Source organism: Helianthus annuus, chromosome 16, assembly GCF_002127325.2.
Source record: "Helianthus annuus cultivar XRQ/B chromosome 16, HanXRQr2.0-SUNRISE, whole genome shotgun sequence".
NCBI classification, from domain to species: Eukaryota; Viridiplantae; Streptophyta; class Magnoliopsida; order Asterales; family Asteraceae; genus Helianthus; species Helianthus annuus.
The window spans coordinates 73,175,785-73,247,873 of NC_035448.2; the positions used below are offsets into that span (position 1 = coordinate 73,175,785).

General features: G+C 38.9%; 3 protein-coding genes and 1 long non-coding RNA gene across 5 annotated transcripts; 2 read left to right on the plus strand and 2 right to left on the minus strand.

Moving 5' to 3' along the window:
- Positions 1-9,361: 9,361 nt before the first annotated feature.
- On the minus strand, positions 9,362-39,391 carry LOC118488374. The gene is made up of 3 exons (XR_004884428.1): positions 39,272-39,391; positions 24,790-24,794; positions 9,362-9,414 (listed from the first exon to the last, which is right to left on the minus strand). It is a non-coding gene; the product is annotated as an uncharacterized LOC118488374 (long non-coding RNA).
- Positions 39,392-51,152: 11,761 nt separating this feature from the next.
- Positions 51,153-52,925, plus strand: LOC110919343. Its single transcript, XM_022163614.1, has one exon. The coding sequence runs from the start codon at positions 51,153-51,155 to the stop codon at positions 52,923-52,925; it is 1,773 nt and encodes a 590-aa protein (XP_022019306.1).
- A 10,465-nt stretch (positions 52,926-63,390) lies between these two features.
- LOC110917743 (protein DETOXIFICATION 44, chloroplastic) lies at positions 63,391-68,482 on the plus strand. Of its 2 annotated transcripts, none has more exons than XM_022162199.2 (13): positions 63,391-63,731; positions 63,944-64,065; positions 64,192-64,350; positions 64,464-64,606; positions 64,702-64,837; positions 64,934-65,030; positions 65,118-65,218; positions 65,301-65,464; positions 65,590-65,661; positions 67,269-67,385; positions 67,486-67,581; positions 67,680-67,801; positions 68,043-68,482. In XM_022162199.2, exons 1-13 carry the CDS (start codon positions 63,442-63,444, stop codon positions 68,104-68,106), a joined length of 1,683 nt encoding a protein of 560 aa, XP_022017891.1. In that variant the 5' UTR covers positions 63,391-63,441; the 3' UTR covers positions 68,107-68,482. The 2 variants fall into 2 exon arrangements, with proteins under 2 accessions (XP_022017891.1, XP_022017892.1); XM_022162200.2 differs by having other exon boundaries at positions 63,451-63,731; positions 63,939-64,065.
- Positions 68,483-69,036: 554 nt separating this feature from the next.
- Positions 69,037-70,229, minus strand: LOC110917744. The gene is made up of 2 exons (XM_022162201.2): positions 69,362-70,229; positions 69,037-69,288 (listed from the first exon to the last, which is right to left on the minus strand). Exons 1-2 carry the CDS (start codon positions 70,166-70,168, stop codon positions 69,241-69,243), a joined length of 855 nt encoding a protein of 284 aa, XP_022017893.1. The 5' UTR covers positions 70,169-70,229; the 3' UTR covers positions 69,037-69,240.
- Between the last annotated feature and the right edge of the window lie 1,860 nt (positions 70,230-72,089).

Sequence of the window (72,089 nt, forward strand, 5' to 3'; positions counted from 1 at the left end):
AATCATTCACACAATCATCATACGTACCTAAGATTCCTCTCCAATTCTCTCTACAACCATTCTCTTCATCATTGGCACAAGTCTTCTGCATCAATCTTGATCTTTCAATCCATTTAGAATCAATCCAAGGTAATTGTTCAATGATTTCTTGTTGTTAAGCTTTGATTATATGATTCATGAAAAACCCTAGTTCTACATGTAATGTTTCTGTGTTTATGGATTCTGATTACTGAGAAATGAATATGATTGGTTATATGCTCGATAGATTGTTCATGTAATGACTGTTTGTTGTTAATCATCGATTGATAGATTATGGATTCTGCAAATGCATAGGAATGAATTAGGGTTTCATGATCGTGAAAACAAAAACGTAACTGTTACAATGAAAGTTGAATGCTCGCAAGATTTGATTGATGTTGGTCCGACCTTTGAATGTTATGCTTAAAGTCCGAACTTTTGAAGTGTTAATGAGATCCGACCTTTCAATACTTATCCGACCTTTTTCATGCTTAACATAGTCAGACTTTCATGTATGCTTAATGATGGTCCGACTTTTGCTAGTAGTAACATAGTCCGACTTTTGCAAAAGTATAAAGATCAGACTTTTATAGATATCGCAAAGTGTCCGAATTTCATAAGGCATAAAGCCTTGTCCGAGTTTTGTAAGGGGAGCCCCTGTCCGAGTTTTGTGGGGGTGCAAAGGTCCGAGTTTTAAGGATGGGGGTATGAATCCGAATTTGTAATGGTAAGTGGGATCCGACTTTTATAAAACCACAAGGGTCCGACTTTTTATAATGCTTCAAGGGGGAGTCCGACTTTTCTAATAAACAAGGGGTCCGACCTTTATAAGTTGTAAGGGGTCCGAGTTTTGGTTTAAGGGACTTAGTCCGAACTTTGTGATAATATGTGTGTTGTTCGACTTTCTTTGATGTGCTTTGTCTAAATGTGTTAACCTTGTTAGTATGTTAACCCTGTTGATGTGTTAACCCTGTTACGTGTGTTAACGCTACTGTGCATGCTAGTTCTGTTAATTCTGATTAACGTTGTAACACGGTTAAACTTACCAAGACTGTTGATGAGTAACTGAGTTAAAACAAACTGAGAAAGCCTTGAATGTAAAGCTTGAGTTGCATGAATGTGATTAGCTGCTTATGTGATACATGATGTTAACTGTCAAACGCTTTGTGACATAGATTACATGCGTATCATTACGAACATGAACTGATTTAATACACGTGCACACTATAGGACTTGACTGATTACTTGTGAGCGCATAACCTAGCATACCGAGCAAACCAAGGTAAGTTCACACAGCCAAGGCATGGGGTTCCCAGGGTGAGAATGGGTTTGGATTATTTACTTGTACTTACCTAGCTTATGGAACTTAGTTACATGGTGCTCGGGTGAGGAAGGGTTATTGATAAGATACGACTAGACTAGTGATACTAATAGAACTGATCTTCGCACACACGCCGGGGTTGGCTGCGATAATATGACTAATCTTCGCACACATGCCTAGGAAGGCCGCAAACTATACACTAAACTTCGCACACATGCCGGGTGGTCGCGATACAAATATACCTAGTCTAGAATACTTGGGAATTTTCCCTAATATTCGCATACATGCCTAGAGGGCCGCGATACGAACTAATACGACACATGACTTAATGAACGAACACAAGGCTTACTATACTATTACAATTACTGAACTATTAACTGTGAACTCGCTCAACTAGTTGTTGACTCTCTGCTGCATGCCTTGCAGGACCTTAGGTACTTATGGAGCTTGCACAGGGAGGAGCAGGTCGTTGTGGGACATGGATCGAGGATGCCATGTTAAACATTTAAACATTTGAACTTTTGATTTACTTTGGGTTTTCATACTTATGCTTCCGCTACTCAAATTATGTTTTATTGAACACCAGTTATATTGTGATGGGTTGTAATGAATACGCTTAATATTTAAATGCTATGTTCGATATGATTGGTGGCTTGATCCTGGTCATGTCACACCTCCAAGCGGTGGTACTCCGCGTGTGGATTTTGGGGGTGTGACATTGGACCCCCGCCATCCAATACCGGTGGGTATTGAAGGAGGTCCTACTAAATTTGACCCAGGTCCTTTGCAGGATCTATACACTGAACAATGGCAAGACTCTTACCAAACCATTCCCTTAACCCCCGACCAGGTAGCCAACATATCTCCATATAGAACGTGGAGATATGAATGGTGAAAATCTTTTATTTTATATAGACAGTAAAATAATGCCAAGACACCACGGACAAACGATAAGGAAGAATCACCTTCAACATAAGAAACTAGTTATTAAAGTCATTAATACATAACCAAATAAAAAGTCCGAAAAGATTAAAAACAAAAAGTATTACACTAAACACTTGTCTTCACCAAGTGATGTAAGAGACTTAGGAAAACATGGCCTTTGATTGTCAAGAACTCTTACGATCAATCTTGGATCCCGAGACGACTCACACACTCTATGATGGATGATGGTGGTGGATGATGGTGTTGTGAGGGTGGTGGTGGGTGGGTGAAGTGTGAAAGAGGTGGTGTGCCAAGGGATGGTTTGCAAATGAGCCAAGCACCCCTATTTATAGCCTGAACAGCAGCTCGGGCATGGCCCTGTGTCCATCCTTCTTCTCTTTCTTCATTAATTGCAGTTTGTCTGCATTAGTTGACCAGCCCCCGTGTCCGCTGGCACGACCCCGTGTGCAGAAGCGTATCTGTACTATCAAGATTTCCCTAGATTTTGCGAATCTTAGAGGTGACCACGGCCCCGTGTCCGCTGAGCACGACCCCGTGGTGGGTGATAGAAGCTTCTATAACTTTGTCTTTTCTGCTGACACTTGGGCATGCCCCCGTGCTCAGCGAGCACGGGGTGTGTTCAGTCTTCTGTTCTCTTGTTTTTGCTTGGGAAGATGCTGTCGGGGGGGTCGGGCATGCCAAGTTTGTCCCTTTTCTTGTATTTATGTTAGATTTAGCTGCCTTTTTGCTTCTTTTGTTCGTTTGAGCTCATTTAATCCTGAAAATACAAAAGGAAGACAAAAACACACTTTTTCCAACATTAGTACTAAAAAAGGGTTAGTTTTATGCCATAATTGATGTAATTTATATGTTGCATTTTGTGCACATCAAATACCCCCACACTTGAATCTTTGCATGTCCTCAAGCAAAACTCTTTATAATGTGGCTTTACACTCCCAAATGGAATAGGTAGAAGAGAAGGTTTTTGGGCCTGTTATAGAGTGTCGGGGTTTCCAAGATTCTTTATTAAGTTTTATTTTTATTTATTTACAATCCTATTTGTCATGATTTATTTAAAACATTACATAAGATAAATTACTTATTAGGGCATAACATGCCTTTTTAAAATTCTATTTATATACAAGTTCACATACCTCATGGGGGATCACTCAACACTCGGACGAAGATGTATTTTAGTGAATCACTCGAGAGCGGCATGGAACTTTCTCCTACCATAAGCTTGCCAAGCAATTAATCCTCCTCCTTTTTAACTATATACCTTTGTAAATATCAAAAGGACTTTTGGGGTGAAGGGTTAGGCTTGGGCTAAAGGTGGGTGGTTGGGTTAGTGGTTAGTAAAAGGGCGAAAGGCGTAAAAAGCGTCGGTTTTCGTAAGACTTTTTATTTTTCATAACTTTTTATTTTGATGAAGTATTTCTTTCAAACAAAGTTCTTTTTGATAAACTTGTTTGTTTATTTCTTTTGGCTTCATCATCATTTTTTTTATAAGCAAGTCATAAGAAAAACCGAGCCTTGTTACTAAAATAAAGGGTTTAAAATGAAAAAGGGTTTTGGTGGGTAAAAGGGTGTTTGTTTTGGGTTAAGAAATGAAAAGGTTTAGGCTCAAAGGGGTTAACTAAGGGGATTTTGGGTAGGTGGTAAAAAAAAGAAAAATAATGGTGTAGAAATAAAAAGGGTTAGTCCTAATGCCTCTATCATTTACTTACTCGGGTTTAAGTTGGTAAGGACTGGGAATGTATCGTCGTGGTAACTTCTAGAGTCGTAAGAACCAAACGGCTATTGACACAAGAAACGAAAAATGAGCATTTAGTTTAAAGATATGTATTTGTATGCTCAATAAAGGCTCAAAACTCACTTTTTGTGGGAATGGTTTTTATGTGATCAAGTATATATAATCAAATTTTAACTAAACTTTTCATGCCGTTTCATAATTTTCTTATGTTGGTTCTTTTTATCACGACGCTATCGGTTGTAAATTTGTAAAAATATAACCTTTTTTTAGAACTTGAAATTCCCAAATTAAACCTAGACAAGTAAAAAATGAAAATTTTTTGAAAAAAAATTGGGGTGATTAGCGGTTCCAATAGAGTTTTGTGTAAGACTTGTATTTAGGACTTGCAAGATTCAAGGTTTTAGCATCCCCCCACACTTAAATTACACATTGTCCTCAATGTGTCCCAAAAATAAGTTTTTAGGTTGATTGAATGTGTAAAAAGGTGTGAAAAAGCAAAATTTTATGTTACTGGGCGTCTGGACACGGCCCCGTGTTCAGATCGCCAGTAACAAAAATTGTTAAAAAGAAATAGAAGCCTGGGCACGGGGGCGTGTTCAGTGAGCACGCCCCCGTGTCCAGTTACCTGAACTGGGCATTTTCTGCAGATTATGCAGCACGGGGCCATGTTGGGCGGGCATGGCCCGTGCTGAACTTGCTGTAATGAAGAAAATTTTGTCAGATGGCTCTGTTTTTGTGCATGGGGTGCTGGTTCAAGTTTCCCTTGTTATCCTTCACCATCTTGAGTGTGTTTTACCCATTACAACATCATCCAAACACCAAATTAACTAAAACCATCATTCATTAAAACATAGAGAGAATTACATAATATTCCTAATAAGTTAAAATTCTAGATAAATAGGTCAAAAGAAGCACAAGAAGTTCAAACCAAGAATTTCTAGCCTAAAATTTATTCTATTAGCAAAATTTCCGAAAAGATAATTCTCTCGGTTGGATGCGGCTTGAAGAACTTCTTCCTCCGGGCATGGGTCCCTCACACGTCGGCGAGCCACTCCTCTATCTCCCTTGGGAGAAGAAAGGCGGGCTCATTGGCATCGGGTTGAGGGGGTGCAACCTCCACCGGGACTTCTTGTAGATCTTCAAGAGGAGGCTCTGCTGGAATGTCATCCCACCCGGTAGGATTGTTGATTCCAAGTGCTAGGTTCCAATCCTCTTGGGGGAGGATTGGTTCCATGGGAGGTGTTACAAGAATGTTTAACCTCTCGTGCAAGAGGTTAATTTCTTGAAAACTGTTTTCCAGCCCCACCGTAAGATAATTTATACGGTCTATAAGGACCTCCTCTACCGATGTCATCTCATCAAGCGCCTCACGTAATGTCATCACGTAACGTACGAGAGTTGCTTCAATTGAAGACCTTCTTTCCCTTCGACTGTTTCTGGAGTGCGCAGAAGAGGTTCCACTGTTTTGGCTTGACATTCTAGGATGGTATGTGAGAAGATCCTCGCAAATCTCTGTCCCTGGATGGTTTAAATGTGCAGGATTTTTGGCTGCATTTATAGAAAACGACAACACGCTGCACACGGCCCCGCGTCCACACGGCCCCGTGTCTGTTGGACGGGATTCTGGCACATTTTGTCCGTTTTCTGACAAAAAGTCAGAAAGGAATCTTTTGGTGGACACGGGGGCGTGTTTACCTGGGCACGGCCCCGTGTCGAGAGGCTGTTTATGAAGTTTGTCTATTTCTAAGGAACTTATCCGTATCGGGCGGTTCCTTACTGGATGGAACAACCTCAAAGTGCCTAAGATACCTTAATTGCTCTAGATTAAGACGAGAACGCAAGAGGTTGTCGGTGAGGGTGATTCATATGCTAAACGTAGGTGGACAAGTCCAACCCTTTCCCGGGCTCTCGTTAAAGAAGGTGTATGCCGAATCGCTCAGGTCTATCTATGTATGCACCGAATAAAGTCGATGGAGAGTCCTTCACGGCACAATCGGCACAGGGACGACTATCGCTCAAGTCTTCGCTAGAGTTAAAGGTGATATCGGGAACAACGAAGTTGTTTTTATTCGAATGTGATCCCAACAATTCTTCTTGGGTATCGTCTTGAGATGAATCAATGAAATCCATCTTAAGTTCTTTTAACCAATTAAGAATTAGATCTTCTAATTGAAATAGTTCATCAAGAAGCATTTCTCCTAGAAGGTCCGGTTGAGAGCATTCGAGGGAGAGATAGGGATTATTTTTACTTTCGCCCCTCTTAAGGCTACAGGAAAACAATGGGTCTATATAGTGGGGCTTATAATTTAGAAAATAACATTCTAATTCTTTATGAGAGCCACCACATATTTGACACCATGTACCGTAAGAGTGCCGAAAGTAAAAAATATCAGTATCACTCATGTTTTGTCAGAAATTACCAACCGTCGGGATCTTACGGTTCTGTTTTCAGTAACTAAAACTTGGGCACGGGGCGTGTTGAGTGGACACGCCCCCATGTTCAGCTTACTGTCTGACTTAAAACAGGATTGCCAGTTCCAAAGATTGGGCACGGGGCGTGTTCAGCGGGCACGGCCTATGCTGAGTTCTGCAGAAGCTGAAAAATTAAGAAAATCCTAAAAAACAGAAAAATAAAAAAAACGATTAGGCCGTTGATTCCTAACTTTCTTAAAATCCTTGTGTCCCCGGCAACAGCGCCAAAAACTTGATGTGTGTCGTGTGTTATAGGTTTTTATATATATTTTAAGCCCTTTTACACTTTTTAGCCAAGTTTTAAATTTATAAAACACAATATTTACTAACACTAAACACACATATGCGCAAATGCACCCATCATGGACGTAGTATAGTGTTGGTAAGATACCGAGGTCGTCCAAGGACACAAGAGCTTTTAGTACCGGTTTATCCTCAACGTCTGATCAAATCAAAATGTTAGAAAAAAGGTTTTAAATTAGAAAAATAAAACTAACCAAAATGCTGAAAAATAAAATAAAAGTAAAAACAGATAGACAAGATGAATCACTTGGATCCGACTCGTGTGTAGTGTTACCTTTGATTATTTCTGCACTTTTGCCCTTTTTAAGAGATTATCTTAGTTATCGTAGTAGGCCCCTCTTTTGAAGGTGACGTTACCCTCAACCCAGTAGTTTGAGTCAGCAAGGATACAATCCTAAAGGGTCGGATTATTGAAAGATAATTAATTAAGTTATTAATGCATAAGATGGTAGGCCCCTCTTTTGAAGGTGACGTTACCCTCGGCTAAGTAGTATGAGTCAGCAGGGATACAGTCCTAAATAGCCGGGTTAAAGTTTTAATAGTAGCTTACTTATGAGGGGATCAAAGAGTTTGGACCCCCGCCATCCAATACCGGTGGGTATTGAAGGAGGTCCTACTAAATTTGACCCAGGTCCTTTACAGGATCTATACACTGAACAATGGCAAGACTCTTTCCAAACCGTTCCCTTAACCCCCGACCAGGTAGCCAACATATCTCCATATAGACCGTGGAGATATGAATGGTGAAAATCTTTTATTTTATATAGACAGTAAAATAATGCCAAGACACCACGGACAAACGATAAGGAAGAATCACCTTCAACATAAGAAACTAGTTATTAAAGTCATTAATACATAACCAAATAAAAAGTGCGAAAAGATTAAAAATAAAAAGTATTACACTAAACACTTCTCTTCACCAAGTGATGTAAGAGACTTAGGCAAACATGGCCTTTGACTGTCAAGAACTCTTACGATCAATCTTGGATCTCGAGACGACTCACACACTCTATGATGGATGATGGATGATGGTGTTGTGAGGGTGGTGGTGGGTGGGTGAAGTGTGAGAGAAGTGGTGTGCCATGGGATGGTTTGCAAATGAGCCAAGCATCCCTATTTATAGCCTGAACAGCAACTCGGGCACGGCCCCGTGTCCATTGGGCATGGCCCCGTGTCCATTGGGCATGGCCCCGTGTCCATCCTTCTTCTCTTTCTTCATTAATTGCAGTTTGTCTACATTAGTTGACCACGCCCCCGTGTCCGCTGAGCACGACCCCATGTGCAAAAGCGTATCTGTACTATCAAGATTTCCCTAGATTCTGCGAATCTTAGAGTTGACCACAGCCCCGTGTCCGCTGAGCACGACCCCGTGGTGGGCGATAGAAGCTTCTACAACTTTGTCTTTTCTGCTGACACTTGGGCACGCCCCCGTGCTCAGTGAGCACGGGGCGTGTTCAGTCTTCTGTTCTCTTGTTTTTGCTTGGGAAGATGATGTCGGGGGGTCGGGCATGCCATGTTTGTCCCTTTTCTTGTATTTATGTTAGATTTATCTGCCTTTTTGCATCTTTTGTTCATTTGAGCTCATTTAATCCTGAAAATACAAAAGGAAGACAAAAACACTTTTTCCAACATTAGTACTAAAAAAGGGTTAGTTTTATGTCATAATTGATGTAATTTATATGTTGCATTTTGTGCACATCAATTACACCGAATGAAACAACATAATTGAAATACAAATACAAATAAGAGACAGAAAAAAAGTTAAATCAGATTACTAAAGAGACAGGAAGAGAAGACAATCACCGATTATGATATTCATACGATGTACTCTCATTCACACCTCTTTTATATATCATATATCTATATAACTATATAATACATCTCCTTAGGACTAAGATGTAATTTTACCCCCTAATTTTAAGACGTCATATGAAACGTCAGTGCATTTTTCGTGAGTTTCATCACAAGCTTCCAAATATGCCCCCTTCACCTAGGTTTCAATGATTTTTTACATTTCTTCCAAATATAACCCCCAAATCCATTACTTCTTTGCCCTCAGGAAACCTAGACGTCCCTCATAATCAATCGGAAGAGTGAATGTCAAGCACACAAAACGTCCAATTTCATTCAATCACGACTGAAGAGCCTGCATAACCCCCATTAAATCGTCCTCTCAAATCCCCCTTGCAGGTCCAAATCCCCCTTGCAGGTCCAGGTTTCCGCGGAAGTGACTACGCGCGGGTTCCCCACCTCACTAAGCCCCTTTATTGAAGTTAAAAAATTTCAAAGATCCCCATAAAAGAAAATCAACAATCCCTTCAAAGATCCCAATCAGATTATTGGTAAAGTTCCATTCTTTTTTAGTTTTTCAAGTTAAAAAACATATTTTAAGTGATGTTATGTGAATTATTTGTGTTAGATGTATGTTATTTGAGTAATTTTAGTGATTTTTTGCAAGTTCTTCATATTCTGGCATGCGGGTATGTCAAGATTTTCTTTCATCAGCGGTTATTGTGTCAAAGTTTGTAACTTTATCTAAATTTAGAATATTATTTGTTGAATTTCTTGAAGTTTATCATCAATTGGCATCTAGGTGTGTCAAGAATTTCTTGCATCAGTGGTTCTTGTATCAAATGTGACAACTCGAATTTCCAAGATTTCCTATTTCGCATTTATTGCACGTGCATTTATTGTTTAGTCGTTTATTTGCACAATTAGTTTGCTGTGAAACTGTAACGTTTTGGATACAATGAAGTGTATTGTGTGATTTTGCATGGTTATGTGTTAATTGTGAAAGACTTGTCAAATGCATAAACTTGGTGGTGAAACTGTGAAATTGTTTGAGATGGTGCACTATTGTAAAATATAATAATAAAGGGTGTAAAGAGTTATTAGTGAAATCTAAATCATACTTAACCCTAATCTCCTACCCTAATCATTCACTAATCATTCACAAAGAATCAAAACACGTACTTTCACCTCCTCTAATCCTCTCTACAACCATCTTCTCATCATTCTTGGTTTCATAAGTCTTTTGCATCAAGTTTGATCTTTCAATCCATTTAGAACCAATCAAGGTAATTGTTTAATCATTGTTGGTTGTTAGTTGTTGATTGATTGATGCATGTAAACCCTAATTCTTCACATACTAGTTCTGTAGTTATTGATTGAATCCTGATGATTGTGAAATGATACTGATTAGTTGTGTAATTGGTTGCTTGATATTAAGATATGTCTGTTATGATGAAAGTGTTTATTGTTGATTTGATTCTGCAGTATGAAAGCATGAATTAGGGTTTTGATCGCACGAATATAGAACGTAACTGTTCTATTCCTGTGAAATGATTTTTGGAAGTTAACGCATGATAAAAACTCTGAGTATGATGGATTTGGTCCGACCTTTAATAATGTAAAAGGTCCGAGTTTTAAAGGGACTTGAAGTCCGAATTTTATGATGATTGCAAGGGTCCGGGTTTTGGTACAAGCATCATGAAGTCCGAATATTATATGAGGATATGAGAGTCCGAGTTTTTCATACACATGGATCCGAATATTGTAATAAGTAAAAGTCTGAGTTTTATGTATATTGCAAGGAAGGTCCGAGCTTATGTAGTGGTCCGAGTTTTAGACAAAAGAAAGCCACTGTCCGAGTTTTATATGAGAGCTCAAGGATCCGAGTTTCTTATGTGTGGTGTGTCCGAGCTTTAGGCTTTAAAGCCTTGTCCGAATTTCAAAGGGCATGGCCCTTGTCCGAATTTTGTAAGGGAAAAGTCCCCTTGGTCCGAGTTTCAAGTTCCATATGTCCGACTTTTAAAACTTGGCTAGGGTCCGACTTTTGTAGTCCATATTGGTCCGACTTTTGTAATTTTATCTAAGGTCCGACTTTTAGCTCATGAATGAAGTCTGAGTTTCATGTTATGTGGTTTGGTTCAAGTTTTATATTACATGGATCAGAAGTTATAAGTGTTGTTATATATAGCCCGATTTTATAAAGATGATATTCATTGTCCGACTTTTTAAGGTTGATATGCATAGAGCCGCGTAACTTTGGTAGCTTATAACTCTGTTAATTGATAAACTATGTTAGATAGTAAATCCAGTTAAACATGTTAACTCTGTTATGACTGTAAAAATGTTATCTCAGTAGACATGTAACATTACTAGTGTGTGAATCCTCTTAAGTATGTTAATTTGGTGAAGTATGTTAACTGCATGTTCTTCCTATCAAACATGAATTGTATGAAGATGATTAACTGGTTGTAATGCCTGATGTTAACTGTTACACACACTATGTGACGAACTTTGCATGCGAAACCTTACAAACATGTACTGACTGTGAATACATGCATACTCTAGGCTTTGATTGATTCCTTGTGAGCACTTAACTTAGCATACCGAGCAAACCAAGGTGAGTTCACACAGCCAAGGCATGGGGTTCCCAGGGTGGGAATGGGATTTGATTATTTACTCGTACTTACCTGGATAATGGAAATTAGTGATATGATCCTCGGGTGAGGAAGGTTATTGATAAGATACTACTAGACTAGTGATACTAATAGAACTGATCTTCGCATACACGCCAGGGTTGGCTGCGATATTATGACTGATCTTCGCACACATGCCTAGGAAGGCTGCGAACTATACGCTAAACTTCGCACAGGTGTCGGGTGGCCGCGATACAAATATACCTAGTCTAGAATACTTGAGAACTTTCCCTAATCTTCGCATACATGCCTGAAGGGCCGCGATACAAACTATTACGATACATGACTTAATGAACGAATACAAGGCTTACTAAACTATTACAAATACCGAACTATAAACTGTGAACTCGCTCAACTAGTTGTTGATCCTCTGTTACATGCCTTGCAGGTCGTTAGATACATGGAGCTTGCACAGGGAGGAGCAGGTCGTTGTGGAGCATGGATCGTGGATGCCATGTTAAAACATTTAAACATTTGAACTTATGTTACACATTGGGTTTTCATACTTATGCTTCCGCTACACTTTGAAACTATAATTATGTTTTGAACACCTATCGTATTGAATGACTGGTTTACATTTATTTTACTTGTTAATTAATTACATGTTCAATATGATTGGTGGCTTGATCCTGGTCAGTCACGCTCCCAAGCGGTGATACTCCGCGGGTGGATTTTGGGGGTGTGACAATGCTACCTTGGTTTTAATATGGGAAAACGTTTTTATTAAAACCAGACTATAACCAGAACAATGCTCTCAACGATCCACAACGACGCTTCGCTCCACGTGCAAGATGTTGGACTCTGTGCCCAAGACACATATTAAATTGATGTGGCTAGTACGTTATGATCCAAGTCGAGTCATACCCAATAACAAGCTAGACAAACACTTATATTATTTATTTGTGATATGATCAAACAAATAAATATTAACACTTACAATATTTAGAAATTGGTTTTCTAAATAATTACACTTGAGAAACTAATAAATTATATGGATAATTTATTTTGAGAGAATATTTTATTTTGTTATTTAATGGGTTAAATAACATTATAAAAGATTACATAAAGTCTTGCAAACATATGGTGTATAATTTTATAAAAGTTATAAAATTAATCAAGACTTAAATTTATAAAAGAAAGATTTGAATTTTTTTTATAAAAATACAAGTGGGCCGCCCCCCCCCCCCCTCATGGGAATTCCCAAAAGATTTTTGCCCCAATAACATTTCATGCAAGATGTCATATTTAGATGGCTCTTGATTGGGTGAAAATTTGGTCCAATAAACATACATGCAATTGCATGGATTTTGATTGGGCATGTAGGGTGGCAATTTCTCTCACTTCCTTTAAATGTATTTTGTATGACAAAATGGACTAGAGAGAACTTGGAAGACTTGTGTTATTTTGCTCTCAAAATCGGCCATAGAAGGGTTCCAAGGAGCTCTTTCGGTTTCGTTTCAAGTGTTAAATCCTAGCTATTTCGTGGTGTTTTGTTGGAAGCTTGGGGTATACAAGCTTGAGGTCTTCTACTCTTGAAGACAACCATTCTTGAAGCATCATCCGTTTCATTCTCATTACTCCAAGAAGGTAGTTTTTCTAAACACCCTATGGTTATGTTTGATAGTATGCATCTTCATATATGGATCCGGGTTTTTGGGATTTTGCATATAAATGGTTTTATATCTTTTAAAAGTAACATGTTTTAAACATTATTTCCGCTGCGTTTTTATTTCATATGGATGAAATTGCTTTGATCAACATGTTAAAATCCCATCAATGGCATCTAGAGCCGCTTATGTGAGTGCATACTTCAATAGATTAAAAATTTCGGGTTTCGGGTTTGAATAAAACCCTATGGCCAAAAATTTTAACATGGTTAACCCTTTGTTTTTCAAGATTATTTTCTTACATGCATAAGAGAATCTTGAAAAATTTATTTCATATGGATGATTTGTTTGTTTGGACAAAACTTACCTTTTCGGTTTTTTGAACATAGCCGAAAATGTTTATAAAAGGGAACCATTTTTTTTATGCTTCTTGAAATTAATATATATATATATATATTTGGATATATATTTTGGTGCATATGACCTAGCCATGACCTTGTGTTGAATGATTGTGTTGTTATTTATTATTTCAATGGGTTGTAATAATTATTATTTTGTTCTTCCATTAGAAGATATGTAATTTATTTATTTTCATTTGGTATTTAAAATAAATAGATTAGGTGCATTTTATTTTACTAGAAAAATGTATTAGGATATATTTTGTAAAAGAAGATGCACACAAAAATGAGCTTTTGGTTTGGACCATAATATTCGGTCCAAAGAACTTCATCGTTCTCAACGGGATGCAAACCCGATAACCAAAACTCATTTTTGGAGTCCAAAGGAGTTTGGAGCTGAATATAAAAGACTTTTGGAAGCTCAAAGAAGGTGGAGAAATCACAACACAAGAAGGAGACTTGAAGCATTTGGATGCGGGATCAAGTGGGAGTTCAACGACACATTGCTTGTGTCATTTTTCACCCTTTAGGAAGGACCTTTTGGCACACTTGTTTCGGCTAACAAGTGTTGTCAAAATAGTTGGCTATGGTTATGCACCTATTGTTATGCTTGTGTGGTTGCTTATTTTGTTGTTTAGATGATATGTCGATATGCATGACTTAACAAACTAATAATCAACAACAAGCGTAAAATTGGTTCTTAACAAAATCATTAAAATGGTTAATAAAAGGTTTTATTAAAAATTAATGATTTTATAATAAAATGGGTTTTATTAAAAAGAACCTTGAAAATTAGTTTCACTAAAGTACCATTAATTTGAATGCATGCAAATGTATGGTACATAATATTTTCTAAACTAGAATTTTTGAAATATTGAAAACCCTTTTATAAAACAAGTCAAACACCATCCTTTTATACAACACTCGAAACACTTGGGAACTCTTATTGTGGGATAAAGGTCACCTAACCACATTTGAGGGAACTTGTATGTTCGAGGTGGGTTTACCATGTTTGTGGGATAAAGGTCACCTAACCACTTATGTGTATAAACTCACACGTGTGTGTAAGTTGGACGACTTGATTTGGAAACCATGAACTTAGGGTCACCAAAGCATGGGGAACAAAGGTGTTGATGGGATTAAACATGCCAACTAAACATAAAGATGTTTAACCGATCCCATATGGCTAGAAATTGCAAAGAGTTGCAATTGTCAAACGTTGACTACCTTGTTAATTTAAATAGAGGGATAAAGGTCACCTAACCAATATTTAAATGTAACGTTGGATTCTAGATTTTAATTATTAATTGTCTTTAAGACACAAAAGGGTATTAATGATTAAAATATAATAATATCGAAAATACTAAAATTGAACTTGTTAAATTTTGTAGATAGCCGCTAACAATGCAAACCCGATTACCCAAACCGTCCGAAACCTATCACTAAGAACCATCCTAGAAAAGGATCGTCTCAACCATAACAATTTCATGGATTGGTTTCGAAACTTGAGAATCGTTCTCAAGCAAGAGAAGATATCCTATGTGTTGGATGATCCTATTCCCGATGAACCTAACGTGGAAGATGTGGAAGCCTACAACGATTGGGTTAAGTATACCGAGGACTCCATGCAAGCCTCATGCCTCATGTTGGGAACTATGATTCCCGAAATTCAAAAGGATTTTGAACACCATGGGGCATACGACATGATTACCCAGTTAAAGGAAATGTTCCTACAACAAGCAAGGGTAGAACGCTTCGAAACTGTTCGGGCGCTTCATGCATGTCGAATGGAGGAAACCCAATCGGTATCATCTTATGTTCTCAAGATGAAAAGCCACATTGATCGCCTCGAACGGCTAAATTGTCCCGTCTCCAAAGAGTTGGCTACGGATTTGATCCTCAACTCTTTAACAAAGAAATTTGAGAGCTTTGTTATGAATTACAACATGAATGGATGGGACAAGAGCATTGGTGAGCTTCATGCAATGCTCAAAATGGCCGAAGCAGGAATGGGCAAAAAGGCTTTACCCGTCCTAGCGATCAATGAAGGAGGAAACAAGAAGAGGCCCCACCCCGACTCTAAAGCAACCTATGCTAAAAGAAAGGGGCACGTCAAGGGAAAGGGAAAAGGAAAAGCTAAAGCAGAACCAGCTAAACCAAAAGAGAAGAAGCAAAAGGTTGCTACGAATGACCCATGTTTTGAATGTGGTGAGATAGGACATTGGAAGAGAAATTGTCCGACCTATCTCAAAGAGTTGAAAAACAAGATGGATGCAGGGCAAACCTCAGGTACTATCTTTATGATACATGTTGAGCTTAATGTTATTTCTTCTAACACATGGGTACTAGATACCGGATGTGGAACTCATATTTGCAATTCGTTGCAGGGGTTCAAAAGAAATAAACATTACAAGAAAGGGGACGCTAGTCTCTTTATGGGCAACGGAGCAAAAGTTGAAGTCGAAGCTCAAGGAGACTACGTTTTAGAACTTCCAAGTGGTTTGGAAGTTATTTTGAAGAATGTTTTATATGCTCCTAGTTTGACTAGGAACATAATTTCTGTTTCCCTTTTGAGACAATGTGATTTTAAATTTGAATTTGTTAACCAAGACATTTATGTTTCTAGGAATGATGTGTTTTATTTTAAAGCTATGTCTTTAAATGGTATTTATGAATTAGATCATGATAACGCATCATACGATAGCTCAATGTACCAAGTAACCAACAAGAAACTCAAAATGGATTTGAATGATTCCTATCTTTGGCATTGTCGCCTTGGACATATAAGCAAGAATCGCATGCATACACTTCAGAAAAATGGTCTTTTAAATACAAATGAAGATAATTCATTTGATGTATGCGAATCTTGTTTACAAGGAAAAATGACCAAGACGCCCTTTAGTGGAACATTTGTAAGGGCTAAGGACTTATTAGGTATCATACATTCAGATGTATGTGGTCCTTTTAAGCCGATGACTAGGAATGGTGAAAGATACTTCATTACCTTTACCGACGACTATAGTCGTTATGGTTATGTGTATTTACTAAAACACAAGGATGAAGCATTTGAAATGTTCAAAGACTTCAAAAGTGAAGTAGAAAATCAACTCAAGAAAACAATCAAAGTCCTTCGCACCGATAGAGGAGGTGAATACCTTAGTGGTACTTTTCAAGATCATCTTAGGAGTTGTGGGATTATCTCACAACTTACTCCACCTGGAACACCACAACACAATGGTGTATCTGAAAGGAGAAATCGAACTCTATTAGATATGGTTCGATCTATGATGGCTAGAAGCACATTGCCTCTATCATTTTGGGGTTACGCTTTGCTCTCCGCAATCCGTATATTAAATATGGCCCCAACCAAGAAAGTGGAAAAGACACCTTTTGAAATATGGCACGGAAACCCTCCATCATTATCATTCTTAAGGGTTTGGGGTTGTGAAGCTTATGTTAAGCAATACACTCCAAATAAATTGGAAGTCCGATCTACTAAGTGTATCTTTGTAGGTTATCCTAAAGATGATATAGGATACTATTTCTACGACCCAACTGAGCAAAAGGTATTTGTTGCTCGAAAGGGTAAGTTCTTAGAAGCTAAGTTCCTTATGGAAGGAACCAGTGATAGAACAGTGGAACTTGAGGAGGATCAAGAACCACAAGACGATACATGTTTGGTTGATACTAGCACTCAACAAGAGGTTGTTGAAAACGATCAAGAGGTTGATCGAAATACACAAAATGTTCGCAGATCTGGTAGAATTAGCAATCCACCTGAAAGATATGATTTTTCATGGATGGATGCTACGTGGTAGATTCAGATGAACCAACCACATACCATGATGCAATGTCAAAATCCGATTGCGACAAATGGCTTGAAGCCATGAACATAGAGATGCAATCCATGTATGACAACCAAGTTTGGGAATTGGTTGTGCCACCACTTAACTCTAAAGTAGTTGGAAGTAAGTGGGTTTTCAAGAAGAAAACTGATATGCATGGTAACTTGGATACTTACAAAGCAAGACTTGTAGCAAAAGGTTTCACTCAAACTCAAGGGATTGATTATGATGAGACCTTCTCGCCTGTGGCGATGCTAAAGTCAATCAGGATATTATTTGCCATAGCCGCATATTATGACTATGAGATCTGGCAATTGGATGTCAAAACGGCATTTCTCAATGGATATCTTGATGAAGATGTCTATATGGTTCAGCCTGAAGGTTTTGTCGATCCAAAACATCCTGACAAAGTATGCAAGTTAAAGAAATCAATCTATGGATTGAAACAAGCATCTAGAAGTTGGAATCACCGTTTTGATGAAGAAATTAAGAATTTTGGATTCATCAAGAACGGCGATGAAGCTTGTGTGTATAAGAAGGCTAGTGGGAGCATCATCACTTTCTTAGTACTGTATGTCGATGACATTCTACTATTTGGGAATGACATTCCAACCATGGAAGGTGTAAAAGCTTGGCTTGGAAGTTGTTTTTCCATTAAGGATCTTGGTGAAGTAGCCTACATTCTGGGAATAAAGGTCTATAGGGATAGATCAAGGCGCTTGATAGGTTTAAACCAAAGTGCATACATTGACAAAGTCTTGAATAGGTTCCAAATGGAGAACTCTAAGAGAGGTTTTGTACCTATTCAAAAGGGGACAATTTTGAATACATCTCAATGTCCAAGCTCAAATGTAACACCTCGAAAAATTTCGTCCAATAATGTCTTGACACGTGTCATAAGGTTCCGTTATGTGAAAACATACTTTAGAGGGACTAAAAGTGACAAACAGTGAAAACTATGGAACGTAAGGGTCCAAAGTGTCAACAATGGATAAATAGGCTCTATGATAACCCCACATAATGTTTATAACCTTTAACGGATGGTTCATAGATCATACGACGCGGAAATTGCACAAAAGTGAAGTATTGTAAACTATAGGGGCCAAAAGTGTCAACATGTTGAATTTATACCTCTGAGTGAACTTTTGGCAGACCCGAAGCTTTGTATAGCTAAAATATACTCACTAGAATATGTGGTAAAAATTTCATGAAGTTTCGTCAACGTATGAGAAAGTTATGGCCAAAACCGTACTTAAGGGACTAAAAGCGTCAACGTCGAATTTCATGGCTTTTCGGTTGAGCGCAAAGTTATCCGAGGGCATTACCATGTTGGTAAAAGTCCTAAGGTTCTTAGAAACCAAGTTTGGGGGTTTACGGGGCGAGAAAAGTAGCCGAAACATCGCGTACAAGTTCAGGGGTCAAAGCTGTCAATATATGAAAGTTGTTGGCTGATCAGGAGGGTCAGGCGGCCCGCCTGGGAAAGCCCAAGCGGGCCGCGTGGGTTGCCCAGCGACAAAATTCGCAAAATGGATGGATTGAGTCCGAATTTGAGTTGTTTACAGCTCACTTGCACCTCCAAATGACCCAATAACATGCCTTGCATGGCTACTACTACAGTGACCTCGAATTTATGGCTTTAAATCAGATTTTGATCACATTTCTTGGACATTCTCAAAGTAAACAAGTGCTCTCAACATTCAAGAACTTCAAGGCAGCTTCCTGGAGACAATCTGAGCAACAAGGCCGACTCCTAGTGATTTTTAAACATCTATAGGACCTTTGTAAGCTTTCAATTCGTTCTATAATCCGTTTTTGCTTTGATTATTGCTAAAAGTCAAACTGGGTGTTCATAAGCTTTGACTTTCTGATTAAACAGATTTCTTTCAGTCATTTCTCGAATTGAAACTTGTTATAGATTGGTATTTATGTGGGAAACAAACCCTCTAAAGGGCACTATCTGAATCCCACTACATGCATGCTAAATGTCGAGTCAAACCTATTTCTAAAAAGTCAACAGAAGCGATTTTTGTGAAAAATAACATGAATAATGATATAGATGACATGCAATCTGATTGATCATCATAAATAACTTGTAATACATACAAGAATGTGTTTTAATCATCATCAACTCGACAATCTATAGTATAGCCACGAATCGGAACCGAAAGTCTTGTAAAACGATTATTTCGTAGACTATCGATTCGGATTCGTACATGCATGTTCGAGATCTGTATTGGAAAGTATTTTTGACTATTTTTATTTTAGTTAAACTTTCTGGAATTTTCTTTGATTAAGTCTATGCTTAGCCTATTCGAATGCATGTTTCCGATTTATGCATAAAGTTGACTATTTTGCCCTTTTTGATTTAAAACGGGATTTTTGGAAAAGTGAAAGGATAGAAATCTTTATTTCTAATATATGAACTTGCACCGAAAATTTCGGATCAGTTGGTGGTCCAGATTGTGAGTTATGGCCATTAGCGTAAAACTATATTATAAATTTACATAAACGGTCCTTTTTGCGTAGAACCCGTTTCTGGCCACGTTTTGGTATAAAACTTTTTACCAACTGATGTATTATAATATTCTGGGAATTTTGATGATTTTTAATTAATTTTTGGCTGAACGGATCTTAGATCGCCTAGTTATTTCGGGTTATGTCGGTTTTGACCGTTTAAGCCATAAAATGAGTTTTACACATCCTTTTGACCCGAAACCTTTTTCTACTGGTTTTATATGATGAATAAATTATTTTAAGTATTCTGGAAATATAAAAATCTCAGATTTAATTTGAAAACCCGAAAACGCCCTTAAATCGCATATTTAGCGTTTTAAGCGCATAGTAAGCGTTATACTTGTTTTAAACATATAAGACCTATACCTACTGATGTGTTTAGCATATTTTCATATAAAAACAGAAAGTATAAGTATATGAACTCAGATTTCCAGTTTTGGCATTTTTAGCCCTTGTGAAATTACTAAAATACCCCTACGGTGCATAGTTTGATTTTAAATAATAAATTTGATATAAGGGTCATACCCTACTGATATAATATGTTATATTAAGTATATTTACTGTATGAACCAGACCCAAAACTCAGATTTCTAATTTTACTCTTTTATTATCTTTTAAATGACCAAAATGCCCTTCTAAGGCATAAATTGAGTTTAAAATTATTCCGGGCAATATAGAACATAACTTACTGATATAATATCATATTTTAAGCATACTATCTCAGGGAACTTGCATTTGAATCATTGGTCTACCCGTATCGCCCTTTTCGCGACCGGTTCGGTTTACGTAACTAGTTTGCGTAAATTGACCGAAACGGGTCAAACGATATCATTTTTGTTTCAAAATCCAGAATGTACTTAGTATACCCATATTATACAAGTATTCAAACTTGTCGGGTCTAAATCACATTCTATCCGGTCTTTCGCTTAATCGTGCGTAAACCGTATCATTCCTAAAACTAACCGGTCAAAGCTTAAGCTTAAATAAAAGGCCGTTAGGAATCTAATAGGTTAATTATAAACCTTTGTTCCAGATTAGGAGGCCCGGTAAAAGCTACCAACACTTATCATTTGTGACTTATACTTGCTCAGGTAAATACATTTTGACTTATTTTCCCTATACGGGCTTGGGGTACGGTATTTAAAATACCGCTTGATCGGGCGCACAAGTCCTGCGCCTTATGGGTGTACAGTCTTGAATAGCTTGTGCGACTTCGTTTAAACAGTCTTGTCTTACTTAAAGGCTTTGGGGGGTTATTGACCATGTCCCGGATATCCTTGGCATTATCTTACGAGATGGCCACGACCAGAGCACGGGGTGTAGGCGTACACTCGCCGTGTATAACTCTTTAATGTGGTGTGTCAGTTAATTCTTAGCCCGGACAGCAGATCCCGGGCCACCAGAGATAAAAGTGCATGTAATTCGTTCACAAGTTTATATTATATAATTATCCCAAGTTAATAAAAATATTTATGCCTTGTGCATTTAAATCAATTTTCAATCATTTTCAAAATGAGTCAGTCGATTTGTATTTACCAGTGTAAACTGACGTATTTTCCCAAAAGGTTAAGTGCAGGTACTATACGGAAATAGGCTGGTTGTTTCCTAAGAGCGTCCACTATAGTCTCGCAAGCTTGGACGACAAATATCTGTTGAACTATTTTATCTTATTTTATTTGATCCGCCTGTGGATCCATTTCAACTATTGTGATAATTATTATTGCATTTTATTTTAAGTTGAAATGTTTCTATTCTGCTTCCGCTGTGCATTATTATATTGTGTTGATTGTCTATGACGACGCCAACTACGTCACGTACCCCACACCGGGCCCACCGGTGACACGTGGAAATCGGGGTGTGACAGGTTGGTATCAGAGCCAACGCTGAGTGAATTAAACACTATCCTAATGTGTTTAATCTCAGTTACACAAATGCACATTCCTCGAATTTCGAGTCTAGACAAAGAACTTAGGAAATGTTCAACTTTTCGTTTAATTTATTTTTATTATTTTGCATTGTCTTATATATTTTGTTGTGCAACTTGTTTGACTTTTGACAGGATCACTATGCCGCCCCGTATGAGAGGTCGAGGAGGATTTGCTACGTCTCACGACCATGAGGCAGGGCCCTCACATAGGCGAGCACCATCCGCCACGCACAACACAGCCGCCAACGACCTTTGGAGGTCTTTCGCCGAGCCTGCCAGACACTCGGTGTCCGCCAGCACTTCACCGTCTTTACCCCACTCGTTTGGGCCCCACTCGGAGAATGGGCCCCATGGTTCGCATGGATCCTACATACCTTTGCATCAGTCACCGCACCAGTATCCAGCACCAGCCTACCAGGGTTTATATAACCCTGATGCTTTTGGGGATGAGCCAGTGGGCCATAACCCACTTGGACCGGAGGACCACTTTTCTGGTGGTCACGAGATGGACGTCGACGAGGATACGGACCCCTCGCTACCGCCATCAGGTACGCCTAACCATCCGATTGAGATATCGGATGGGTCGCCATTTAGGGGATCACCCTACAATGGTGGGGACAGCTTTCAGGAGAGATTTAAGCAGCATGATTGGTATTTCACCCCCAGCCACAACTCTCCGATGCTCCAGTCTCACCAGGTTTCGCCAGTGCACTCGCAGCACCACTCGCAGCAGCTTCAGCAGCGGCCGCCTCTACCGCAGGACCTATCTGAGGCCCTATGGCGTGACGTGATCACTCCGTCACCACCGCCGCCACCAGTCTTACCTCCTCCGCCTCAGAGGCCTAGGAGGAATGCGCGCATGTCTACGCGCGGAGGGATTCGCATAGGCACCCCTCCACATGTTAGTAGCAGCCGCTACACGTCTCTTCCCGGGGAGTCTGAGACAGGGGAGTCTCAGCATCCCGTATCAGAGGTTACTTCTGTACCGATTCCGCCTCTGCCGCCGCAGAACTATGGAGAGCCGATTCCGGCTTATGCTAGTGCCGCTCAGTTCAACCCGTTCGAGCATGTTTTTCCTCAGGGTTATGATTACACGGGAGACCCTTATTGGCAAGCTGTGAACTACAGCTCACTCCCACCCAGTGGTCCATTGGGAGACACTTGGACTGCTGGGCAGTCTACTTTTGGTTACCCTCCGGGTTACCAGCAGCCACCGCAGCCGCAGACGTACCAGCCGCCGCAGCCGCAGCACTTCCAGCCACCGCCACCGGCGCCTATGATGTCGCCGCCGCAGGTTCAGGAAATCCTGCATGGGATTGATAGCATGCGACGGGAGTTGCAAAGTGATCGTCGTCACAACCGTGGCATGTTCAAGAAGGTGTTTGACCTGCTCAAGGGTAAGAGCAAGAGGGATCATTGAATCCTTCGATTATTGTCTCATGTACTTATGTCCCTGTGTGGACATCTATCCTTGTACTCTACCCCTGTGTGGGTATATCTATCTTATTCTACCCCTGCGTGGGTATGATATTCTGTTAACCCCTGCGTGGGTTTGCTTTGTTTTATTTTGTTATTGTTGTTAGTTGTTTAGCCCCTGCGTGGGCATGTTATTCATGTTATTCATGTTATTCATGTTATCCATGTTATTTCAAAGTCCCGTTTAGGGCAATTATGTACTGGTATTTTATTTGAAATTTGAAATGATTAATTTGAATTTCTCATTTTATTTATATGCATGAATATAATATTAAAATAATGGAAAATATCAATTTTTACTTGATTTGCCATTTTATAAGAATCTTAGTAAGGTATAACCTAGCTTGAATGCCTTATTAACAGGCCTGGCCCTGATGGTAAAACCTGGTTGAAAAGATTCAACTCCCTGTTAACATCTGAGAACATGTTAACATTCTTGACTAAGCGTGATTCGTAAAATCACACATGTCACCCTTTTTAATAAATTATCTACAGATTTTATCTGTATACAAGTCTATTAATGACTTGATACCTACGGGTTATGACTAGGTCATATAATGGCAGTTGTGGTTTATGATCCCCTGCCTAGTGAAGAATTATCTACAGATTATATCTGTATACAAGTCTATTAATGACTTGATACCTTCGGGTTATGACTATGTCATATAGTAGCAGTTGTGGTTTATAACTCCCTGCCAAGAAATGAATTATCTACAGATTATATCTGTACACAAGTCTATTAATGGCTTGATACCTACGGGTTATAACTATGTTATATAATGACAGTTGTGGTTTATGACTCTCTGTCTAGTAAAGGATTATTTGTTTAATTATACAATTTATAATCCTATAAAAATCTAAATTATAATTTAGTAATTGTCCGTTGTGACTAGGCCTATGGTGCCGATATATATTTTCATTCCTTGATTGCTAATAAGAGCCTGAATGAAATTTATTAAATTAACTACTAAGGTTTTTGATACCATGGTTAATAAATCGTCTAGGACGATAATACTGTTAGGTTCTAAATTAGACCTTGTCCTTTATTGTAGCTTAAAGCTACGATGGCCAAATCGGAGGAAACCAACAGTCATTCTGGGGAACACTCAGATAATGCAAAGATTCACGTTACCGGTGCAGAATTGCAAGCACTGATAGATAATGCTGTCGCCAAGGCTATGGATAGGCAGTTCAAGGAATCTAGTGGTACTCAGAGTAGAACCCGCACAGTGACGCATGTCAAGTCTAAGACTCATTCAGGGGCTCATAGTAAGCCGCCATCTAAAAAGAGTGAGCCGAAGAAAGTTGAGGATGATAATCACTCCTCCAACCACAGCAGCGTCCCAAAGCAGGAGATTAAGCTGAAACATGACACGTACAGCAGGTCCTGTACGTACAAGTATTTTGTGTCTTGCAAGCCCAGAGATTTCACTGGGGAAAAGGGAGCCGTCGACTGCATGACGTGGATTGACGAGATGGACACTGTAGTTGATATCAGCGGGTGTGCTGATAGGGACGTCGTGAAGTACGTGTCCCAGTCATTCAAAGGAGATGCGTTAGCATGGTGGAAGTCACTCCTACAAGCTGCCGGTAAGGCCACACTGTACGGTTTGTCATGGGAACAGTTTGTGGCCCTGATTAAAGAGAACTTCTGTCCGCAATACGAGGTCGAACGAATCGAATCGGATTTTGTATCCTTAGTTATGAAGAACCTCGATTGTCAAGCGTATCTTACTACGTTCAACACGTTGTCTCGTTTAGTGCCTTACTTGGTGACCTCGGAGCCGCGTAGGATTGCTCGATTTATTGGGGGTCTGGCACCGGAGATAAAGGCGAGTGTTAAAGCTTCAAGACCTACAACATTTAGATCCGTAGCAGATCTATCCCTCTCCCTCACTCAAGACGTGGTTAGATTGAGAGCTATGAAGAGCTCTGAGGAGAACAAACGGAAACGTGAGGATGACACCTCACGAAGATCTGAAAAGCGACATAGAGGGAACAACGACCACAGGAAAGGGTCGGGGTCTAGGAAAAGTGATCATCAGTCGGGTGAGAAACCCAGATGCAAGATCTGCAGGAGGCACCACTTTGGGAGATGTCGTTTGGAAACGAAATCCCAGTCTTCAGAGAAACGATGTGGAATCTGCAAGTCCACAGACCATAAGGCTGTGGATTGCAAGAAGATGAAGGATGCAACGTGTTTTGGTTGCAACGAAAAAGGTCACATTCGGCCCAACTGCCCAAAGTTTGCAAAGAGGGCCGAGGAAGGGAAGAAGACTAATGCGAGAGTCTTCAGAATGGACGCAAAGGAAGCAGTCCTTGACGATAACGTCATTACCGGTACGTTTCTTGTAAATGATGTTTTTGCTAGAGTCTTGTTTGATTCAGGAGCTGATAAGTCGTTTGTAGATGATAAGTTTTGTAAACTATTGAACCTTCCTGTTAAAACCTTAAGTGTGAAATATGAGGTGGAATTAGCCGATGGAACCATAGAAACCGCCTCGACTGTTCTAGATGGATGTGTTATATCCATTAGGAATCATTCTTTCCCGTTATCCTTGCTTCCCTTTAAGTTAGCTGGATTCGACATAGTGATAGGCATGGATTGGTTGTCAAGTAACCAAGCCCAGATTTTGTGCAATAGAAAGCAGGTGATAGTTAAGACTCCGTCTGGTGAGTCACTTACTATTCAAGGAGATACCCAGCATGGATTGCCTGAGCAAGTGTCCATGCTCAAGGCATCCAGGTGCATGCAGAAAGGATGTGTCATTTATATGGCACAAGTCACCATTGATGAGCCGAAGCCGAAGATTGAGGATATCCCTGTTATTTCGGAATATCCTGAAGTGTTTCCTGAAGAACTACCCGGTTTGCCACCGGATAGGCAAGTAGAGTTTCGGATAGATATCATACCAGGTGCAGCACCTGTAGCAAGAGCACCATACCGATTGGCACCAACGGAGATGAAGGAGTTGAGGACGCAGTTGGATGATCTATTAGCCAAAGGTTTTATTAGACCTAGCTCGTCTCCTTGGGGAGCGCCAATCTTGTTCGTTAAGAAGAAGGATGGTTCGATGCGTCTATGCATCGATTATCGTGAGCTTAACAAGGTCACTATCAAGAATCGGTATCCGTTACCCAGGATCTGTTCGATCAGTTGCAAGGAGCAAGCTATTTCTCCAAGATTGACCTAAGGTCAGGATATCATCAGTTGAAGGTCAAGGAGGAAGACGTACACAAGACAGCGTTTAGGACTCGTTATGGACATTACGAGTTCCTAGTGATGCCGTTTGGGCTCACTAACGCACCAGCCGCGTTCATGGATCTCATGAATCGCATCTGCAAACCCTATTTAGATAAGTTCGTTATCGTCTTTATTGACGACATCCTTATCTATTCGAAGAGCCAAGCTGATCATGAGAAACACCTTCGTTGTATTCTCAAACTTCTGAATCAAGAGAAGCTTTATGCCAAATTCTCGAAGTGTGAATTTTGGCTTCGAGAAGTCCAATTCCTTGGACATGTTGTAAGCGAGCGTGGTATCCAAGTAGATCCCGCTAAAGTCGAAGCAGTCATGAACTGGCAGGAGCCGAAGACTCCTACCGAGATTCGCAGTTTCCTCGGATTGGCAGGATACTATAGGCGATTCATCGAGAACTTCTCAAGGATTGTTGCGCCCCTAACTTCGTTGACTCGTAAGAAGATTAAGTTTGATTGGGGCCCTAAGCAGCAGGAATCCTTCGACATTCTGAAGCAGAAGCTGAGCAATGCGCCAGTGTTGACATTGCCTGATGGAATAGAGGAATTTGTGGTGTATTGTGACGCATCACATACGGGCATGGGTTGCGTACTCATGCAGAAAGGCAAAGTCATTGCCTACGCTTCTCGACAGCTAAAGGTGCACGAGAAGAACTACACCACCCACGATTTGGAATTGGGTGCAGTTGTATTTGCTTTGAAGCTATGGAGACATTACTTGTATGGAACCAAGTGTATAATTTATTCGGATCACAAGAGTCTTCAGCACTTGTTCAATCAGAAGGAATTGAACATGCGTCAAAGGCGTTGGATGGAAACTCTAAATGACTATGATTGCGAGATACGATACCATCCAGGCAAGGCAAATGTGGTTGCCGACGCCTTAAGCTTTCAATTCGTTCTATAATCCGTTTTTGCTTTGATTATTGCTAAAAGTCAAACTGGGTGTTCATAAGCTTTGACTTTCTGATTAAACAGATTTCTTTCAGTCATTTCTCGAATTGAAACTTGTTATAGATTGGTATTTATGTGGGAAACAAACCCTCTAAAGGGCACTATCTGAATCCCACTACATGCATGCAAAATGTCGAGTCAAACCTATTTCTAAAAAGTCAACAGAAGCGATTTTTGTGAAAAATAACATGAATAATGATATAGATGACATGCAATCTGATTGATCATCATAAATAACTTGTAATACATACAAGAATGTGTTTTAATCATCATCAACTCGACAATCTATAGTATAGCCACGAATCGGAACCGAAAGTCTTGTAAAACGATTATTTCGTAGACTATCGATTCGGATTCGTACATGCATGTTCGAGATCTGTATTGGAAAGTATTTTTGACTATTTTTATTTTAGTTAAACTTTCTGGAATTTTCTTTGATTAAGTCTATGCTTAGCCTATTCGAATGCATGTTTCCGATTTATGCATAAAGTTGACTATTTTGCCCTTTTTGATTTAAAACGGGATTTTTGGAAAAGTGAAAGGATAGAAATCTTTATTTCTAATATATGAACTTGCACCGAAAATTTCGGATCAGTTGGTGGTCCAGATTGTGAGTTATGGCCATTAGCGTAAAACTATATTATAAATTTATATAAACGGTCCTTTTTGCGTAGAACCCGTTTCTGGCCACGTTTTGGTATAAAACTTTTTACCAACTGATGTATTATAATATTCTGGGAATTTTGATGATTTTTAATTAATTTTTGGCTGAACGGATCTTAGATCGCCTAGTTATTTCGGGTTATGTCGGTTTTGACCGTTTAAGCCATAAAATGAGTTTTACACATCCTTTTGACCCGAAACCTTTTTCTACTGGTTTTATATGATGAATAAATTATTTTAAGTATTCTGGAAATATAAAAATCTCAGATTTAATTTGAAAACCCGAAAACGCCCTTAAATCGCATATTTAGCGTTTTAAGCGCATAGTAAGCGTTATACTTGTTTTAAACATATAAGACCTATACCTACTGATGTGTTTAGCATATTTTCATATAAAAACAGAAAGTATAAGTATATGAACTCAGATTTCCAGTTTTGGCATTTTTAGCCCTTGTGAAATTACTAAAATACCCCTACGGTGCATAGTTTGATTTTAAATAATAAATTTGATATAAGGGTCATACCCTACTGATATAATATGTTATATTAAGTATATTTACTGTATGAACCAGACCCAAAACTCAGATTTCTAATTTTACTCTTTTATTATCTTTTAAATGACCAAAATGCCCTTCTAAGGCATAAATTGAGTTTAAAATTATTCCGGGCAATATAGAACATAACTTACTGATATAATATCATATTTTAAGCATACTATCTCAGGGAACTTGCATTTGAATCATTGGTCTACCCGTATCGCCCTTTTCGCGTTCGGTTCGGTTTACGTAACTAGTTTGCGTAAATTGACCGAAACGGGTCAAACGATATCATTTTTGTTTCAAAATCCAGAATGTACTTAGTATACCCATATTATACAAGTATTCAAACTTGTCGGGTCTAAATCACATTCTATCCGGTCTTTCGCTTAATCGTGCGTAAACCGTATCATTCCTAAAACTAACCGGTCAAAGCTTAAGCTTAAATAAAAGGCCGTTAGGAATCTAATAGGTTAATTATAAACCTTTGTTCCAGATTAGGAGGCCCGGTAAAAGCTACCAACACTTATCATTTGTGACTTATACTTGCTCAGGTAAATACATTTTGACTTATTTTCCCTATACGGGCTTGGGGTACGGTATTTAAAATACCGCTTGATCGGGCGCACAAGTCCTGCGCCTTATGGGTGTACAGTCTTGAATAGCTTGTGCGACTTCGTTTAAACAGTCTTGTCTTACTTAAAGGCTTTGGGGGGTTATTGACCATGTCCCGGATATCCTTGGCATTATCTTACGAGATGGCCACGACCAGAGCACGGGGTGTAGGCGTACACTCGTCGTGTATAACTCTTTAATGTGGTGTGTCAGTTAATTCTTAGCCCGGACAGCAGATCCCGGGCCACCAGAGATAAAAGTGCATGTAATTCGTTCACAAGTTTATATTATATAATTATCCCAAGTTAATAAAAATATTTATGCCTTGTGCATTTAAATCAATTTTCAATCATTTTCAAAATGAGTCAGTCGATTTGTATTTACCAGTGTAAACTGACGTATTTTCCCAAAAGGTTAAGTGCAGGTACTATACGGAAATAGGCTGGTTGTTTCCTAAGAGCGTCCACTATAGTCTCGCAAGCTTGGACGACAAATATCTGTTGAACTATTTTATCTTATTTTATTTGATCCGCCTGTGGATCCATTTCAACTATTGTGATAATTATTATTGCATTTTATTTTAAGTTGAAATGTTTCTATTCTGCTTCCGCTGTGCATTATTATATTGTGTTGATTGTCTATGACGACGCCAACTACGTCACGTACCCCACACCGGGCCCACCGGTGACACGTGGAAATCGGGGTGTGACATCAAAGGATGAGCAAGAGAAAATGAAAAGAATCCCATATGCGTCAGCTATAGGATCCATCATGTATGCAATGATATGCACCAGACCGGACGTCTCATGCGCCTTGAGCATGACAAGTAGATACCAACAAAATCCAGGTAGCAATCATTGGATGGCTGTTAAAAGCATATTGAAATATCTTAGGAGGACTAAGGATATGTTCTTAATATATGGATCTGGTGAGGAGGAACTCGTTGTAAAGGGTTACACGGACGCGAGTTTCCAAACCGATCGAAGTGATTCTCGATCGCAATCGGGGTATGTCTTCATTTTAAATGGAGGAGCAGTCTCCTGGAAGAGCTCAAAACAAGACGTGGTAGCATTGTCCACTACAGAATCAGAATACATCGCCGCTTCATTGGCAGCCCAGGAAGCTGCATGGCTGAAGAAATTTATAGCTGACCTAGGGGTGGTCCCTACCATTCAAGATCCCCTAGAGATCTTTTGTGATAACGAGGGTGCGATTGCTCAAATCAAGGAACCTCGTGCGCACCAAAAGACTAGACATATCGAGCAGAGATTCAACTACATAAGGGATGAAGTTGAAAAAGGAAAGATATGTATCCGCCAAGTTCACACCGATCAAAACATTGCGGATCCACTCACGAAGCTCCTTGACAGAGGAAAACATGAGGGTCACACATTGTTCCTTAGGACTTCGATATTCTAGTGATTGGATTTGATCAAATTTTGTATTTGGATATTGAAACAATTGTTATTTTAACTCATTTATGGTATTTTGAGTTACGTTTCATATTAGCATGTTTAAATCTGTGAATAACTTAATTATTCTAAATGTCCGTAGTCAATCATAATTGTGGGAACAAATATGAATGTAAGACTATTATGAACTTGGATTGGTGGATATTCATTTAGAATGAATATAGAGCAAAGTGTTGCTGCCAAAGTTCATAGATATTTGTGGGATACAAATATTGGACTGACTCGCTCTCAAATATTACTGCATGGAATCATTTGTGATTGATCATAAGTAAATTTTGAGTTAAGGCGAATATCATAGTATCCTCTGACCTGAGATACATATTGGGTCTTGATATTCACCAAATATTATGCCTTGACTTATTTCTTCGCTGTCAGTAATATGACAGTACATAAGGCTGAGCTCAGGTGTGGTACAAGGTGGTTGTGAGAGACGTATGTAGTCAAGAAGGGATTTGTTCCTCTTATTCGTTGAGAGTAAGATGTCTAAGGCCTGATAAAGTTAAATCAACAGAGAGTGATCACTCTATGTCTCTGGATTTAGCATGACATCTGTAACGAAAGGATAAATGATAGATTCACCTAAATCATGTTCAAGTAAGGGACTTGAAAGGGATGATGTTATTGAATGGCAAATATAGTCATACGTATTGGGGGTAGTAAACCGTAGTTAGGCGTCATTTACTGCTTGAATCAATCTTCTATGTATCTTGTGCAAGTGGGAGATTGTTGGACTCTGTATGCCCAAGACACATATTAAATTGATGTGGCTGGTACGTTATGATCCAAGTCGAGTCATACCCAATAACAAGCTAGACAAACACTTATATTATTTATTTGTAATATGATCAAACAAATAAATATTAACACTTACAATATTTAGAAATTGGTTTTCTAAATAATTACACTTGAGAAACTAATAAATTATATGGATAATTTATTTTGAGAGAATATTTTATTTTGTTATTTAATGGGTTAAATAACATTATAAAAGATTACATAAAGTCTTGCAAACATATGGTGTATAATTTTATAAAAGTTATAAAATTAATCAAGACTTAAATTTATAAAAGAAAGATTTGAATTTTTTTTTTATAAAAATACAAGTGGGCCGCCCCCCCCCCCCCCCATGGGAATTCCCAAAAGATTTTTGCTCCAATAACATTTCATGCAAGATGTCATATTTAGATGGCTCTTGATTGGGTGAAAATTTGGTCCAATAAACATACATGCAATTGCATGGATTTTGATTGGGCATGTAGGGTGGCAATTTCTCTCACTTCCTTTAAATGTATTTTGCATGACAAAATGGACTAGAGAGAACTTGGAAGACTTGTGTTATTTTGCTCTCAAAATCGGCCATAGAAGGGTTCCAAGGAGCTCTTTCGGTTTCGTTTCAAGTGTTAAATCCTAGCTATTTCGTGGTGTTTTGTTGGAAGCTTGGGGTATACAAGCTTGAGGTCTTCTACTCTTGAAGACAACCATTCTTGAAGCATCATCCGTTTCATTCTCATTACTCCAAGAAGGTAGTTTTTCTAAACACCCTATGGTTATGTTTGATAGTATGCATCTTCATATATGGATCCGGGTTTTTGGGATTTTGCATATAAATGGTTTTATATCTTTTAAAAGTAACATGTTTTAAACATTATTTCCGCTGCGTTTTTATTTCATATGGATGAAATTGCTTTGATCAACATGTTAAAATCCCATCACAAGACTCAACATCCTAGGTAATAAGGTTTGTGTTTATTGCCTACATGCTAGAATTACATAGAACTTTGCTCGTGGTATGCTTAGATTACATTACTTGCTATTCGTTATTACATGAGAACACCTATGTGCTTACACTCTTCTGTCATCGCACTACTCGCGAACCATTCTCACTTACGTTACATTTGCTATGAAGATCATGGCCGGATATATCAACATGACACAAGCCCAGTTGACGGCTCTCATTAACGAACGAATTGCTGCGGCACTTGCAGCCATACAAGCAGGAGGTATACCCTGCAGTCGTAACTAGGATCTTTAGATCCTACACTCCTAAACCAACACTTGTGTTTAACCTTGCCCTATTCTTATACACAATAGGTCAACACGCTCAGTCACCTGTGTGCACCTTCAACAACCTCAAGGATTGTCGACCTAGTACCTTCAGTGGAACTGAGGGAGTTGTAGGCCTCCTCCATTGGTTCGAGAGGCTCGAAACTGACTTCGAGGTGTATGATTGTCCTGAGTCACGTAGAGTAAAGTTTGCTTCTAGAACACTCGAAGGTGCTGCATTAACCTGGTGGGAAGCACAGGTTCAGATGTTAGGGCTGGCAGCTGCTAATGCCACCCCCTGGAACGAGTTCAAGGACCTAATTAAGGAAGAGTTTTGCAGTAGAGAAGACATCCACAAACTAGAGGTAGAGTTCCTCAACCTACAGATGGTGGGGTCTGAAATTGAAGTTTATACGAAGAGATCGAATGAATTAGCCACATTTTGTCCCACTATGGTAGACCCTCCCACCAAACGCATCGAACTGTATCTCAAGGGTCTGGTGCCCGAAATTCAGAGTCATTTGACCGCAGCTAACCTTGGTACTATCCAGCAAGTCACTCGGCTTGCTCATTGTCTCACAGACCAGGCAGTAGAACAAAACAAACTACCGAAACGTGTTAAAGCTGATACTACATGTGCTTCTAGTGATAACAAACGCAAGTGGGATGAAAACCTGAGCAAGGGATTAATTTTGGTCCAGCCTCTGACGCAGCAGCAAGAGATAGATGACTACCAGAGCCCCAGACAGCAGTTTTCTAGTAGTCATGGGCAGAAAAGATATCGAGGAATTCACCTTTGGTGCAACAATTGTAACAGACACCACGGTGGCCAGTGCAACAAGGGTCGTTGCCAGCGGTGTCTCAAGATTGGTCATGAAGCTAAGGATTGTCGAAACTCACGTCCTGTAACTCAAGAACAACAACGACCGCCTCAATCTCCCCAGAATCAGCAGCAACAGCAGAGTTTTAAAGGATGTTTTCAGTGTGATGCTAAAGATCACTACAAGAGGCATTGCCCACGAATAAACCAGGACCAGACTCAGAACCACGATCATGGAAACAGGAACGTAACAATGGGTAAATTCCTTCTTGATGACTTTTATGTTACTATCTTGTTTGATTCGGGTGTAAATACCAATTATATGACCTTGAAAGTTAGTCAAATATTAAAATGTGCACCAACTACCTTGAACACCAAACCTGTCGTAGTATTAGCTAATGGTAAAAGTCTAGAGGCCACACATAGTTCAGGGTTGTAATCTTATCCTCGCCAGTCAGACATTCCCTATCGACCTCATTCCTATAGTTCTGGGCAGCACCCATAACTCGCGCACCGCATCGCTTAGCTCCACCAAAATCGGAAGAACTATCGACGCAGCTACAAAAACTCTTGGATAAGGGATTTATCCAGCTTGCCTCTTCGCCTTGGGGAGCTCCAGTGTTATTTGTGAAAATAAGGTGACAGTGAAGAACCGTTACCCTCTGCCGCGTATTGATGATTTATTCGACCAGTTGCAAGGGTCGTGCTACTACTCCAAGATAGACTTGAGGTCAGGTTACCATCAGCTGAGAGTCCGGGACGAGGACGTCTCCAAAACCGCATTCAGAACTCGCTACGGCCATTACGAGTTCCTAGTCATGCCATTTGGGCTTACGAACGCGCCTGCAGTTTTTATGGATCTTATGAACAGGGTGTGCAAACCCTACCTAGACAAGTTCGTCATCGTCTTCATCGACGACATTCTGATCTACTCCAAGAGTCAGGAGGAGCATGAGCAGCATTTACGTCTTATCTTGGAACTTCTTCGAAAGGAACAACTGTACGCCAAGTTTTCAAAATGCGACTTCTGGCTTTGTGAAGTCCACTTCTTAGGCCATGTGGTGAACAGGGATGGGATTCATGTTGATCCATCTAAGGTAGACTCGATCAGGAACTGGCCTGCACCGCGTACACCGACAGAAATACGCCAATTCTTGGGTTTGGCGGGGTACTACAGACGATTCATTAAAGACTTCTTCAAGATCGCTCAGCCGCTTACATTGCTGACACAGAAAGGTGTTACCTATCGTTGGGGTAACACCCAAGAAATGGCTTTTCAGTACCTGAAGGATAGACTGTGCAGCGCACCTATTCTCTCATTGCCAGAGGGCACGGATGATTTTGTGGAATATTGTGACGCATCGATACAAGGGCTTGGTTGTGTATTGATGCAGCGGGATAAAGTTATTGCCTACGCTTCACGGCAACTCAAAGTTCATGAACGGAACTACACGACGCATGATTTAGAGCTGGGAGCTGTTGTTTTTGCGCTTAAGATATGGCGACACTACTTGTACGGTACCAAGTGCACTATTTACACCGATCACAGGAGTCTCGAGCATATCTTCAAGCAGAAGGAATTGAACATGCGTCAGCAATGATGGGTCGAGCTACTTAATATTTACGAATGCGCCATCAAGTACCATCCAGGCAAAGCCAATGTTGTAGCTGACGCTCTCAGTTGAAAAGACACTCAACCTAGGCGTGTACGAGCCTTGCAGCTTACTATTCAGTCTGATCTTCCTACACAGATACGAAATGCCCAGGTAGAAGCATTGAAACCAGAAAACGTCAAGGCCGAAGCCTTACGTGGAGCAAGGCAAGGATTAGAACAGAAGGAAGACGGCGCCTACTATGTAACAGGACGTATTTGGGTCCCACTTTATGGCGGTCTACGCGAACTTGTGATGGATGAAGCGCACAAGTCTCGCTACTCGGTACATCCAGGTTCGGATAAAATGTACCACGACATCAGAACTACATATTGGTGGCCTAGCATGAAGGCCCACATAGCAACTTACGTCGGCAAATGTTTGACGTGTGCAAAAGTCAAAGTGGAGTATCAGAAACCAGCGGGCCTACTTCAGCAGCCCAAGATACCGCAATGGAAATGGGAAGAAATTTCCATGGATTTTGTTACGGGCCTACCCAGATCCCAGCGTGGGAATGACACTATATGGGTGATCGTGGATCGACTCACCAAGTCTGCACACTTCCTGGCTATTAAGGAAACGGATAAGTTCTCCACTCTCGCAGACGTTTATCTTAAAGAAGTTGTTTCGAGGCACGGGGTGCCCACCTCTATTATTTCGGATAGGGATGCACGATTCACGTCAGAGCTATGGCAAGCGATGCACAAATCTTTTGGCTCACGATTAGACATGAGCACAGCATATCATCCTCAGACGGATGGGCAGTCTGAGCGAATGATCCAGACTCTTGAAGACATGCTTCGGGCATGTGTTATTGATTTCGGTAACGGCTGGGAAAGGCATCTCCCTTTGGTGGAGTTTTCGTATAATAAAAGTTATCACACCAGCATACAAGCCGCTCCATTCGAGGCATTGTACGGACGTAAATGCCGGTCACCTCTCTGTTGGGCAGAGGTGGGGGATAGTCGGATCACGGGTCCAGAGATTGTAGTGGACGCCACGGGAAAGATTGCACAGATACGACAACGCATGGCGGCAGCACGCGACCGTCAGAAAGCCTATGCAGACAAGCGTAGGAAGCCTTTGGAATTTCAGGTCGGGGACCGGGTTTTACTTAAAGTCTCACCCTGGAAGGGTGTGGTTCGTTTTGGCAAACGGGGCAAACTAAATCCGCGGTATGTCAGACCATTCGAGATCATTGAGAAAATAGGCAAAGTGGCCTACAAGCTAAACCTACCAGCTGAACTTGGTGCAGTTCACAATGTATTTCACGTGTCGAATCTGAAGAAGTGCCTGTCAGATGAGACCCTCATAGTTCCTTTTAAGGAACTCACTATCGACGAGCGGTTGCAGTTCGTCGAGGAACCAGTTGAAATCACAGACCGGGATGTTAAGGTCCTCAAGAACACTAGAATACCTCTTGTACGAGTTCGTTGGAACTCCCGGCGTGGCCCAGAGTATACCTGGGAACGGGAAGATCAAATGAAACTCAAGTATCCCTAGTTATTCGAAAACCGTGCAACCACTACTTAGGCTGAAGCTACTACTGCAGAATTTCGGGACGAAATTCCAAATCAATGGGGGGATGATGTGACACCCCAGGAAAACCAGTAAACGATATAACTTACCTAGCTTCCCCAGTAACCGCATGCTAAATTTTGGGACGAAATTTCTTTTAAGTTGGGGATAATGTGACAACTCGAATTTCCAGGATTTCCTATTTCGCATTTATTGCACGTTCATTTATTGTTTAGTTGTTTATTTGCACAATTACTTTGCTATGAAACTGTAACGTTTTGGATACAATGAAGTGTATTGTGTGATTTTGCATGGTTATGTGTTAATTGTGAAAGACTTGTCAAATGCATAAACTTGGTGGTGAAACTGTGAAATTGTTTGAGATGGTGCACTATTGTAAAATATAATAATAAAGGGTGTAAAGAGTTATTAGTGAAATCTAAATCATACTTAACCCTAATCTCCTACCCTAATCATTCACAAAGAATCAAAACACGTACTTTCACCTCCTCTAATCCTCTCTACAACCATCTTCTCATCATTCTTGGTTTCACAAGTCTTTTGCATCAAGTTTGATCTTTCAATCCATTTAGAACCAATCAAGGTAATTGTTTAATCATTGTTGGTTGTTAGTTGTTGATTGATTGATGCATGTAAACCCTAATTCTTCACATACTAGTTCTGTAGTTATTGATTGAATCCTGATGATTGTGAAATGATACTGATTAGTTGTGTAATTGGTTGCTTGATATTAAGATATGTCTGTTATGATGAAAGTGTTTATTGTTGATTTGATTCTGCAGTATGAAAGCATGAATTAGGGTTTTGATCGCACGAATATAGAACGTAACTGTTCTATTCCTGTGAAATGATTTTTGGAAGTTAACGCATGATAAAAACTCTGAGTATGATGGATTTGGTCCGACCTTTAATAATGTAAAAGGTCCGAGTTTTAAAGGGACTTGAAGTCCGAATTTTATGATGATTGCAAGGGTCCGGGTTTTGGTACAAGCATCATGAAGTCCGAATATTATATGAGGATATGAGAGTCCGAGTTTTTCATACACATGGATCCGAATATTGTAATAAGTAAAAGTCTGAGTTTTATGTATATTGCAAGGAAGGTCCGAGCTTATGTAGTGGTCCGAGTTTTAGACAAAAGAAAGCCACTGTCCGAGTTTTATATGAGAGCTCAAGGATCCGAGTTTCTTATGTGTGGTGTGTCCGAGCTTTAGGCTTTAAAGCCTTGTCCGAATTTCAAAGGGGCATGGCCCTTGTCCGAATTTTGTAAGGGAAAAGTCCCCTTGGTCCGAGTTTCAGGTTCCATATGTCCGACTTTTAAAACTTGGCTAGGGTCCGACTTTTGTAGTCCATATTGGTCCGACTTTTGTAATTTTATCTAAGGTCCGACTTTTAGCTCATGAATGAAGTCTGAGTTTCATGTTATGTGGTTTGGTTCAAGTTTTATATTACATGGATCAGAAGTTATAAGTGTTGTTATATATAGCCCGATTTTATAAAGATGATATTCATTGTCCGACTTTTTAAGGTTGATATACATAGAGCCGCGTAACTTTGGTAGCTTATAACTCTGTTAATTGATAAACTATGTTAGATAGTAAATCCAGTTAAACATGTTAACTCAGTTATGACTGTAAAAATGTTATCTCAGTAGACATGTAACATTACTAGTGTGTGAATCCTCTTAAGTATGTTAATTTGGTGAAGTATGTTAACTGCATGTTCTTCCTATCAAACATGAATTGTATGAAGATGATTAACTGGTTGTAATGCCTGATGTTAACTGTTACACACACTATGTGACGAACTTTGCATGCGAAACCTTACAAACATGTACTGACTGTGAATACATGCATACTCTAGGCTTTGATTGATTCCTTGTGAGCACTTAACTTAGCATACCGAGCAAACCAAGGTGAGTTCACACAGCCAAGGCATGGGGTTCCCAGGGTGGGAATGGGATTTGATTATTTACTCGTACTTACCTGGATAATGGAAATTAGTGATATGATCCTCGGGTGAGGAAGGTTATTGATAAGATACTACTAGACTAGTGATACTAATAGAACTGATCTTCGCATACACGCCAGGGTTGGCTGCGATATTATGACTGATCTTCGCACACATGCCTAGGAAGGCTGCGAACTATATGCTAAACTTCGCACAGGTGCCGGGTGGCCGCGATACAAATATACCTAGTCTAGAATACTTGAGAACTTTCCCTAATCTTCGCATACATGCCTGAAGGGCCGCGATACGAACTATTACGATACATGACTTAATGAACGAATACAAGGCTTACTACACTATTACAAATACCGAACTATAAACTGTGAACTCGCTCAACTAGTTGTTGATCCTCTGTTACATGCCTTGCAGGTCGTTAGATACATGGAGCTTGCACAGGGAGGAGCAGGTCGTTGTGGAGCATGGATCGTGGATGCCATGTTAAAACATTTAAACATTTGAACTTATGTTACACATTGGGTTTTCATACTTATGCTTCCGCTACACTTTGAAACTATAATTATGTTTTGAACACCTATCGTATTGAATGACTGGTTTACATTTATTTTACTTGTTAATTAATTACATGTTCAATATGATTGGTGGCTTGATCCTGGTCAGTCATGCTCCCAAGCGGTGATACTCCGCGGGTGGATTTTGGGGGTGTGACATCAAAGATTCTACCTTCTCACCAACACAAACAACGATAATTCCTTTAAGCTTTCATCAATGGCGTTTCAAGATCTGCTTATGTCATACAAACAAGAAAGAGGTTGAGCTAGATAGATACTGATTCCTAATGGCAGCAGTTTTACACAACGGTAACAAACCCTACATCTGATGTGAATGAATTTCATTATTTGATGAAATAAGTGTTTGGATTTCTTATAATTGTAAACTATTATTGAGTCGGTGTGTGCTGTTTGTTTCAATTTGTTCAATTTGAAGTTGAATTTCAACATTTGGGAGTGAAGGAAGTATTCAATTTATTTTTTTATTTATATTTTTAATATTTGATTCATTGGTTTTAACGGTTCGGTTTTAGCTATTTAATGGTTGCAAACCTAAGTGCGGGACCGTCGGCTTGATGACCATAAAGATGATGTAGCATATGCTCGGAAACTCGAACGAAGAAAGGAAGATCGTCATAGGGAGATACTACGTGAACGAGAAAGAGAACGAGAACATGAAAGAGAACGGGACCGCTTGCGTGAACAACAACAGGAACGAGAACGGGAACAGGAGTGGGAACAAGAGCGTAGGAAGGAACGTGAAAGATGGGAGAGGGAAAGAGAACGGGTGGGGGTACCCTACATTAATCAACAAAAGATTAAAAAAATAGAAAATAGGCATCTGTCAAAAAAGAAAATAGGTCGTTGTAGTTCAAGAATCAATTGTCCCTTTATAGTTTGTATTGACAAGCATTTATTCGTTTTCAGGTCGTGTGCATGCCTGGACCAAGTTTTTGGATGTTCAGAATTCATTTGCTCAATTTTAAGTCGAAACATTGATAACCAAGGTGTTCCAGGGAGTCCGGTCGGTGGGGGTCATGAAAGCGGTTGTGAACACTCGAATTCCAACATCGAAGAGCAGGATAGGAGCTAACATAAGCCATCAGTTTGTGAGTTCATCAGTCGAATTCTTTGTATCATTATTGGTTTTTGTTAAACATTTTGAGGTTGTTGCTGAGCCAAATCTATTTGATTTGGTTTATTCTTGCTAAACTCTTTTGTTTTGTATAATTTTGTCATTAATATCTGAAAGAGATGCTCATGTCTTATAAGAACTAGAAGGTGGTTTATTGGGTTCAGGTGGTTTATTGAGTTAAATTTGTATTTTTTTTTCCCACATGGAATTTGGAACTGATATAATTGTTTCTTTACTTGTAGAGGAACTCTACGAAGCTCTAAATCTTATGCTAGAAAGCGACTTGGATGCCGAACAAAGGATGCTACCTTCACTTAAGCTCCTTAATTGTAGAGGAACTCTATGTACCATCCTTAATTGTCCTTCTTCAGTAGGTGATCATTTTAGGATGTTAAAGGTGGACTGCTAATGTCAATCTTTAACTTTGTTTACAGTTACTTAACTCTAATGTATCTTGTGTCGTGGCGCCTTCTCGAGAACGCAAGATGCATATGGGATATTTTACTTCAAATTAACAATTTGTATATCGTTTTCTGACCTAAGGAGTCGTTCAGAGAAATTCGTGTCCGAATTAAGAGGCGGAAACTAATAATTCGGTGCAATTGACGCTGTATTCACTTTAATATTGCTGTTGTATTGATTTCTTGCAAGTTTACACGATCAGACAGCACTTCGGCAGAGTACCGGAATAATACACCGTTCACTATGTGTGTGGATCGCCCCTCCTATATATAGAAGTTCTGGACCGCTCATACGACATGCCGTATGAGCGACCCTACATGATGACCCAAAAGTGATCCAGACACAAGACTCTATAAGCGATCCTGACACTCCATGACATAAAAGCGACCCTAGAACTATGAACATATGAGCGATCCATATACAAAACACTATTCTAGGATTCTGTGTCATTTCCGATCTTCTCAATCTTCATGACTTGATGAACGACGTAGTCAGCAGACGTAGGTGCACTAACAAACTCCCCCTCGGATGTTGACGGAGTCTTCATCAATGTCTTCATTCCAGTCTGCATTTGCACATGTCTATCTACTGTCTTCATCAGTCGACAATCTGCTTTTGAAAAATCTGTCATTTCAAGAATCCTCGTTCTCTATCTTCATCATCAACAAACTCTTCTCTCTTGAATTTTGACACGGTGTCTTCAGACTCCCCCTCTCACACAGCTGGGATCGTAGTCTGGAATTCAAACTTTCACTGGTTCTGAGATCATTAACAGGCTCTTATCAGGTTCAAAATCGTAATCTGACTCCTATTCTCTCTCAGGATCAATACCTGGCTCAAGTCCTGCACAATCTCTACCCAACCATAAGTTTCTACAACGATTAAACTTTTCAACAATTTAGAAACTATGTTGAACAAATACAGTAATGATTTTGCATTCAAGAATATTACTGATTCTTATCAAAACAACTTTACCATCTACACAAACACTCTCCAAACCAGTTCTTCAAGTTTAGCACTTTGAATTTCGAAAATCAGCATCTCAACATCAATTGTCGAAAATCTTTTTGATTTTTCAAAATTTATGCTAAAACACACTGAAAATCTTTTTGGATTTTTGAATAAGAGAAAATGCAGAAATGAAATATTTACAGACAGTATTTTTTGTGAGTTTGTGCAAGAGGATCATATCAGTTTTGAAGCATATCACAAACACCGTTAAGCTTGATTACATGATAAGTTCTAAACAATTTACCTAGATTGTCAGTATGTTTGTCCACTTAAATTTTCAACACAAATTTCAATCGATTCGAGATATGATATTAATGTTTTAAAGACTTAAACTTAATTGTGTATCACTCCACTTGAATATACTCCCGTATCCAGATCCCAAATATTCAGTCTTACAGGTGAGTATACCACAGATGATATCTGTAAAGGGGTAATGTGCGAGGGCCGTGAGAGCTCAGGTCGATACTTCCGTATACGCAGAGAGATGACGGCTTCGACTTTTGGTGGGTCCCCTTTAGAGGATCTTTTGTTACAACAGCAAAGATTACCAATTTTATTGTTTAATCAGTTTGCTGAGGGCGGCGCTTATGTTTCAAAGCTTTTTGCAGAAAGTATTATTCGGGGACTAGGTCAGTATTTCCATACAGCAGAAGTCCTGGAATAATACCCCAGATATCACTGAGCATAAAGACCTAGTATTTCAGAATACGGGACCTTTTAAACAAGATTTCGGGGGTTACCCATATATCCAAGAATAGTTACCCACGAATTAAGTAAGTTTGATTTAGGTTTATATCTCGTTTCAATTTACTAAACGTGCGAAAATCTACTGACATATCCACAGTAAGATTGATTATCACATTTTGTCTATTCATTTCTTTAGCGTGCTGTGATAGTCCACTGATGTACTATCATTTCCTCTTTTATGCAACAAAAACTCATTTTTGATTTTATCATGTTTTTGTCTTTTTCAAATTTTCTGATGTTTTTGGATTTTCTAAAAATTCTTACTCCCCCTAAAATTCAAATACATCTAAAGAAAATTGAAAACAAACTGTACAGAACATGACAACTGATATCAAAACACCTCAATTCTCCATCCGTTTGGCTTAAACAATCAGAACTCCCCCTCACAACAAACTATTTTCCCATAATGATTTCAAAACACTTAAGTTTGTTTTAATCAGAATGGTTTTTCCAGAAAATAAATTTCGTTGTTTTTACCTTTTGTGAAATGGGGTTCAAATCATCACTTTGTTTACCAAATTCTTGAATGATAACTAAATCAAGTCCAATTTAATGACCCTGATTTAACCACTTGAAAGATCTACACCAATCACAACTATTCAAACCACTTGTAGATTTAGCAATTCAAGCTCTTCAAACCTGTTTTTCAACCAATTACCATCTTTAGGTTGAATTCTCAAGGTGCCGATTCCTACTCCTCGCTTACAAACCTGGGAGTTCCGGCAAGTCCTGCAACTTCACAAACAGATTTAGAAATATGCCGATTCATGATCCGCAATACCATCTTAGGATCTCCGGCAAGTCAGGTTTTCATTCTTGAAAAAATATATCCACCCAAGCCTGACCTTCCTTGGGTGTAATCTCATCTTTTTCATTGTTTCTTTCAACCGACCTGTAAACCCATCCTTTGGAAGCATAAAAATCCTGAATGCTTTGGGCCTTACCACTGACCATTTTTCCAAAGATGCGTTTTACATTTCCGTTAAAAGTTTTTTCAACATCAATTTTCTTCTTGTCAGAATAAAACTGATTTGAAATTTCAACTTTTCCAATTTTAGATTTGTAATTTTTAGCACTTAGTGGCGGAAAATTCACATCGTCCACTTTCGAAACTTGTCTTACAATCTCTTTCTCAACATGTGGCTCCTCTGATTTTATGGAATCAGAATCATTACCAGACTTTTTACCTGAACCTTTTACAACCCATTTCTGATTTGTAGCATTGTCTATTCTTTTGGAAGCACTCTTTGAGCATTCTCCTTTTTCATAAGTCGAATTTTCAAAGCCTGTGAACTTCCGGGTTGACAGTTCAGTTTTCTCAACAACTTTTTCTTTCATTTTTCTTGAGATTTCTTGTTTTGGTCGAAATGTCTTTGGACAATCCTTCGCAACATGACCCACAGCTTTACACTGAAAACAAGATCTCTTTTCAACCTTCTTCGGATCTTCCTTCTTCTTTATGTCCTCTTGCTTCTTAGCAAGGAATTCTTGATTCGTTTGATTTCTGAAAGATTTTTCTTTTTCAGCTTCTGTTGTTTTTCCTGCAACAAACATTGTTTTTGGTTTATAAACTTTTTCATTTTTATAGTTTTTCTGTGAAATAAAACCAATACCTTTCTTTTTGTAATTACGATCATGGTTTGGTTTCTTTTGGAAACTATAACCACAATTGTAACCCATTTTCTTGTTGATTCTTTGTTGATCTCTTGAAGTGTATTGTTTAGGTTTTCCATTAAGATTAAAATCTTTTATTTCAGAAATATTAATTTCTGTTATTTTGAAAACATTTTGAATCATTTCAAATCTGACACTTCTTATTGGAAAACTTTCATCTGAATATAATTTGTCAGAACCTTTCAAAGTATATGCCACTTTGACTGATTCATCATTCAAATTAGATTTCGAAAGTAAAAACTCTTTATCATAAACCCGTTTGTCCTTTTTAACTGTTGGCTTTGACGCACTGGACTCAGACTTTGACTCGGGTTTTGACTTCGGTTTTGATTCCTCATTGTCATCTGTGTCTAACACCTGATCGACCATACTTTTTATCAACTTTGACTCATGATCAGTGTCTGATGACGTATATGTGACATCAATACTTTCTGGTAAGTTATCCGACGACCCAGACTCCCATTTCAAATTGATTGCCTGATTGACTATTTCTGAATTTGGATTTCGAGGTGAATATCCATTTTCGACTGGGGGCGGACATCTGTTATAAGATACACTCGGTTTCTTACCAGAAGTCTTCAATTTTTCTTCATCTTTTGTCACGGTTTTTTCTTCTTCAAATATCTTCACTTCTTCAAAAGTTTTCAAATCTTTCACCACTGGATAAATCCTGTCAACAACAAAAGTAGAACATGAGTAACTGTCTAATAATTTCTTTACCTTTTCAGTTTCTATCTTTTGTGTTGCCAACTCAAGCTCGAGATCTGCACATTTCTTAATGTTATAGTTCGCCGTATCAAGCTATCTTAGGTAAGCTATCTTCAACGTATTCATAGCTTCAGCTTGTTCACCATCAGAATCTGTATACTTGTTGATTTCTCTGTTCATTGTGTCATACGATTCTTTCAACTTGTGAATGTTGTGCAACAGCTCATTGTTCTGCTTAATCAGTGAATCACAGTTCATGCACTTTTCTTGGACCATGACCGGTTCAGCATCCACTTTAATTTCAAATTCAGGAACTTCTTTCACTGTCCTGCCTGAATTTAAAAAATGAGCTCTTCTCAATTTTTCAGCTTTCGATTCTTCCTTCAATCTCTCTTCCTCTTCAGCCTCCTCTTGAATCTTTCTTCGTCTCTCTTCAGCAGCTTCCATGACTTTTCTGCATCTTTCTGCACATTTTAGATCATAAGCATTAGCAAAGAAAGCATGAGAAGTATTTTTGGCCATAAAGTCTTGATCTGTACAGAAATCATCCCAAGTAAATCCTTCAGCCAACTTCTCGCCATTTTGTTCAGCTACACACACTTTGCTTTCTTTTGGAAGATATTTTTCCCAGGTAAAATTATCATATTTTCCCTGACTAACAACACATGCCTTTTTATCAACCACATCTCTCCCATGAGCTGTTTGTGCCTGATGCTGCTGTGCTGGTTGAGTGATTTGATGATAGATGGCCTTCTTATGATAATCATTGTTTCCGAAAGGATTCTGGGCACCGGTAGCTTCACGGTTTTTGCATTCCCTCTTGAAATGCCCCTTCTCCCTGCAACGAAAACATGTAACTTTAGATTTGTCAAAACCTAAAGCTGAAACATTTGCATCACGAAAGTCATCATGGCCGGTAATTTGTTTGAACTTTTCAGCACGTCTCATCACACTCGCCATACACCATTTTATATCCATCAATTCCATTTCTTCAGCATCAATTTGATCGTAATCCTCTTTCGTGAGCATTGGATTTCCGATCTTTCCTGCAACAAAACAACTATAAGATTCTAAAATCATCCCTAACAAAGACATTTGATTTTTAGCAATATCTTCAGTGTAGTCTTGATCATTTTCAAGGCTTAACACAATGTTACACTGAAGTTTTCTACCATTCTTTGTTACAGAGATGTTAGGATCAAAAGATGAAAATCTTGTGCTGTTGCTTGATCCTTGTGATGCTGTCTTCTCAGCAAAATCTTTAACACTATAAGCAGTTTCGATCTTAGGAGAGAACTTTGTTGAATCAGTAGCACCATGCTTGTAGTACAGACTGATATCCTGCTCTCCATCGTAGTTCTTCATCCTAGCGATCTTTCTTTGCTCCATTTCTTGAGCTTCCAAATGCTTTATGAAGTCCCCTAGTTTCATCTTTTTGTATTCTGCTTTGTTGGACTTCAGCATCATCAAAAATGTTCCCCGGATTTCATATGGAAGCGCATCTGCAAGTTTTTCAATTAATTCATCAGTATCTTTCTTAACACCCAACTTTGTCATATTTCTCACCAAGTTACAATATCTATCAATAATCTGCTTGGTGGTTTCATTTTTCAATCCTCGAAACAAATCAAATTCCTTTTTCATGAGAGACATTTTGTTCTTTAACATGTCATCACTTCCCGTAAATTTGGCTTCCAATTCTGTCCAAATTGAATATGCAGTTCCGTCATGTTGAAGTAAGATCAGAATATCTTCTTTTATCGCCTGCTGAAGTAGACTCACCATAAGTTTCTCATCTCGATATTTCTTCTTGTCTGCAGTACTCATCTCTCTAAGTGTTAGCGGAGTACCATTCTCAACATTGTCTTTTGTGGGTTTAGTATATGGTACTTCGGTGTGTTCCCACGCATCAAGATGATAAGCTTCAACCCAATTTCCGAATCGTTCCGACCACACGTTGTAATCATCAATATCCATGAGTTTTGGTGGTTTTTGAGACGTTCCGGTTTCATTTTCAATCAAAGCACTTTGGGTAATCGAGGCTGGAGTAGCAAAAGCATTATAAAATTCCGTATCCATCGTTCAAATTGTTCACAGTTTCACAAAAGCGACTGGAATATACTGTCTTAATAAGCGGCCCAAAAATTTTCAAATAAGCGGTTCACACACTATGTCAGGTCGAGCGATCCGGCCAATAAGCGGTCCAATAAGATTGACTGATAAGCGGTCCAAGCAATGTCTGAAAAAGCGATCCAAAGTTGTTCGTACGAGCGATCTAGAAGCTGTCAGATGAGCGGTCCAACTATCACCTGTTCGAGCGGTTCACAACAATTAATTCGAGCGGTTCACAACAATTCGTTCGAGCGGTTCTCATAAATTGTTCGAGCGATCCAGAATTTTGTCTGTTCGAGCGGTTCAACCTTTAAATTTTGGAGCGATCCAAATACAGTGTCTGAATGAGCGATTCAAGGACTAAAATTTCGAGCGATCCCACTTAAAATTGATCTTATGAGCGGTTCAAACATGCAATTTTGAGCGGTTCAAAGGCTTTCGTCACCTAATGAGCGATCCTGAAATAACAAATCACCTAAAATCTTTGTTTCTACTTCGATTTTAGTTCTGAAAACTTGAAGGATTTGTTAATTCATGTTTCCGAGTGCAATGTGTGATTTTGAGCTTGTTTTACCGTGAAAAATTTTGAAAAAGTGAAGAAAGTGAAGAAAAACAGAAGAATAGCAGCTACAATGGCAAGAACTCCTCCTCCTGAGCTCTGATACCACTTGTAGGATCGTTTTCTGACCTAACGAGTCGTTCAGAGAAATTCGTGTCCGAATTAAGAGGCGGAAACTAATAATTCGGTGCAATTGACGCTGTATTCACTTTAATATTGCTGTTGTATTGATTTCTTGCAAGTTTACACGATCAGACAGCACTTCGGCAGAGTACCGGAATAATACACCGTTCACTATGTGTGTGGATCGCCCCTCCTATATATAGAAGTTCTGGACCGCTCATACGACATGCCGTATGAGCGACCCTACATGATGACCCAAAAGCGATCCAGACACAAGACTCTATAAGCGATCCTAACACTCCATGACATAAAAGCGACCCTAGAACTATGAACATATGAGCGATCCATATACAAAACACTATTCTAGGATTCCGTGTCATTTCCGATCTTCTCAATCTTCATGACTTGATGAACGACGTAGTCAGCAGACGTAGGTGCACTAACAGTATATTTTGTAGCTTTTTTGTTTCTTTGTTTACATGTTTCTTTGCAAACAGAGCCTTCACCTATCTTAGTTTCTGTCTCAGAGATATGACATTATGTTCAATGGTAGAAGTCAAAATGGTGTGGAATGTTGAAGGCTTTTATTAAGATGTAGTAGTCTCTTCGTTTATTCTAACTTGGAACAAACCTTGTTCTTGTAAAATTCCTAAAATAGATAACACTGATAATTTATTCTACTTTGCATAAAGACTTCTAGACTTCAACGAATGACCACTTCATTACTGAAGTTATTTGTATGCATGTTAAAGTTATTTGCTGACAAAAAGAGTCACTATATCATGTGCATTTTTTTCCGTCACATATCGTTGGCTCCGCCGCAACGCGCGGGTTTCCCACTAGTATATTAAAAAATGGTTCCTTCGTTGATCCGCAACCCGATCAACTTGATGTATGATATTCATACGATGTACTCTCATTCACACCTCTTTTATATATATTGAAAAACTAGGTTAGAACCCCGTGTATTACACGTGTTGAATAAATGTAATTCTATATATTAAATAATAAAAAGTTATATTTTTATGAACCCCGTGTATTATACAGGTTAAATAATATATATTAAATAATAAAAAAAGTTATATCTTTAAAAATCATGTGTATTACACAGATTAAATAAATGTAATTTTGTATACTAAATGCTAAAAACGTCGAATCTTTAAAAAAAACCCGTGTATAATCGGGTTGAATAAATCTACCAAATAATAAAAAAAATTACATCCTTAAAAACCCCGTATATTACACGTGTTGAATAGATCTGAAAAGAGTTATATCTTTAAAAACCATGTGTATTACACATATTAAATAAATGTAATTTTGTATATTAAATATTAAAAACGTCGTATCTTTAAAAAACCCGTGTATAGTCGGGTTGAAAAATCCAACAAATAATAAAAGAATTACATCCTTAAAAACCCTGTGTATTACACGTGTTGAATAAATCTAATTTTACATAGCAAATGATAAAAAGTTATATCTTTAAAAACTTCGTGTATTACACGGGTTATATAAATATAACTTTGTATAGTAAATAATAAAAAAAAGGTTATATTTTTCAAAACCCCGATTTTACACAAGTTGAATAAATATAATTTTGTATACCAAATAATAAAAAGTTATATTTTTAATAAATTAGGATAACATTTAATATTAGTTTATTATTTATATATCTATATCTATATCTATACTTGTCACACCCCTAATTTCCACGTGTCACCGGTGGGCCCAGTGGGGGAGTATCGTGACGTAGTTGATATCATCATAGTCAAACAACACAAATTATAATGCACAGTGGAAGCAATAAAATAGATTTATTTCAACCATATAAAATGTAATATCCAGTATCACATAGTAGCTGAAATAGATCCACAGGCGGATCAACATAAAACGGAAAATTGTTCAACAGATGAATGGCATCCCAAGCTTGCGAGACTCTAACGATGCTAAGGAGTAGCCAACCTATTACGTGTAGAACCTGCACTTAATCTTTTTGGGGAAAATACGTCAGTTTACACTGGTAAATACAATTTAACTGACTCATTTTGAAAATGTTGTAAAAATTGATTTAAATGCTCATGGCACAAAACTTTTTATAACTTGGGATAATTAATTAAATCTAATCTTGTAAAAGAATTACATGTTTGTTATGCGTTTGACGGGTGGTCCTTTGGACAACCCTTAAGCATGTTAAAAGATGAAATAATCCTCCATGTAACCGTGTAATTATCTTGAATTAGATAACTACGATGCTTATGTTTCAGGTACGATTTAGGAGCTAAAAGATGGATCAAAGGCAGTTTTTGGAGGCTTTGGTGGAAAACGGGTCGAGAGGAGAACAAAAGAATAACAAAGAAGTTAAAGCAGCCGAGTACCGTAAATTACGGTTCTACCGTAATTTACGGTAGACCGTTTTCCATTTTATTTCCCACCGTAACACAGACTATTGGTGCCGTAACAAATTGATGTCCACCGTAAATTACGGTGGAGCCGTAATTTACGGTGGAGCCTGCGAGAAAAAAACGTAACTGCCATTGTATAATCGGTTTTGGTGTGTCTTTTCACATTATCTCATCATTGGACGGTTCTTGGACACCTTGGGGACGAATTTTGGCTTGTGGCTTGTTTTGTGAACAATTTCAATCATTCGGTTTGTGCTTTTGATTTGTATGAACAATAGTTTGATGTTGATGATGATTCACCAAGCCATGTCCGGCTAAACTCTTCGGTGATCATCCTAGGTGAATGTTTCTGAAACTTTTGTGTGCTTAATTTCTGCATTTCTAGAATGATATCCTGCATTGCTTGAATGTCATGGTGTATGTTTGATTGTTTGTAGTTTGTTAATCAATATTGCAATTTCTAGTCTTAATCGTACGTTCTTGGTGTCGTTGGCAACCGAGATATCACGGGAAGGGTTAGGGTTGGTTATTGGTTAATAGGTCATCGGGAAACAACCTCGCGTTATCTAATCCGAGTACTTTGTTCCCTTTTATCACTTCAATCACATATACACGAGTTATGTCTATGTAACTCTTTCTAGTGAAATTACACACAACTGTTTAAAGAAACTGAAACCTAGGGTGATCATTGTTCTCTCCTAATTGTTTACAACCAACTTTGATTTGAATTAGTTCTTAATTTAGTTTTCTAAAACAACAATCCACAATCTTGAATTTTAATTTTCTGCAATTTAGTTTAATATTAGTTTAAGTACGAAGCTATATAATCGACACATCTTCCACATACTCCCTGAGTTCGATACCCTACTACCACTAACTACAGTTGTTTAGGGATTAAATTTGCGTGACCCACGACATCACGTCAAATTTTGGCGCCGTTGCCGGGGAATTAGTGCGCTTGGTGTTTTTTTAGCTAGTTAGTTAGTTGTTCTTACTTTTCTAAAAAATATAAAAATCCCAAAAATATTGTTCTTTTTATTTTATATTATTTTTGTTAGTTTGATATTATGCTCGGGTATTTTGTTTGTGCTTGTGCAGGCTTTTGAATCATGGATCGAGCTTATCAGCTAGAGTTTAATGAATTTCAGGATGTCGAATTCTCACAACATAACCGACCAATGCATCAACAAATGAATTTTCAAAACAGACAATTACCGACTCAAAACCAATATGCTAGATATGATGTAGATGAAGTGAATGGGTATTACGACCAGTTTGGATGTGAAGAATATAATGATTTTGTGCCTCCACAACAGCAGTTTATTCAAAGAGGTCAGAATCGGATCAATTTGGGTCAGCAAAGATTTAATAATGCTCAACAGAATAGTTATGGAAGATCGAGTGGCTCAGCTGAAGGTTCGAATAATGAGATGATGGAACTATTGAAACAGATAAAGCAAGGGTTTTGCAATTATTCGAGCTATCAAGGAGATCAAGATAACTATGAAAGCAATCGGCAGACCCAAGAGAATGAGCAAGCGGGTCAGCATGAGTCGGATGATAACTCCATCAATGAAAAATTTGACACGATCATGGAGTTATTGAAGGATATTCAGAAAAGTAATGAGGTCAGAGATAGGCAAGTTAAGGCATTGTCACAACAGGTTGGACAATTAGCTGAAGAAGTGGCTATCATCAGAAGAAATCAAGATCAGCTTCTTGGTGATTTTCAGGAAAATACATCTCACAATTCTTCTCACACAAGTGTCCACATAGATGAGGTAAGTACTCCTTTTTCTGAAATTTCTATTGTTGAAACTCATTCACCCCAGGGTGTTGAGGGTGTGGTAGATGAGATAAATGGATCTGAGTGTAAGAATGGACATGATCAGGAAATTAAAAGTTTTACAAAATCTATAAATGGTTCAAATGGCAAGTTTTCTGAAATTGGTAATTTTAATGTAAAAGTTCCATTTCCAGAAGCTTTAGTCGCAAATGAAAATTTAAGTAAACGGGCACCACCTAAGGGTGAAAGGTGGGAAAGTTTTGAAAAAATAAAAATAAATAAACCGTTTCTTAAACGAATTAAAGAGAGCCCTGATCATGTTGAGTGTTTAGAAGAGTTAAGTAACCATAAACGACGTCACAAATTTCCTAAACATCTTAATCTAACTGCTAGTGTGAACGCCGTTTTGATGGGTATCTCTCCCCTGAAAACTCAAGATCCAGGAACACCTGTTATTTCAATACAAATTGGTGATGTTAAATTAGACATGGCTTTGTTGGATCTTGGGTCTTGTGTGAGTATTTTACCGGGGAGTTTATATGATCAGTATGATTTTGGGCCACTACAAAAAGTTAAAAGCACAGTGGTGTTGGCTGATCAAACTCCTATAGGTCTTAGGGGGATTATAAAGAATGTGATTGTAAAAGTTGGTGAATTCTTTTATCCCGTGGATTTCCTAGTGCTCGATTGTGCTAAGAATACACAACCAACTGTTATTCTGGGCAGACCGTTCTTAGCTACAACAAAGGCTATTATCAATTGTGCTGAGGGAACGGTCAGAATGAGGTTTGGGGATACGAAAATGAGTTTAAAGTTGTTTTCTAGTTCACCTAATCACAAAACTGACAGATGTGGATCTCCTGAAAAGGAGAATCAAACAGAGAAGAAAGAATGTTTTATGACTGACAGGGTACATGAAGATAAAACAAAGAAAAAGTCAAAGAAAAGGAAAAGGAAAAATGCTAAGGAAGTTCTTGAGTTCAATTGTTACAGAGAAGCTTGTAAATGGTATGATCAGGTATGGGAAGAAACTGGTGGTGGGAATAGAACAAACTCAGGAGCGGAAGGAAGGAAGCACCCTACACGTCCACCATGATTTGCAGGTATGGTCTGGCTGAAGACCCATAAACTTAGCGCTCTCGGGAGGCAGCCCGAGGATGTAGAGTAGTGTGTTTTGTTTGGTTTTGCGTGTGTGTTCTTGCAGGTTACTAAGTTAATCGTCTCAACGGATGCAATTATCCAAGTGTGGGGATGTTTGGTGAAACCCCAGGTACATTTTTGGTATGGGGGAACGAATTTCAATTACATTCACACATCTTTCAAGCTACTCTATGATGTCCAATCAACTCGGGATGACAACTGATGCGGTGAAGACAACTATGAGCGGCTAGGCTCTTCGTGGCTTCCTTCAGGCGGACGGTTCGTATTAGGTTTTTACTTTTCTCAGTTATACTAAGGTTTGGATGTATTTTTGACTTTGACAACGTTGTATGAATACATTGATGTGTCGGTTTATTTGAACTATTTGCATGTGTTTTGAGTTCTTGCTTTACAACTTGTTCGGTTGATGACAAAACCTAGTAACTTGTTGAGTGACATAGAGTAGGTTGACTCACGCTAGTAAATAGGGTTAATCAAATTATAAAAGATCTGATGACAAAGACCTATTTTTGATTACCATATTAAATTAACCAACTTTCCAACATCATGTCTATGTGATGGCCAATTAACTGAGTAGACTGAGTTTAGTGAAACCTAGAACCTGAAGTTTGGAGGAAGTTACGCTTAATAAATCTGATATATTTTCTTGTAGTTAGTTTTTTTTATCTTCTTTCAAATAAATCAAAACCCCCAATTCTAGATTAGTAGTAGTTAATTAAATAATTTAGCTAAACACTAACCACATATTCCCCGTGGATACGATACCCTACTTACGCTATCTACTTAGTTTAATTAGGTTTTTGCATGACCCTTACGACAGTCATCAAAATGGCGCCGCTGCCGGGGTGGGCTTATAGTGGTTCAATGCAAGAGGTGATCGAGAGCCAACGCCCTCCGGCGTCCATTTTTGATACTTGGTCGGGGCCGGAGAGGACGTTGTATGATCAAAACACAAGGAATAGTGCAAGCATAGAGCGGTCGTTAAAACATAGCTTCGATCGCAATGAGTCATGGAACCGTACCCATGCATACTCTCGAGAGGTGGATGCTAATAACAGATATCATGATGATCAAATGAGGCGGATGCATGCGGATTGGCATGCCGGAAGGCCGGTTGTTGAAGATCCACAACATGTGGACTATGCTTCATTGCCGCCTTATGATGGTAGCATTTCTTATCCGACTCCACCACTCCACCATTCTCAGTGGCTTGACCCAAGGCGACAGGAGGGACCGCAACAACAAGAGGGGAGTAGCAGCGGCGCATTCGGATTTGGAGAGTGGAATGATATGATGTCATCCATCTTTGGACCTCCGGGACCGCGCTACTATTGATCAGGTGGTATTCTCTTGTGTATAGTTTGTATATATTTGTTGGTTTATGTTGATTGTGGTTGGGAGGATGGGTGGTGATTAATCATGTGGTTGATTGTTGGGTTGGCGCTTGTTGGTGGTGTCGTTTTTTTTTTTTAAAAAAAGAAAAAAAATATAAAATGAAAAAAAATACAAAAAGAAATTTGGGGTTTGAGAAAAGAAGCTTTTGTGGATGTTGATTGGGTTAGTGATCAAAGCCTCCCAAAGCCATACATTGGGGTCAATGTATCCCAAGTGTGGGGATGGGGGGAATTTTTTGAAGATTTTTGAAAAATTTTAGGCCAAGCAAAATAATGTGAAATCTTGACGCCCTAATTTATCCCCAAGTTAATGCACCGGCAACCCTTGACACCTTTTTCATTCTTGGTGAGAGTTGTAGCCACACGTGTACATAAATAACCTTTGATGAGAGTGGCTACGGGTGGGGGTGCGTTAGAACTTGTGCTTGAATGCGATTTGAATCCTTAGTTAGACATGAATGTAGAAAGGATAAGGGCATTAGGTAGCCTCGTCGTTGGTGTGAGCGAGTGTGGGATTTGGGGGGTTGGACCTCATAAGTTATATATATGAGCATGGTAGTGAGAGGGGCGGGGGTTTGGTCATTTAGTTGCCCATTTTGTACCTTTAAAGCTTATCGTTTGTTCCCCCTAGCTACTTACTTGAAAATCTACCCAAATTTGACCCGGTCTTATAGTATTAGTGATAGAATTAGTAGTTTTGTGAGTTTGAGGTAGTTTTGGTTAATGTGTTATCGTATGATTGAAAAAAAAAAGAAAAAAAAAGGGAAAAGCAATGAGAAAAAGAAAAAAAAGAGAAAGAGTTTCATTGTCTTGTATATAGTAGTGCATATTTGTTAGTTGGTTTTTGTATTTGTAATAAAAAGACCGGGTCGAATTTTCGTTACTCATATATATTCCATTTCCTACCCTATACACCTAGCCACGTTACAACCTTGAAGTCCCTTTGATTTGCGTTCATGTTTGACCCATTTTGGGAGAATGATCGATTCAGGTACAAGCTTATGATTGTGCAACCACCTGTTTGCCTAGTGTGTGTCTAGCTTATATTTGCTAGTTTTCACTTGTAGCCGAGAGGAGAGAATTTGAGAGGGGTGCATTGCTGGGGTATTAAAAAGGGGTTGGTAAAGAAAGTGCATGCTTGCTTGGTTTGATTTGATCACTTGTTTTGAAACCATGTTGATGAGTTGCTTGGGACAAGCAACGGTTAAGTGTGGGGATGTGACGGGTGGTCCTTTGGACAACCCTTAAGCATGTTAAAAGATGAAATAATCCTCCATGTAACCGTGTAATTATCTTGAATTAGATAACTACGATGCTTATGTTTCAGGTACGATTTAGGAGCTAAAAGATGGATCAAAGGCAGTTTTTGGAGGCTTTGGTGGAAAACGGGTCGAGAGGAGAACAAAAGAATAACAAAGAAGTTAAAGCAGCCGAGTACCGTAAATTACGGTTCTACCGTAATTTACGGTAGACCATTTTCCATTTTATTTCCCACCGTAACACAGACTATTGGTGCCGTAACAAATTGATGTCCACCGTAAATTACGGTGGAGCCGTAATTTACGGTGGAGCCTGCGAGAAAAAAACGTAACTGCCATTGTATAATCGGTTTTGGTGTGTCTTTTCACATTATCTCATCATTGGACGGTTCTTGGACACCTTGGGGACGAATTTTGGCTTGTGGCTTGTTTTGTGAACAATTTCAATCATTCGGTTTGTGCTTTTGATTTGTATGAACAATAGTTTGATGTTGATGATGATTCACCGAGCCATGTCCGGCTAAACTCTTCGGTGATCATCCTAGGTGAATGTTTCTGAAACTTTTGTGTGTTTAATTTCTGCATTTCTAGAATGATATCCTGCGTTGCTTGAATGTCATGGTGTATGTTTGATTGTTTGTAGTTTGTTAATCAATATTGCAATTTCTAGTCTTAATCGTACGTTCTTGGTGCCGTTGGCAACCGAGATATCACGGGAAGGGTTAGGGTTGGTTATTGGTTAATAGGTCATCGGGAAACAACCTCGCGTTATCTAATCCGAGTACTTTGTTCCCTTTTATCACTTCAATCACATATACACGAGTTATGTCTATGTAACTCTTTCTAGTGAAATTACACACAACTGTTTAAAGAAACTGAAACCTAGGGTGATCATTGTTCTCTCCTAATTGTTTACAACCAACTTTGATTTGAATTAGTTCTTAATTTAGTTTTCTAAAACAACAATCCACAATCTTGAATTTTAATTTTCTGCAATTTAGTTTAATATTAGTTTAAGTACGAAGCTATATAATCGACACATCTTCCACATACTCCCTGAGTTCGATACCCTACTACCACTAACTACAGTTGTTTAGGGATTAAATTTGCGTGACCCACGACAGCGTTCAGTGCCGGGTTTAAGGTTAATAGACACACCACATAGTATAAATCCGCGGCGGGAAACCAACGGTTATACCTGATTTATATGGACACATTGTCGGGTGTACGCCTACACCCGCGTGTCAAGGTCGTGGCCATTTCGTAAAATGATGCCAAGGATATCCGGGACATGGTCATTAAACTCCCAAAGGCGTAAAACAAACAAAACTAAATTTTAAACGGGTCACATTGATAATACCCAACTACTAATGAGTTAGGGTCAATTGCCCGACCAAGCGGTATTTTATATACCGTACCCCAAGCCCGTATAAGAGAAAATAAGTTAAAAGTATTTACCTGAGTAAGTAATAACCACAATAAGAAAATGCAAGTGTCTTTTACTGGTCTCCTATTCTGGAACGAAGATTTATAATAACCTATTAGAATCCTAACGGGTCTTTAATATAGCCTAAGCTTAGACCGGTTAGTTTCAAGGAATAATTACGGTTTAATCGCATGGAAGGCGAAAACCGGGAAGGAATGTGATTTAGGCCCAACAAGTTTGGATACTTGTATAATATGGGTAAATTGATCACATTCTGGATTCTGAGATAAAGATGATATGGTTTGACCCGTTTCGGCTATTATGCGTAAACTAGTTACATAAGCCGATCCGAACGTGAAAATGTGTAACGGGTAACCATATAAATCATATACAAGTTTCCTGAGATTATATGCACCAAATATGTTGTGATATCAGCAAGATATGTCCTATTATGCCCCAAATGATTTTAAACTCAAATTACGCCTCATAGAGGCATTTTGGTCATTTAAAAGGGTATAAAAGAGTTAGACTAGCAATCTGAGTTATGTATCTAAATAAATCAGTAATTATACTCAGTTTATCATGTTATAACAGTAGGGTATCATATATATGTGAATTTTATTAATTATAACCATCTTATGCACCGAAAGGGCATTTTGGTAATTTCACATAAGCCTAAAAGGTCAAAACTGGAAACCTGAGTTTCAAACTCTAGCTTACTGTTATAATATAGAATTTTACTAAATACATCAGTAGGTATTGACTCTTATACATATAAACTAGTTTTGACATAGACTATGTCGTAAAAATGCCTAAAAAGGCGATTTGGAGCCATTTCCGGGTTTTAAAAGAAAAGCTGATATTTTTATAATTCCAGAAGTCTCAAAATAATGTATTTAATATAACAAATCAGTAGAAAAAGGTTTGAGGTCAAAAGGATTTATAAAACTCATTTTATAGCCCAAAAGGGCAAAACCGGCATTAGCCGAATTAAGCTTAAAATTCTAAGTTATGCTCATCCTAAAAATAAATAAAAATATTTAAAATTCCCAAAATATTATTATATATCAGTGGGTATAACGTTTTGTATAAAAATTTGGGTTTAGATAGGCTATATGCAATTTATGCTATTTAATTACTAAAGAAGCTCTTAATTACGCTAATGAGCCTAACTTAAATTCTAGACCTCAAACTGAACTCAAATTTGGGTTACAAGTCTAAAATTCAGTAGCTAAGATGTCTACCCTTTTATATTTTCAAAAATCATATTTTATGGACATTTGGGCATAATGGTCAACATATGGGCATTTAACGGAAATTTGCATAATAATTAGACAACTAGTGAACTAAGCCGTATAATCACAGAGGGTTATACTAACATGTTACTAGGTCCAAAAGAAGCTCTAAGGCAATCTTAATCTTGACTAAAATGGGTCAGAACTAAAAGTCAAAGAGAAAGTCAAACTATGCGACTTTCGGTTCCAAACCGGGTCTAAACAGAAAATTGTCGAGTTGAACATGTTGGGACATGTTCTTACATTAGTTACCAAGTTATATTAGTGATCAAACAGGTTGCATGTATCCTACATTGCTAATTATGTGTTAATTCGGATTTAAGCATTCTGTTGACTTTTTAAAGTATGCATTGACTCGAAATTAACATGGTTAGAGTGGGATTCTGGAAACACCCTTTTAAGGGTTTGTTACCCATATAATTACCTACTTAAAGGTATTTTTAATTCGAGATATTACTGAGTAATTATTGACTAATCTCGAAGTCAAACCTTAATTACGACGGTTTGACTTTTAGTTAAATAACTAAGTTAAAAGGGATTAAAAAGGATTAAGAACACTTACAAAGGTCCTAATTAGGGTTAGAGACTTAATGAGAACTTGTTGCTGTCCAGAAAAGCTCCAGAGAAGTCTTGCACCAAAGTCCCAAGTGAGCAAGTGAATATGGTTACAACACAAGTCCTTATATAGTGAACTATAAGGTACAAGATCATGCCAAGCTAGCCTAGAATGGTTACAAGATCAACCCAGGTGTCCCTAATAGGATAAATACTGCCTAGCAAGTCCCTAGTTTCGAAAACCATTCATGAGAGGCGGTGCAACAGGCTGAACAGGCTGAACAGGCAGCTGTCCATTTTCTGCTGCCAGCGACTGGCTTACGGACCGTAAGCCTAAGCTCTTGCGGTCCGTATGCTCCTCTTGCGGACCGTATGCTTGAATGGTTGCGGTCCGTAACCACCTTTGTTGAAATCGCCCAGGTATGTATCTTACGGACCGTAAGCCTAGGCCTTGCGGTCCGTAACCGGTGGCCAGAAGACAAAAATTTTTACAAACTTCAAGCCTTGACCATGCAACTTCGTGGACTCCGAATCTCATGCCATCTTTTCCAGTTGGGGGACCAGTTTGCTCAGCCATTGCATGCTTAGCATGCTTTTACAATCCTTGGCATCTTGTAACAACTTAAAGTGACGGAAAATTTCCAAGTTTAAAACCTTGGATTCTTACAGACGCTAAACATGTTTTATTAAGTTAGTTCCAATCTTTCTTAGACAAGAATTTAAATCAGGATTTTAGTAGTAATATCCTTAATGACCCAATTTCCATATAAAAGATGGAATTTTATTTATTTAGGAACAACCGGTTAATATATAACAGATGTTTGTCAAACAATTTAAGGATCTTGGGATTTTATAATTTGGGTCGTTCAGAGGTAATTTAATAACATGTCGCCCTTGGGTCGTTCAGAGGTATTTTAATAACATGACGCCCTTTTCAAATCCTACCATACATCTTTATTTGATCCGGGTTCCTGACACGTTTGTCCCTCATGACACGTGTCTTTATTTCATTGGGTACGAATTTTCGAGGTGTTACAATACTATATTATAATGCATGAGGGAGGGGTATTTTAAGATACCTAAAAAATAAGAACTTTTCCCCCCTTTATTTATAGAAAGACCCCTAAAATGAGGGTAGTTTGGTCTTTTAAACACTATTTATTTTTTAGCCCCAAAGTTTATTACACTTAAATCCCTAATGTTTTAACAAAATTTTAGATAATTAGTTACAATTCACCCATCCACAACAAACTTATAATTTTTTTATGTATTCTTGACATATCTTATAAACTATATTGTTTAAAAAAATCCAAAGATAGCATGACGACCTACACATTTTTGTCGACGTTTCAATAGTTGTCTTGTTCAATATCGACGCACGGATTAAAAGGTACAAGTCGATAATGCTTTAACGTACAAGTAATTAATACTTGTGATCTAATGCACCTAATCTACAAAGATGAGCTCCATCTATGCAAACAAAAACAAAAAGAATTAAAAGTACTGAAACATAAAATGAAGATATTATATGTCACATTTTATTTTATTAAAACTACCTAATATCTATAATTAGTTTTAAGATTTTATAAGATATATCTAAATATAAATATTAGGTAGTTTTAATAAAATAAAATGTGACACATAATATCTTCATTTTATGTTTCAGTACTTTTAATTCTTTTTGTTTTTGTTTGCATAGATGGAGCTCATCTTTGTAGATTAGGCGAATTAGATCACAAGTATTAATACTTGTACATTAAAGCATTATCGAGTTGTGCCTTTTAATCCGTGCGTCAATATTGAACAATACAGCTATTGAAACGTCGACAAAAATGTGCAGGTCGTCATGCTATTTTTGGATTTTTTTTAAACAATATAGTTTATAAGATATGTCAAGAATACATAAAAAAAAATTATAAGTTTGTTGTTGATGGGTGAATGGTAACTAATTATCTAAAATTTTGTTAAACCTCAGGGATTTAAGTGTATAAATTTAGGGATTAAAAATAAATAGTGTTTAAAAGACCAAACTACCCTTATTTTAGAGGTCTTTCTATAAATAAAGGAGGGAAAAGTTCTTATTTTTTAGTATATTAAAATTGCTCTCACTCATGCATTATAATATAGTATAGATAGATGGTTCCTTCGTTGATCCGCAACCCGATTAACTTGATGGGCCTATTGGACTGGGCTAGCTGATTGGGTCCGCTGGCTTGAATCCATTGGCTTCATAAGACCATGGGGTATGGTGGGGCTTGGGTTGGGCATTGGTTGACACGTGGAATTTAAAAACTCAAGGCTTCAACCCACTTTTGAAGGGGGTACGGTGAGCGTGGCTTGGCTGGCGTGGCCAAGCCACATCAACTTTTTTTTAATATATATATATATTTATAACCAAAAACTACTAAACATACAACATAATTATTAAAATAAACATACAAAATAATTATCAAAATAAAAACCTATCATTCTTCGTCGGTTTCGAACCCAGGAATTGTTGAAACATGTTCCACCAAATCAGCTCGAAGGTTGTGATGTATATCCCTTGAATTTATTAAAAATTCATTTGCCGCTTTATCTTCGTCTGTTACGTTACCTGGTTGGGGGTCATCATCATCATAGTAGGTTACGATCGCTCTACCTTCATCCTCCAAAATCATGTTGTGAAGAATGATACATGTGTACATCACGTTTCCAATTTAATCCTTGTCCCATAGTCGACAAGGCATTGCCAATATTCGCCACATTTTCTTCAAAACACCGAATGCTCGCTCGACGTCTTTACGTGCAGCCATCTGGACCCTGTTAAACTTTAATCTCTTTGGATCTGCGGTACCGTGTCTTGTGAACGATTTTACGAAAACCCCCCACTCTGGGTAAATCCCATCAACTAGGTAGTACCCGTACACGTAATCAACCCCGTTTATAAAGAAAGTTCCTTTGGGTCCTATACCATTTACCCGATCATTGAAAAGAGGCGAGTGGTTTATGATGGTAATATCATTATGTGAACCTGGCATACCGAAGAACGCATGCCATATCCAAATATCTTGGGACGCAACCGCTTCAAGCATGATGGCTGGCACCCCGTGAAATCCACTAGTGTGAGCGCCTTGCCATTGGGTAGGACAAAGTCCCAAGGCTATTTCATACAATCTAAACTACCTAGCATCCCGGGTAGCCCATGATAATCTGCGTGATGTTCCAATATTTGTTGCATGTCACTAAAGGAGGGCTTTCTCAAATATCTTTTCCTATAAAGTTCTAGAATACACAAACAAAAGTTGTGAAGAGTTTCTCTAGCTACACGTGCAGACATTTTTAAATAGTCATCCATAATGTTCGAACTATTGCCGTATGCTAACTACCTAAGTGCGGCTGTGACCTTTTGCCACGTACTAAATCCTAATTGCCTGGTTACATCGGGTTTTTGTTGGAAATAAACATATTTCTCCTCAAGATCTCTAGATATCCTTAAAAATAAGTTTCTACCCATACGAAAACGACGCCTAAACATTTTTTCATCATACTTAGGTTCTGCTGAGAAGTAATCGCTTACCAACAAATCGTTAGCGGTGTGCATTTCACGAGCGATGTACCTTCTCCTCCGTTTAGGTTGTTGAGTCTCTTACTCATCGTCTTCGTCTTCCACGATAGCTTTCACCACCGCCGCGATCGTTTGTAGAAATATTTCCGCACCATCGTCAGATGATGATGACGATTCACTATAACTTGAAGAACTAATGGCAATATTGTGTTTTATGTGTTTGATATTGTGTGAGAAAGATGTTAAATGTGGTAAGTATTTATAAAGGAAAAAAGATTTTTTTTTTTAAATATAGACTCCAACAGCTAGTTTGAAAGGGCCATTCACAACCCGCCATGTCAGCTTGCTCCCCCGCCCCACGCCCAGCTTGAAACCCAAGCCCCAAGGGCCACGCCCCAACCCAAGCCCACCCGGGATGGTGGCTTGGGCGTTTTCCCCCCAATCCATGCCCCAACCCAAGCTCCATACCCCATGGCTCAATATGAGTGTAGTGTTCATGTCCTAAGGCCAAACGGGGTGGACACGTTATGGACCGTGATAAATTTCTATCACTCGTGGAACACCGCCCCGCCCAATTCCATTACGAGTGATGAAGTATAACGAGTTATATATATAACGCGTTGAAGTATTGGGTGATGAATGAGTATCTTGTACATTGTGCATTAATACTTGTACAATAGAATCCCTTCACTAGTGATACCACCCCCTATATTTCTATCACTAGTGATAGAATAGTGGGTGATGACATGTCATGATTTTGTTGGATAGTTGGAGTGATAGAAATCTATCACTAGTGAACCACCCCTCCTCCCCTAATCTAGTGATTGGTTGGTTAAAAGATGTTTATCCATACTAATGGTTTAGTGAACGTAGGCCACTAAAAACAAAGTGGAGATATTTGAATGGACATCTATGGCGTTAAATTTATTTAGTTAGATAACAAAATCTGCATCTTCTTCCCAGATTCTGCAAATCATGAGCACTTGTATCTTCCAACGCCAACACCAACACCATCATCGTCATCTTCTTCTTCTTCCTTCACAACATGATACTCGTTCTTTCAAGCTTCAATCCTTCACACAAATCCCCAGTTCTTCACTTCGGTTTCGAACCCTATCCTCCAGGCAAAACCCTAGTGCAAAACCCTCTCTTCAAAACCCCCAATCTGATTCCCAAATTGCTTCAAACGATGACGATCTTTATTCACCTTCTGCTTCCACTGAATCCAACCCATTCGTCTTGACCTTGTTAATTCAAGGCTTCAGGTATAATTAATTTACTATATCTTCTCTTACTTAACTTATGTTGTTTCTGGAACTTATACTATCTCCTGCTCACTTGTTTTTATTCATGTGAGTTGATTATTTTAGTGTGTAATAGGAAGGAGACGGCTTTGTTTACATCAAACAAGCTAGGAGACTTTGTTTTATTCGAATATGTGTATGATTTAGTTGTTTTGATTTGATCTGGAGTGCAGGGAGAAGCTTGGGTTTGATGAACTTGGAATGGAGATCATGTCCATTGCATTGCCTGCAGCATTAGCTCTTGCTGCTGATCCAATTACTTCACTTGTTGATACTGCATTTATCGGCCATTTGGGTAAACTCATTCTCGGTTTTCTTTAGTTTCAAACACATTCAATTGCATCAACTGAAAGTTTGACTTTAAAGTTATCGCGTTACTCTCATACACGCGTTTGATTAAGAGTTTTGTTTGTTGTTGTAGGTTCTGCTGAATTAGCTGCTGTTGGTGTTTCTATATCATTATTTAATCTAGTGGCAAAATTGTTGAATATTCCTCTGCTCAATATCACAACCTCATTTGTTGCTGAAGAACAGGCAGTATCAGTCGAGGCCGATGACGGTTCTACTTGTGTCAACCAGGGTAACGATAAATTCTGTATTTATAGCAACCAATTCTAAATTAACTTGCTATATACGTGTTATCATTATACATAATTAAGCTAATGATTGTGTTGTTTGATTTTGTTTGTTCAGATGATGTGGCTGGCCGTCCAAACAAGAAGTTTTTGCCGTCAGTTTCAACTTCTTTGGCCATGGCTACTACCTTTGGCATTGCGGAGACCATAGCACTTTCATTCGGTTCTGGTTTCTTATTGAACACCATGGGTATACCTGTTGTACGTGTTAAATGACCAAAATACCCTTATAACACGATCGTCTTTCACATTATACGATTTAACCAGGCATTGACAAAGACAAAACCTTTTTTCAGGATTCACCGATGCGAGTACCGGCAGAGCAGTTTACGTCCATAAGGGCGTTTGGTGCTCCAGCAATTGTATTAGCTTTGGCTGCACAAGGAACTTTCCGTGGCTTTAAGGATACTAAGACTCCTCTATATGCTATTGGCAAGTATATTGTCATTCCAAATACGATGCCATAAGATCATCATGTGCATATGATATTTATATCTTAAAAAAATATTTTGCTTGTGGGCATCACAGTTGCGGGAAACCTGCTAAATGCAGTACTTGATCTAATATTGATTTTCTTTTGTGGACTTGGTGTTAGTGGTGCTGCAATTGCGACGGTAATTTCCGAGTACGTCATGCTGTCATCATCCTCTTGTAACTTCACTGTATAATAATCTTTTACTTTTCTTACAATTGAATTTGAACTTATGAGTAGATATCTGACCGCCTTCATCCTACTGTGGAAGTTAAATGAAGAAGTAGTACTTGTTACTCCAAATATAGATGGTGAAAAAGTTGCTCAATATTTAAAATCAGGTATGTTTTCGTAACAATATATAAGCAAGTGATTATAATACTTCATTTTCTCATTCATACATACAAGCATGGTATTTTGCAGGGGGGCTTTTAATGTCTAGAAGCTTTGCTGTACTTGTGACTATGACTCTATCTACATCAGTGGCAGCACGGGAAGGGTCTGTGCCAATGGCGGGTCACCAGATCTGCTTGGAAGTGTGGTTGGCTTTGTCGTTGCTAACGGATGCTTTAGCACTTGCAGGACAGGTAATTAGTTATCTTTTACCTGGTCCCATTGGTTAGCAGGGTATTGGTGGGGCCCCTGACTTTTCTGGTGACGGGCTCTCATGGTTATCAAGTTACCAAAATAAACCTTAAATATTCTGTTATAGGCGATTCTTGCTAGTAGTTACTCACAAAGGAACTACGGTGAAGCACGGAGAGTCATATACAGAGTTCTGCAGGTTAGGGATACTTTTCATATATTTACTTGGCTTAAAATAAGAGTAAATTATAAGTTTTGTCCTTTACGTTTACATCAAATTGCAGGCGCTGTCCTTTAGCGCAAAAGTTGACAAGTTTTGTACTTAATGTTCTAAAATCTTTGCACGTTATGTCCTTTACGCCAAACGGCCCAAACCCAGTTAGATTTTTTGGTTAAATCAGATTACACAAGGGTATTTTAGTCTTTTTAGCCATTTATTTAATATTATTTTAAAAACTAAAACAAAATATTTTAAAAACTTATCACCACCACCATTAACCCACCACCACATCGATTCTCTGTCTCCTACCATCTCCATCAACACACCACCACCACAAGGAAGTGATCTCAAATTGAAGTAACAGTGATAATCAAATTAGGAAGAAAGAAGATGTGATTCTATTGATTTACGGGAAAGGTTACACTAAGAAATCAAATCAAACAACATAGAAAAGGCGATTTATGAATCCTCATTATCTCTTCCAACACTTCATCCACTGATTTTGCACCCAAATCCATTGTTTCACAAACCCTAATTTCAAAATTCATCAAAATAAATATAAAACAAAAATTATCGAAAATATTTATAAAAAAAAACAGCAATTAGAACTAAAAAAAGTAAAATTTAATGTAATGACTTACAGAGAAAAACAAAATGCAGCAAATTTGTTAATAGAACTTGAGAAAAACGTTGAAACGACAGATCCTGAAGCAACGGGCGCCACCGTCTCCACCGTCACTAGTCACCACCCCCACCGGAACCCTAACCCCAACCACCCCATCCACCATCACAACCCCCACCGGAACCCTAAGCCCAACCACCACCATTAAAACCCACCACCCCATCCACCATCACAACCCCCAACCGTCTCCATCATCACCACCTTCACCGAAACCCTAATCCCAAAGAACCTAAATCACCAACCACCACCACCACATCCACCATCACAACCTGCCACCATCAACCGCTCAACTTGATAGAGAGAGAGAGAGAGAGAGAGAGAACAGATAGGATCAAAACTTTACAGATCAAAGAGATTAGAGTGATTTACCGTCGAATTGAAGAAATCTTCGGTGAAGATGGAGGAGCAGAGCGACGATTTATGGTTTAGTCGGCGTTGATTTGAATATTCTTGCTGATATAGTTTGGTGCAGAAGTAGAGCTGGAAGAAGAATATGCATACCCTTCTTCAAGAATGGTTATTGATGATCATTAATTCTGGTGATTGTGAAGATTTCTGCAATAAGTGAGAGAAGAGTAAGCTGTGTTAGATTATTTTTTATAAACTAGTCCCTACATGTAAGTTATTTTACAGTAGCCCCTGAAGAGATAAAATGACAAGAATACCCTCATGTGCAAGTCACATGACCAAATTTAACCAAAAAATCTAACTGGGTTGGGCATAAAGGACATAACGTGCAAGATTTTAGAACATTAAGTACAAAACTTGTCAACTTTTGCGCTAAAGGACAGCGCCTGCAATTTGATGTAAACGTAAAGGACAAAACTTGTGATTTACTCCTTAAAATAATTTGGCAATAATAATATGACTACTGATCCAACTTCCTCTTTTCGATGATGACCAGATTAGCTTAATAGCAGGATGTAGCTTGTCCTTTATCTTGTTCTTCGGGTTTGGAGATCTATCTTATTTGATCAGCACCGATTCAGAAGTTCTAAATATTGCAAAATCTGGTACCTTGGTAAGAAACTGTCTTTTTTTTTTTTTTTTTTTTGTGGTTGATGTTTCGGCTTTTTGAGGGGTAAGAAATTTAATTATTTTCCCACATTTGTATGATTTAGTTTGTAGTTGCATCTCAGCCGGTAAACGCTGTAGCTTTTGTACTTGATGGGCTATATTATGGGGTTTCAGATTTCGGATACGCTTCATATTCTATGGTAACTTGCCATTCTTCAGCCCACTGTGTGATACCTAATATTGTAATTTGTCAACTAGATTCTCAGGCCTCTAGTCTTGAATGATATACAATTTGCAGGTGGTAATCGGATTAGGAACCTGTGCGTTCTTTCTTCTTGCTGGTCCTAAATTTGGTCTTGCTGGAGTGTGGACCGGATTGTTTGTATTTATGACATTGCGAGTAGTGGCTGGAATCTGGAGGTAAGTTTATTCACTCATGGCTAAAAATGAAACAGGTTGAAAGAGGTCAAACTAAGAAGTTTTTAAACAAGTGTCAATTGGGTTAGACCGAAATGGTCTCATGTTAAAACAGGTTAAATGTCCAATCACATTTTTGGCACCAACATTTCTGACATTAGATCCATAAGCATTACCAATGTTTATATTGAACATATGTTTTGGATTGTGTAAGTTCTATTTAATCGGTTTGTGGACTTCACAGGTTAGGAACAAAGAGAGGGCCATGGAAACTTGTTTACTCTGAAACTGATCAAGAAAACCGATGATTTATGTTGAAACCGTGGCCAGAAAACAGTTTTTCACAATGATTTCTCGGCTATCATACGAAGCAAATTCTATTGGTTTCCAGGCGGGGGATTTCAGATACAAAATATGTATTTGAAGTGATCATATACAAGAACACAGGCAGAAAACCCGAGGGCGCCTTTAAAGAACACAAGAATTTGAAGAACAAACGGTTATGCACCAATTTATGGACCCTAGTGGATCTACAAACCAAATTATATACATAAAAATGGGTTACTAGATATCATGATAACAAGAGCAAAGAAGCTATATTTGAAATGTTTCATGACTTGTTTACATTGTATAGACTTCACTTGAAATTTGTTACCTAATCAAGTCATTTACTTTGCTTCTTCATTTCTCTTGATTTGTATCATCTATAGTGGTTTTAAAGTAGATACAACACGCATAAATAACCAGAGAAGGCTAATAGCATTTTTACATGGAAAGATTGAGGTAAATAATTCAGTAGTTATCAGTTTTAGATTCATAATTTAATCAACTTAAACATAACGATCTATCAATCAAACATTGAAGTTGATTTGTGATCTGCAAATAATGTTTCGACATCTAACTGCACTATTTTGATAACATAAAACACAACCATTAACACTATCTTATGTCATCTATCCCCTCTGTCCTCCACCGCAACCAAGTATTAAAGGTCTACTGGTTATAAACTCCCAATCGCTTGCCTAAGCCAAAACCACATCCCAGGTTTCACCAGACGCTTGTCTTGTGATCAAGTCACAAAGTGACCATTGCTCTTAAAAGAAATGGGAGTATCATACTTTCGAAAAATAGTAAAAACGAATGGTTGTGCCAATACATTCAGATCCATTTGGGTCATACAATGGATCAATTCGGCTGGATACAAATTGAACAACCAGGTGACTTTAAGCAACATAAAATGAGGTCCAAACAGGCATTTAAGCACACATATCTTTTAATATCTTGTTTATCATAGATGGATGGTACTTCTTAACATCTCACAATCACATAAACCGGTTTAAAAATAGGATTCAACCTCATTTTAATTGAACTTCAACCAATACATACATGATTGAACCAAAAACATCATCATCATCATCAACCCAACAATGCCCATAAAAAAATCATTCAATTCCTGCAACTTTACACCTCAGCTTCATATTATGCTTCTCCTGTACCCAAACATAACAAAACCTTATCACAACATTCTCATCAAAACACAAACAAACTAACTAACATACTAACCTGTTCAAGAAGCCGAGCGGACGACTGCTCAACAACCCGAGCCAACCCATTCATCTTCTTTATCATATTACCATACAACTCCTCCAACTCAGCAGTGTAACCAGCAGCCTCAGACCCCATCAAACTCTTCAACCTCCCAACATTAAACCCTTCATCACACACCAACCCAAACTTGTCACTCTCAACTTTACCCTCATCCTCAACCATACTCTCACTCCCCAAACCCTTCACCTCAAAGGGCAAATCCGGAAACCGAGAGTTGGGAGTAAAACTACCATAATGCCCTCGGAAAGCAGGGCCCAAATTAACAACATCTAGGGTTTTAGCCTCAAACAAACCAGTAGAAGAACGGAACTGAAACGCCTTGTATTCATGAGTATGAATTAACTGGTCCTGGAACGGCGTCGTTAAGAGGATGAATATACAGTTAGTCAAATTGAAAGTGGGATCGGAGGAGAGAGAAAGGGTGAGGGAGGATTCTCGCATGGAGGGGCGGAGGGGGGTTTTCCGTCGGCCGGAGAACCAGCCGATGAGGGGGTCGGGGGAGGAGGAGATAAGGTGGTGGAGGGAGGGGGAATGGAAGGTGGTGGGTGAGGGGGCGGAGAAGAAGGAGGTGACGGTGGCGATGAGGGTGGGGTGATCATCGGAGGGGGAGGGGTCGTCGGAGAGGGTGGAAGGGGTGAGGTGGGAGATGCGGCCGAAGAGGAGGCCGTCGAAGTCGGCGGGGGAGGAGGAGAAGCGGTGGAGTAAGGAGGCGAGGGTTGGGCCGGAGATTTGAATCTTGTGTAAGGAGGAGAGGTCATCCATGGTGGGGGTCTAGAGAGAGAAGTCAAGAATTCAGAAATGGATCGATCATTCAGATTAGTTTATGCAATAAGTCGCATCGAGAGTGGGAGGGAGTAGGGGTGTTTAGGAGTGTTCATCGAATCGAATTTTCGAATTATTCGAATCGAATTATTCAAATATTTTTTATTTTCTCTTGAAGTCGTATTCGATTCGAATTCGATTAAAATCTACCAAATTTGATTCGAATTCGTATTCGAATAAAAAACTCAATTCGTATTCGATTCGTATTCGAATACAAATTCGAATTCGAATCGAATTCGAATAAATTCGATTTGATTTAGATTCTTTAAAAACATATAAAAAACTATCAAAATGAAACATAAATTTTAAAACAACCATAAAGCACGATAGCATATTAAAACCCGATTCAAGAGTCGTACAGCGTCAGGAGCGAGACCACCAAAGGTATCAAACGCAAACGGGACAAACACATGTTGATTCTCCCGGCAAGCTTTGTCATGTTTTGCCACTTTGCTCGCCTCTGCCTTGAGCACCGCTTGCCCTACGACAAAGCCCTTGTCCTTGAGTCCGACAAGGGGGGAGACTCCAGTTAGATCTACACAAGCGTGTTTCCCCCCTTCCCATCCAAACACAAGGATGTCCGCCGGGCGTAAAGTGGACCTCCCCTCTAAGGGGTCAGTAAGGAAATTTACTGGAGCCTCCTTTTTGGCAGAGATCCCGGCCCGCTTAAGAACATCACATAACACATCTCTCACCCAATCATGCCGATATTTAAACCCTGGTAGCTCTTTACAGTGGATCGCGTGGTCGCCGAAAGAATCCAAACACGCTTTGCGGCATACCGGACATGGCTCGTCAACTGGGAACAAAGGAATCATCAGTCGGTATCTAAGGATAGCACGGTATTCCACAGCCGACATGTGTTGCCCCAAGCCTTCAATTGGTGTGACAGACAGAAAATCCTGAGCATGTGGGGCACGTAGACATTCAAACACAGCTCTTTGCCGAGGGGATAAAACAAACTTCTCTTCAAACCTCTTGACAATTTCTCCATATAAGGCATTCGCCAGAATTTTCTGGGATTTAGGAGGGGCGGTGTCTTTAATGTAGAAACCGCCAATATCAAGGTCGGGAAGAGAACTATGCAAAAGGTCCAACGCACTCTTGTAATCGGAGTCTAAAACATCCCCACCACATTCTCGGAGTATGTGGTCTTGTAAACCCCAAGATTGGGCCCTTGAAGCCACGAAAGCATATGAAGAGGCATCCTCGGCCGTACAAATCCCTAAGCCTCCGAACCGGGTCGGGAGAGAAGCCAACCTCCACTGGAGATCACCAAAAATGGCACCCCCACAAACAACAATATCCTCTAATGCTCCCCGGAGGCCTTCATCAAAAACAGAGACAGCTCCCCTGACCAAAGAAGGTTGACACGTTCGAAGACCAAACAACAATTTAGCAACACTCATACAAGAACGAAGTAAGAGGAGCTCGCTCTGAGGGTCCCGTAGGCGTTTAAGGCACCTCATCAGCTCGACTGCACAGTTCGCTCTTTTAAGAGCCATACCACTAATAAACTCTGCATCACGACTAACGGCACCCCCCAGGAGTTTCACACCCAACATCGGCCTCCCAATCCCCTGAGGGAATAAGCCCTCCTGAACCTTTACACCATTGCAGGTTGGCCAATAAACTTCAGTTTTCTTTATATTAAGTTGAAGCCCTAAGGAAGGACCCTCAGCTCTGATGATATCTAAAGCATTAGCCACTTGGGTGGCATCTCCAATAAGCGTTCCGTCATCTAGGTACCAGGCGTGAAATAGAAGTTTGCAGCGATCCCTTATTCGGTGAACAAGGGGGTGTAGAACAAGGGCAAAAAGGAGGGGCCCCAAGGGATCCCCCTGCTGAACGCCAGTAGAAG

What these genes read in the sequence shown, in the direction of transcription:
- LOC110917743 (XM_022162199.2), top strand. Translation starts at nt 63,442, where the DNA reads ATGAGCACTTGTATCTTCCAACGCCAACACCAACACCATCATCGTCAT. An exon ending in TCATATACAGAGTTCTGCAG is followed by an intron (nt 65,662 to 67,268) that starts GTTAGGGATACT and finishes GATGATGACCAG; the next exon opens with ATTAGCTTAATAGCAGGATG. An exon ending in GTAGTGGCTGGAATCTGGAG is followed by an intron (nt 67,802 to 68,042) that starts GTAAGTTTATTC and finishes TGGACTTCACAG; the next exon opens with GTTAGGAACAAAGAGAGGGC.
- LOC110919343 (XM_022163614.1), top strand. Translation starts at nt 51,153, where the DNA reads ATGGATCGAGCTTATCAGCTAGAGTTTAATGAATTTCAGGATGTCGAA.
- LOC110917744 (XM_022162201.2), bottom strand. Translation starts at nt 70,168, where the DNA reads ATGGATGACCTCTCCTCCTTACACAAGATTCAAATCTCCGGCCCAACC. An exon ending in CCGCTCGGCTTCTTGAACAG is followed by an intron (nt 69,289 to 69,361) that starts GTTAGTATGTTA and finishes GTTTGGGTACAG; the next exon opens with GAGAAGCATAATATGAAGCT.